At 45.9% G+C, this 72,089-nt stretch overlaps 2 protein-coding genes across 3 annotated transcripts; both read right to left on the bottom strand.

The window, feature by feature from the left end:
* Positions 1–19,367: 19,367 nt before the first annotated feature.
* Positions 19,368–54,928, bottom strand: LOC118793438 (E3 ubiquitin-protein ligase RNF38-like). 2 transcript variants are annotated; one of them, XM_036551620.1, is made up of 12 exons: positions 53,319–54,928; positions 33,993–34,054; positions 28,753–28,946; positions 28,126–28,387; positions 27,463–27,639; positions 26,605–26,772; positions 26,115–26,276; positions 25,254–25,357; positions 24,610–24,694; positions 21,233–21,354; positions 20,506–20,605; positions 19,368–19,519 (listed from the first exon to the last, which is right to left on the bottom strand). In XM_036551620.1, the coding sequence occupies exons 1-12, from the start codon at positions 53,857–53,859 to the stop codon at positions 19,457–19,459; spliced, it is 2,040 nt and encodes a 679-aa protein (XP_036407513.1). In that variant the 5' UTR covers positions 53,860–54,928; the 3' UTR covers positions 19,368–19,456. The 2 variants fall into 2 exon arrangements, with proteins under 2 accessions (XP_036407513.1, XP_036407514.1); XM_036551621.1 differs by lacking the exons at positions 33,993–34,054; positions 53,319–54,928 and adding an exon at positions 33,559–33,617.
* Positions 54,929–59,207: 4,279 nt separating this feature from the next.
* Positions 59,208–61,768, bottom strand: LOC118793358 (tubulin alpha-8 chain-like). The gene is made up of 4 exons (XM_036551507.1): positions 61,751–61,768; positions 60,994–61,207; positions 60,342–60,490; positions 59,208–60,185 (listed from the first exon to the last, which is right to left on the bottom strand). Exons 1-4 carry the CDS (start codon positions 61,766–61,768, stop codon positions 59,208–59,210), a joined length of 1,359 nt encoding a protein of 452 aa, XP_036407400.1.
* Between the last annotated feature and the right edge of the window lie 10,321 nt (positions 61,769–72,089).

The raw sequence follows: 72,089 nt of genomic DNA, 5'->3' as shown, positions 1-72,089 counted from the left end.
AGGGGGCGGGAGCCCTGACAAGGACAAGGTGGAATGGAATACAGCAGAAGCCTACCATTGTGTGAATACATTTACAGAGAATGTAATCCCTGGTAAAACAAAAGGCTTTGTTGTAGCGAGAATAGCTGAGATGTTCCACATTTGTTAAAGTACTGGAGCTGAAAAAACAGCTTTCCATTGTTATTACTGAAAAAAGAAACACAACTGGTTTCTAATTCTGTGTAGTAAAAATACAGTAAACGGTCCTTGGTGGAAACTTGGGGTTGCAAAGCCCATTGTTGAAACGCAAAGAGCTGTAACCGAGCATTAAACAGCTATAAATGTGTTTACAAATTGTTTGTAAACATCTGACCAGCTGCCGTTTGAGGGTACGTAACAAGTTAATCATCACTGGAGACACTAACAGCAGATCAATCGCACTCCATTAATGCCGACAGTCAAGCCACCACTCAAACGCATTGCATTTAGTCAATAGGTTTGCGGCAGAAGAATCCACTAAGGGCTTGATTATAAGAAATACTCAAACAGGATGTCTGAGGGGACATTGATCTGACGGGATCCCTCGTTTGGTGCCAAGTGGACTGGGAAGGTGGAGAAAATTTTAGCCTTTGTTTTGATAAGCAACAGGAAGGAGCCAAGCCTCTTAATGAGAGTTATGGCCATGCCACTTGAAGTCCATTTGAAGCAGATATAAAAGGCTATATTGAAGGCCATTTACTATTCCTTAAATGGGCAGTGTAGGTAGGAGTGAACGTTATTAGGGAGTCCCTGAGAGGTGCAGTAAGATGTGTGCGGTTGGGTGGTGTGTTAGGGGGAGGGGACTATTTCTCTAGCCTCCTTTTGTGAGGCTCAGTGCAGCAGAAGGACACCATTTCGGGAAGAGGCCGAATCACTACCTGCAGCAGAAGGACACCATTTCGGGAAGAGGCCGAATCACTACCTGCAGCAGAAGGCATCGAGAACAGCCGCAAGAGCATGCGTAAACCGTTCAATGTGACAATGACTACATTTCCTGTGACAGCACCTTAGTCATACCCGGAAATAACTGTAATACCTAGAAAAAGGAGTTCCATTCATCCCATTTTGCTTTAAGCTTGTTAACATTAATTGGTGGACAGCTTTAGGAGTAACATTCGAAAAGATGACAGCATATAGCATGTGTTTGTACTGGGAATGTCTGACACCCTTGAAGAACAGAGGTCTTTGTGTCAGACTTACTAATGGCCACAAGCCAGGTCCTGTTCTTGTGCATTTGTGAAAATAAAAGAGCTGTAGGGCTCAGACTGAGCCACCTGGGAGCTCTCATCCAGAATTCTTGATGTGTTTTACATCGAAGGGTTAAATATGATTATCCTCCAGCATACATTGGTATGTGATGCCACTTTCTGTAAGAGAAAAGAAAAGTGTTGTACAAATCAGCACAAACCTGTCCACCTCTGTGCCTCCTTACCTCTTCCTTATGTCATGGAATCACAGCTTGCTGAGCATCTTTTTTCCATCATATGCTTTTTCAGAGATTGCAGCCTCGAGCCTGCAATTTCACCCACATCTGTTCCATCCCCAGTCCAGTTTCAGCTGCAAAAAGTCCAATCTTCAGATCACTCTTAATTCAGAAGCCTTACCAGCCAAGAAACTGCATTTAGGGAATGACAAGAAATGACTTCATCTGATCTGAAAAGAAAAATTTATGTGGAGAGAGTATACGGAGTCAGTTGAGCTTCTAAACTCTTATCCCCGATATATTCTGAGATCTGAACTGCTGACTGCTGAGAATGCAAGCTGCACATTAATAAGCTCAGTGCTGTTCTGGTGCTTCATTCTTAACGTGGTCCCACAGAGCCCCAACCAGGACCACCAGGCGCGGCAGTCGGCCAATCACTGTGCTGGACTGGGACGGTTCCTGGTTCCACTCCACCGGTAATATATTCACAGGGAGAATGGAGGGCACAGGTTGTTTTCGCTTGCATGTTCACATGTTCCGTCACAGAGGTTGTGCCAGCACAGATGGCTGGCGGTACATGAACGAGACGTGAATATGAGCGGGGAAACTGCGGGTCTGGTTCCTGAGGAAGGGGAGGAAGAGGAGGGGACAAACCCAGTGCTGCAATGCTGCAAAGTGGCACCATCTGCGCTACTCAAGCAGATGCCTTGCATGCGTGCGTGCGTGCGTGTGTGTGTGTAGGAGTCCCTCCATTAATTTCAGTCTTTAGGACATAATGCCACCTTCTGTGATTTGTGCTGAGGTGACCACAAAAGCAGTCCACCAAAGCCACGGACAATAATAAAGGAGCACATGTGCACACACAAATACACACACACGTACTTACACGCAAACACACAAAAACTCGTATGCACACCCACACACTCACACACATACAGACACACGTAGGCACTGTCTCAGTCTCTCACAAACACAAACACACACACACACACACACACACCTTTACCTGTGCCGCTATCACTGCACATCATAGCTCGTCCTCCCTGGAGAGCAGTTCATGGCTGAGGGGACGCCACGCTGTGTCACATGCTCGACAACAAGATATCCCCCTCCGGGCGTTCCCTGGCTCTCCTCCTCACCACACGGCGGAGAGACAACGTTAGCCTAAAATAACCCAAAACGGCGGGCTGCCGATGCATTAGCCCGTCTGGGTGGATGACACAGGAAAGGAGGACGAGGGACCAGATAAAAGCCCCCCGAGTGAGAGACCAGCCGCAGAACGCAACGCTACGCTGTGCCTACCTGTTGGCTGCCCCCAGCCCGCAAGAGTGACAGCACAACTCAGGGACACTTGCCGTGACTACCGAGTCTGACAACCTGTTGCATTTTGTCGCCAGACAAGCCATGCACACGCTGGCTCTGATCCACACAGTGGTGGAGGAAGCTGGGATTCTATTTTCACTGCACTGTGGCTATGTGTCTGAATAGCAGAGAGGAGGCAGCCCATCTGACAACCTGACACATTCATTTATGTGAGATGGAGTGGAAGGCACAAGATTTTATTCATGGTATTTGATATTGTCAGCTGTAGGAACCACTGTGGGTTTCAGCATAATGAGTACTGGTCTGCTGTCAGAAAATGACATAATACTTTACCTTTTATTACACCTTACATTATTGCACTGTGATGAATGAACTAATTTGACGTTTTAAGGAAAAATGAAGCAACTGAAACTAAATATCAGAGAAAGAATCTTGGAGGCACCCAGCTCAGGAATCAGAGGTACCCAGCTAATGGCTGTTTACAAAGATGGTTAAAATAATAAATAAATAAAATAATAAATAAACCTTTGGCACATAAACCTGAACACATTCCCTGGGTTTTCTGTTTTCATAGGACCTCTGCGGGTCCACAGACAGTCTGTGCAGTATTGGGCTCTGCTCCTTGCTGTGGTGGAGGGGGGTGATGAGAGAGGTCTGATGATGAGAGAGGGAGAAGGGAAGCAGACTGATTCTGTCAGCTCCCTGTGCACCCCCACCTCCCCCCCCCCCTAGCCTTCCCCTGCGAGCAAGGCTGCGCGGCTCCATCTGATCTGCTCTCCCAGCAACGACAGCATGGGCCATAAGTCGTCCCCTCCGCTGGCTCCAATCCAAGGCAGTTCAAAAAGCCATTTGAGACCTCCCCCCCGCCCTCCCCCGCCTCCCCAGCCCCCCCAGCCCCCCAAACCCTGGGGAGGGAAGCATTAGTCATGGCACTTCTTATAACATGGCAGCAAACTGTTTTTGGGAGAGAGGCCAGCCGGGGTCCTGGCTAAACTTCAGCAAACTGTGTATACTGAAGCACAACACCCAAGTCAGTTTGAGTTTTCAGTGCAGTGTAAATGTAAATACATTATCACATTTATTTTTCTTCGGTTTTGCCTCTTGGGATGACCCCCGGCCATGGGGAATGCACACTGCAGGTCTGACAGGGTACAAGTTAAGGAGGGGGAGGTCTGATGGGGGGTGCGCAAAGTAACTCGTGCTTCCTTACTGGTGGAACCAGCCAATGGCTGAGAAGAAGGAGAATAGTAACACATGTAAAGAGAGAAAACTGCAGGCTTCTCTAAGTAGCCATTGGATGAAAAGAATTCCTGGCCTTTGTGATTGGGCAATTGGTTGACTGCATGGGTGAACTGATCACATTGGTGACTCGCTCCACCTTACTGAAACTTCACTAAGCATATTTCTCCTCATGAAAATAGTTTGGTTTTGCTCTACAAAATGATTCCTTTTCATCCCCTCTTTATACATTGATTGACCATTGATTGAACAGCTTTGCATCTGAAATATGAAAAAAAAAAAAGTCAGCAGGTGATATTCACAATATAAGGTATTTTTGTTTCATTTCCTGGAAATGTAGGGCTCCTGGTCTGGACTTAAACAACGAGAGAACTGCCACCAGAGAACCAAAGAAGTGTAGAGAGCAGAACTGAATCCTTACCTCTCTGAATAATGCAACATTTCAAACAACACTTTGTTGTTTTATTTGTACATGGGCTACTTCTCACAGAAAATTTAGAGGGAAACTTTGAAAACAGTAAGGGAACAGTTTGATGTATCACATTGGATGCCTACATGCTAATCCAACTGAGTTTTGCAGTTTGAACGGAACAATATCATTCATGAGTCGCGCTGAGCGTGACCAGTCAGGAGGATATAGATTAAAAATCAAAGCTCAAGGAAGTGAATCGCACACAAGCGTAGCCCAGTTACTTGACAAAACTCTACCCAGGTTGTTCCTCCATTTTTTCGTTTTCATCCTTTGTTTGTTTGTTCAAATGTCAATCAAAAGAACTGTTAATCAGTTTCCCCCTAGAGGCAGGAATCCACTGAACCTGCATGGGTGCCATTGATAATATGTCGGATGTATATCTCAAAGCTTCAATGTGGAAAAACAGGCAAAATTTGCCCATAATTACACAAGACCGTAAAGCTGTCTGATAACAGCTTATTCAAGATAAGACAAAGCACCTCTTTTGTTTTTTGTACATGTTTTATCTTCTAAAGAAGTGTTACACATGAGCTTAGTTGACTGACAAGAAAGCAGAATGCTTTTGATTTGATGAAGCCTATGAAGGCCGTGCAACTTTGGGCCGAATGAAAATGGGGGATTTTTTTTGCAGGGATTTAGATGCAATAAAAGCTATGCGCCCCTTATGGTGGGCATACTGTGAGAGTCTGAGGAACATTCTAGTAGCCGAATTCTGAATAAGCAGAAATTGTGTACAGGCACAGAGAGGAATGCCAGCCAACAGAGACCTTCAGTAGTCCTAGCAGAAATGCAGAGGCCCTTGGACCAAGAGCAGGAAGGTGTAAGTGATGAGAAATAACCTGCAAGAACAGCTCACTAAAGCAATTCTCAGCGACACAGAGTTTGTCAGACTTAACTTAGAGGACCCTTACTGTACAGCAGGTGAACATAGCCATTGAGAGGCCCTGGAAAGGTGAGGATATGGCCATTATATTAAGTAGGCAGGCCCCCGAGAGGCTGAGCTGGAAATGATGAGTCCACGTCCAGGTAAACATCCCCCTCCATCTCAGTATTGAGCTCAGTGCGCACTGCAGCTAGCTCATTAGATGTGAAGGAGATTACAGTGATGAGCCAATTACGCAATATGAACAGCACTTAAAATGATAAGAGGCAATCAGGCAAGAACACTTGCCGTGACATCGAGCGCGTTCAGATCCGACCCTCCGTGAGTTGCTAATGCGTCCGCACATCTGCCAGTGAATCAGTGATGACTAGCCCGGCTCCGTGCCGGAACAACCACGGTAAACAGTGTTCTGTTTCACTAGCTTGTCCGATACCCTCATGTCACTAGCAGTGAACTTCCTCCAGGCGTCTCACCCCCTAAAAATGTTTTATCTTCCGTTGTTTCAACTCTGCCGGCCTTGTTCCAAAAACGAGCTCGCTTCAGCCGTAATCACCGATGCTGTCTCCCCTTAACGGCTTCCTTTATGCCAGCACAATGTTAATGTGTTAATAAACAGCTCACCCTTTCACTTCAGTACTGCTGTGGGTTAGGGTTATTTAGGGAAGCTGGATCCACTACTCAGCCAGGGAACAGAATCCTGTGGGTACACGAAGTTACAAAGAGAAACACAATTGTTGTACATTTGAAATTTGAATGCGGTATACAGGCAACAGAAGTTTACTGTTGGGAACCTGTAAACTTTGCACAGGACACAAAATCCAAAGTCATTCATTGACATGGGAAGAGAGGTCCAGCAAGAACGTACCCATTTCGACCAGGTTTTCCGTCAACTGTCTAAATTGCAGTCAAAAAGTATAGGTCAGTGGATCGGTAAGAGTATGCACACTCAACTACATGAGGTAGTGGTAATTGCATCTAATACAACATTTGGTAACAGTGTTACCAAAGAACACACCAAACCCAAACACTGTGAGAAACTTCTCAGATTAAGAATGCATGCAAGTGAATGCATTTGTCATGCGGCAGCACCAATTGTGCCCTGCGTTTTCTCATTTGATGACTCGTCTGTGTCCTCAGCATCACCTCTCCTTTGCCTTTTTTGACACTGGGCCAGGAGGGACAGAAGTCACGCTAGGCCCCGGTGACTCCGCCGTGCCGCAGATTATCCACACGCCAAATCCGAAGATAGGCGACGGCTCTGTCGCGTGCAGCAGGAAATCAGATCGGGGCGCGGAAACGGCGAACAACAGACGCGGCGCTCAATGGGGCCATTGTTTCACTCTCGATGTACGAACAAAAGCAGACGGGACGAAGCCAAAGCTCCCTTTGTCTGTCGACTGCTCACGCAACCGATTACGATGTTCCCGTTCTCCTGCATCCCAGGAAAGAGGTATTTTTGAAGCGGGAGACAAAGGGGCGCTTACCGCTTTCTGTCGACACGGCGAGAACAATGGAGGCGCTCGAGTGATGGTCGCCAGCGTGGAAGGGGGACAGCCAGCTCCGGGGGTGGTAAACTGAAAGCTATTTCACACAGCCGCCGCCTATTGTGTTGTTTCATCATCGTCGAGGTATCTTTATTAGCAAGGGACGCACCACTTTGATGGTGATTATATAAAGCTGACACCCATAACGAAAACATCATACCGCAGTACCTGTTAATGTATACGTTAAAGAAAATTATAAAGCAAAGTATTAGCAAATGCAATTATTCGTTGTAATTGTTTGCAACCAATTCCGACAGCAAGGATCCTTTGTGTTTTTCAGAAAGACTGGATTTTTTTCTGAAATAGATGATTTTGTCGGTGTTCCTCAAGGCCACCTTCGTGCTCACAGCAAATCAGTAAACTGCAAGCATCCTTTGATAAATGAACTCAGCAAAATGAGCACCACCTCTTCAGCTCAGTATGCAACTAAATAGAACCCTGTTGACTGCATTACGATGAAGATTCACGACATATGACAGCTTCATTGGTGCTGAGTATGTGTCTAACACCTGATGTATCATCTTCTCATAAGAACATGCACTGCTGGTGGTGTGAACGGGATGAGGTCACTGCCTGTCACTCAAAGCTACGACACCCAGGTGGCCAACCAAGAGCCTTAATGGGGAAGCACCAGCACATCCAATATCCAAACATCCATCCTGTGTCCCAAGTTTTACAATAAAAACTGAAGGTCAAACATTATTAAGCCTAATAAAGTGCGACAATGAGTTTCACACAATATTTGTGAAACTAATGCTAATACACTGTCATAAAACTGCTATAACAGAGCTATAAAATACTGCTATAAAAAGTATAAAACTGCTATGCAGGTACAAACAAACTGATCTAGTTACTCTATCCTGCTTCAGCTAATAAGTAGGAGTTTGCCATTTCCGTGAGCTTGTTTTTATGCTTTTTTTTTGTAGCAGAATGTTTGTGACTCTAGGACCTTTCTAAACGCAGGATTGAGACTGTCTGGCAGTCTGTTTCTGTCTAGTATCGTTGCACTCTCTGCACCTCAAGCTGATGCCCTGCCTCAGACTGCCTCAGCTTTTTCGGTCTCTGTTCCCCGTCCCGCGGGAGCGGTGGCTCTGTCAGAGGGTAACGCCTGTTACCTCGCTCTCTGATGAGCGGGGGGAGCTGACTCCATCACTTTGAGAGGCTAGTCTTTTTAAAAAAAAAAAAAAATCTTCACAGTTCAGTTTCTGTGGATATGGCTGGCACTTGCGGATTTGGGGGCTTCATTTTACAAATTCGGGCCACGTTCACCGTCAGAGAAAACCCAAAGAATAAAAGGAAAAAGCAAACAAAAAACAAGACCAAAAGAGAAATCTCAATCTGAATGCTGCAAACTGACAAAGTGTTTAGCTATGTAAGTACCACTGACAACAGAAATGCAACAAAATTTCCCAGCCTACACTAAAAACGTTGTGTTGTCACTGGGGAGACATTAACGCTAGGCTCATGTCTGTAGCCAACATTATCACGTTTCCCGCACAGCAATCCAAATGTCTTCACAATAATACACTGGCCATAAATCCCATTGTGATGGATATAGGAGATGAATAACACAAAAGTAAACTACAATGGAGACTGGGGGGATGCAGATTTTACCTCAGAGATGAGAAAAATACGTCTCCCTTTTTTTTCCCTCCAAGACAGGAAACAACCACGACACGGCGGAAAGGTTCATTTTTGCTCTGCCTGCTTGGCTTTTGCGCCGTTGCAGAGCTAATGTTCCCTTTCACGTTCCGCCCGCCCAAAATATTCGCTGCGCTGCATTTCATGGCGAGGGGGGCCTTTCGGTTTTTTCGGAGTCACTGAGGAGAGGTGACGAACTCACCTATAAAATGGGGCGTGACGCAGTGTCAGGAAGTCCGCAGGGCAAAGCGAGGCAGCAGGGTCAGAATCAAACATGCCTCATGATTGCAGCTGACAAACTTCAACCTCATTTAACCTCGGCCTCCCCGCTGACTGAGGGAGTCTGGGTAAAGTCTAGACGATAAAGGTCAAAATACAGGATCAACTGAATTTATCCCAAAGTGACACATTTAAAAGTGATACTTTACTCACCAACAAAGAGACCATGAAAGGGTAGAGAATTATATTTCATTGTTTACACATTAAATTTAGTTTCATGTTTTAAATTTCATATAAGCTTTACAACATGTCTATTACGCCCTCCAAAAAATGAAGTATTACATTTGTCATTCACCATTTCAAGTATTCCCGTGATGTAGTTATTTTTGCAGAATGTGTAATCAGACACTAATTCATTTACAGCTCCACACTGTTTCAGCAGTATGTGATGTAAAGTGAATATAAAATTTAGTAAATATGCTATTCTGCGATATGAGATTGATTTTGTGTTTAAAGCAAAAGGGCTGGAATAACCAGCTCCGCAGTTATTACACAACTAACACAAATCTGAGAAGTGCTTCAACCAACCAAAAATCAACAAAGCAGAAATCAGCCTATCAAACTCCTGTTCCTTCAGCGTGCGTAATGCCTGCACTGCATCCTGGGATGGCAGATTGGCAGAAACAGCGGAGGACCCACACAGCAGCTTGCAAAGCCACTCAGAGGCTCAGCGGTAAAAGGGCAACCTCGGGTCACACCAGGCCAAGTGCTGCTAAAATCTTCACTTCATAAACGGGCGGATTAACGGTGGCTGAGCCCTAGTCTGCGCGTGATTTAAGGACGCGTTCTCCGGATTCGTAGCTCCCCCCTCTCCCCCTTCACCCGCCCCCAGGGGTGGTTAACAGCCAGCTTGTCCACTGTTTGATTTCTCCAAGTAAAAACACAATTACGACCCCCGTGAAATGGGCTTCGGGGGAGGCAAAGTGCTCCACACTCTCTGAGTATTTCACGGTGCTTGCTGTCGCACTGAGAGACACGGGCGGGAGAGGATTGTTTTTTCCGGGCAAACTCTGCGCGGCCTTCCCCATCGCTGCCCGTTCCCCGCGCTGGCCGTCGAGTCGGCAGCGAACGTTACGCGCTGATCCGTGACACTGCAGTGACCGGACAGACAGGAGGCGGGCCACATGGGTGACATCTGGGTGACAGAGCTGCTAAGCAGGGTACCCGGCTCTGCGCACGCGATCCGTGTTTGATGGTAACATTCAGCTGACAGGCAGGCACTGGAATACAATTTGTCCGATGGCCTGGTGAGTTTTATATACTCTAGCTCTTCTAATGGCTTCCTTTTTTGTTTGGTGGATGAAGGATTGTCTGTCTGGCGTGAAGCCTCAGCTATTCAAAGAGGTTCATACCTCAGAAATCACACTCCTGGGGCTGTTTCATTGCAGTTCTCCCAGACCTCACAATGTGGATAACCAGCGCAATGACGTACCTACTGAACATACATTTTAATGGCATTACACCTGTGGATCCTCCACAAGGCGTCCTGACAGCTATCTCATCAGTTGTTATACAGGAGTGCTGTATCGAGAATACTCTGCGTGGAGTGTGTGGATGCCTCAGGAAAACAGTCATGAAAATGATTCACCCTGTGACGGTGTCAGACGAAACCACATTTCTTCCCTCCTTTCCAGTTTTCAATCTGTCCAAATTTAAGCCTGTTTAACACATGACCCTGTATGCGTGTGTGCGTGTGTGTGCGTGATGGGCACCAACCATTTGGGACAGATAAAGCCCGGAGCACCTCTGCCCCTGCAGCGTCACTGTCACCGTGTCCCCCTGTGCGAGTCACAAGAGGGCCAGCAGTTCGCCAATGGCCAGCTGCACAGTCCGGTCACCCCCAGGGGAACAGGAAGTCAAACTGCCACACGGTCTCAGCCACACGAACTGAGACCAAGAAAAGCCACTGAATCGATGACTTATTAAATCAAAGGGCCCTTAAGCCTGGGCCCAATTATATGTCAAAATAAGCAAGCAGGCCATTGTGCTTTTAATGCACCCCACTGCTCAACAGCTGAGGAATAATTGAGAAACATTTAGCCACCTAAAAAAGACTCAGCTGGTTTAACCAGTGTGCACAAATGGGCAAGTTCCCATCCAACTGTCCTGATTAGATGGCACTTCCAATCAGACACTGCATATCTCACTACAAGAGATAATTTAGATAGTCTTTGATCACCATGATACTGACACATTTAAGTAAATTAAGATGGATACAGAATGTGTTGAAGTATTGTCTTCAGCAACATGAGCTATTGAAGCACGGGCACACTTGCTGTATGTAACACTGTGTTAGCACTATCGGTGTTACGAACAGAAACTGTTTCGCATGTTTGCTCTGGTAAATGCAATGAGTCACACAAGGAGACACACAAGGACAGTAGAATGGAGCATTTATTTGCTCAAAGTGGACAGACAGCAGAAGGACAAAGCTTAATACTAATGAGAAAGCAGGGCCTTTGTTTGGTGGAGGCTTTGGTAATCAGAAGCTCAGGACAACGGGATCAACACGAGAGGCTGGCGAGGGTCAAGGAAAAGCCAGCGGTCCGATCAGCCTACTACAACACACCATGTGGGTGATTGAAGCCATACCAGGAGGCCATACGCACAAGGACAACACCGCACTGTGCATATCCTTTTCATGTTCTGTTTTATTTTATTGATTTCCTCTTTTCTCAGCACCTCCCCTGGCAGAAGCACATAGCTTCGGATTGAAAGCGATGTTTCGAAAACAAACTCCAAAATAAAAGACGAAGGCGCGCGGTGAGGTGCGTGGCAAGATGTGAAGCCTGGGTAATGGATATGGAAAGATGAAAGGCTTAAGGTGCGCGGCGCCGCCCTCCTCAGCGATCCGCTCCGTTATACGACTCGGCACAATGAGGCGGCTGATTCCGGCGGCGCACAGGCCTCCCCGCGCCGCGGGCCGAGGGTTCCCTCGGCGAGCGGCGCTCCGACGCGGGCTTTGACATCGTTCAGAGTGTCCCAGACAGTCGGAGCGAAAGCTCTTCTTAACCCACATTCCTCTCAAACCGAGTCTTGGAGCAAATCCAGCCACTTTATCCAGATGTTTCATGTTTTTTGGTTTTCATCTCGTTTTTTGGCAGGATGCTGGATTTTTTTTTTTTCTTTTTTCCGTTAACTTTTTTCATCAAGGGACACAGACTGAACGCTTGCTTGACCTATCGACCGGCACAGTTTTGGCCACATGCTTTTATCTGGCTCGGGTCAAAAGGTCAACCTCAGCTCTTCACTGCAGTAAGGATGTGACCAGCATCCATTATGACCAGCTGAGAGTGTTGCATAACCCTTGAGTGAAAAAAGAAAGAGGAAGTGACTTGTTGCTGGGCATAATTTGAAGGTGAACAATATCATCATAACCACGTCATACATTCAAGCATTCATGGAAGCTTCTAGAAGCAAAATAAATACCCCCAAAAGAATGGTCCAACGTCAGAACAACTCTCTTTCATCTCTTCTGGACATTTTCGTGAGAAAGGCATTTGTCCCATGTCATTATTTCTGCATAATTAATCTCTTAAATCCCTTTAAGGACAGCCGAGTTGTACACTCGGCTTTAAGACTACTCTTACAGTTCTGCCCCAATTACTGTGGGCCCATGGTCTTTGTGCTCCAGCGCAGAACTGTACAATGGCAGAATAAATTGCTCATTCCAACGGCACTCCCACGAGCCACGGCTTTAATTAAGCGCTAGCTGGCCAGGCTTGCCCTGCCGCGGATGTCAAGGTCACTCCAATGACTTGAGCCGTTTCCGTTCTCCAACAGAGCACCGCACCACAGCCCACCGGCCATCCCCTGTTTGTGATTGGATGACGACGCTTTACAGGAAGGTAGGGTTTGCTCGAGAGTCGTTAATAGGGGTTAAAGGTCTCCTGTGGCCGTTATCTGAGAAGTTACAGAAACACATTCGAGCCGTTCAGCAGTTTACACTGCAGTTATCTTTTGAGATGTGCATCTAATCGGAGCCAAAAATTAATAGGCTTACGGGAGAAAGGCAATAAGAGTTTATAAATGAACCACTGGGGAAAGTGTTGTGCTGGACACATTAAGGGCACACCAAATCAGCAGCCCTTAAAAGGCTGATTTAGAAAATGCTGGGAATGTCCAACCAAATACTTTCCCTGGGTTCCCTGGGTGCTCAGTGAAGTTAACACGGTTAGCACACATATTCAATGACTGCTACAGCGCGCTGAGGTACCGAATCGCAAGCACATTCCATGACAGCACCAACACTCAACCAACCAAACGCGTGTCATGCATTACAGTGTTGGTGGTTGATCATCAGCTAACCATCAGTTGACCATCTACATCAGCTAAGTTTCATTAACTAGAGCAAGCAGTTGTGAGTGCAAAATTCAGGCAGGTCATTTCGGGGGTGGAGAAACTTAAAAGAACCAGGCAGCAGTGAATCGTATTTTGAGGAGGTTGAACGCAGGTGAAAATCTTGGGACTGATGAGTGAACATGAACCAAAAGGTGTTTTTTTGGGTCAGGAGTCTATTTCCCCCTTCTGAATGAACCTCTCAGCTCCACTCCTCATTACCGGACAGATGAGGGCTTAGATCTAGCCTGATTCTACACGTGAGAGATGCCCCTCCTCCGTGTGTCTACGGCATCCCAGATCGAGTCTGACAGCTTCTCCTTCCGAGTCGGCCGTGCTAGTGCCTGAGCGCAATCGGCTCGGCGGTGTGGGGCTTCCGGTGTTTGCAGGGAGCTCAATGCACCGTTGTTGCATGAAAGAACAATATGTAAAACCGATCCTGTTTGCTCAGGAGACATCAGGTCCTGTAAGCTTCCACAGCGCCGGGCTCAGCGCGAAAAGCAGACACAGGCCTCTGATAACGCGATTATGCTGATTACGGTACAAACAATATAGACAAACACTACAGAGAACAGAGGGCTGCAAATGGGAAGGGACAAGCATGAAAAATGGCTCCGATATGCAAGCTGAAAAGTCCTCAAGACCGCGAGTCTTCTTTAAATACAGCAAGCACCTCTTAAGATCGGCCGACCTGTATTATGGGGACTGGTTTGTCCTAAGATGGAGTCTCGTTCCATGTGGAGGTCAAATGAGTACATCGTAGTGGAGTGTGGAGATTTGTGTAGACAATGCCGGTGGTAGTTACTTTGGGAAAAATGTTGGTCATTTCTGGTGAGGCAAAGCTGCAACAAGCCATACCGAGGTATGGATTATTTTATGATCTCAGCACCATACCAACCTAATTTTACTAATTCACATCTCACATCTCAGTTGAGGTACAGTACCAGTCAAAAGTTTGGACACACTTACCCATAGAAGGGTTTTTCTTTATTTTTACAATTTTCCACATCTTAGAATAATAGTAAAGACATCAAATCTAACAAAATAACACAAACAGAATTTTGTTACAGAAAGTGTCAAACAAATCAAAACTATCTTATACTTTAGATTCTTCAAAGAAGCCATTTTTTTGAAGAAATTCATACACAGACAGCAACTTCACTATTTATGTTTGCGTAAGAAACAAATTTCCAGCATTTAATTCAAGCATTTAGTCTTTCAAAATGTCATTGAATGATTGATTCCTTAAACCTTTGACTGGTACTGTGTGTGTGTGTGTGTATGTAAAAATATATTTCTGAAAAATAAGACCTGTTTTGGTTGGAGCTGAAAATGTTGGTTTTATTTATCAGTTATTTGAAACATGCTCTTATTCAGTGACTTACTAGCCATTATATGGAAAAAAATATATATAATATAACCACCCAGACAAAAGGCTAATGGCTACAGCTCAAGGCAGAATCAATCTTATCTAATCAGAACCTGAAGCTCATGTAATTGTTATTTACATTTAAAAAACACTCTTATTTTTTATTACAAATAGATGCTGTTTGAAAGCTTTATTACCAGCCTCCCTCAAATCACAATTCTTTTCAGTAAACATCATTACTTCCCACTGCGCTGAAACACATACATGGTTCTCTCACAGCATTAAAAACTGAATACGTTCAGGACGCCGTGTGCCACAGGCAGGCGAGCGGAGCTCTCTGCAGCTCCTGCGGGTTCAACAGAGGATCCCTCAGTGACCACAGTGTACTTTGTATCTGCCCACCCCAGCGACCGCACTGCAGTCTGTATTTGCACGCTTCAGTGACCATGCTGCAGTCTGTGTCTGCTGACTGACCGCACTGCAGCCTTCTCTATATGCTGAACATGTTTTTAGTCTGTACCTGTATGCTACAATTACCACACAGCAGTCTGCATCTGCAGGCTGACCACTCTTCAGTCAGTACCTGTATGCTTTAATTACCACAATGTAGTGTGCACCTACAGACTGAACACACTTCAGTCTGCACCTGTATGCTTTATTGACCACACTGCAGTCTGTCCTTCAGTGACCACGGCGCAGTCTGTATTTACAGACAGCATGTGCTGCAGTGTGCACCTTTATGCTAACAGCGTACAGGTATCTGTGTATCTGTAGGCTTTAGTGACCATGCCTGGGTCTGCATCTGCATGCTTCAGTGATCGTATTGCAGTTTGTTCATATGAGGAACAATAAATGTGGCACAAGACAGTCAGAACTGCAGCAAATGGTCATCAGGCTGAAACTCAAATGATTTAAAGAAAAACAAAACAGTTTATGTTGTAGCACCAACCAATTACCTTCCATTACCCTGATAGGGGGGGGGGGGGGGGGGGCGTTGTATTGATTTCACTGTCAGGGAAATCAACCAGAACACAGTGACCTCTACTGGCAATAAAATAAAATACTGCCATGCACTCATCTTTGGTGTGAAGGCAGGTATGGCCTATGGGGCCTGAAATCTTAAAATACAAATGTCCCGTAATTCAAAGATCGGTCTACATGTTTGTCCATAAATCACAATATAGAAGAATATGAGTACAAGTGTATTCAGGGGTAAGACGGGGTTTATCAGAACACTGTGTCTCCTGAGAGAGCACCTTTGCCTTTGCTTTCAGGTCTTTTCAGAGCTAAAGTTAGAGGTCTGTTAGAGGAAGAACCTGGATAAAGACGTGGAGGGAAAAGCCTCTCTGCATGAGGTGCTTTAGGCCCAGACCTGACACTGCAGCAGCCCCTCTTAGGGGCTAAAGCCTCAGCCCGAATCTCTGCTGCACAGGGGGCATCCGCAGCAGGGCTCCCCGCGTCCCGGAAAGCTGCCCCACACCAGGTCCCAAAAGCGGATTATACTGCAGCACATACTTCCTACAGCAGCCATCCCACAGAGCCAGACTAAACCCAACATGCCAGTGATCCCCCTCGTTTTTGCTGTGTATGTGTATGTGTATGTGTATGTGTATGTGTATGTGTGTATATGTGTGTGTGTGTATATGTGTGTGTGTGTGTGTGTGTGTGTGTGTGTGTGTGTGTGTGTGTGTGTGTGGGGGGGATACTCATGTGCAACTGAAAACGAGTGGCACAAGCAAGCATTTGATTGGCTCAGGAGGGTTACTGTTTTTCAAAAAAAAGACACTGTTGGAGTGGAGAAATGAAAAATTGGATCATCCCTGAATGAACCCATAATCGTAATAAAACCACAGATTTATTTCAAAATCGTTATCGAGCATGTGAGCAGCGGTTACGTTTCAAACAGCCGCCTGAAGCAGCATCTCGAGACAACCCTCAGAAACGTGGATATGCCAATGTCGCCATCTGGTGGCAGGTTGAAATCCTCCCTCGATTTCCAAATGAAGTCACTTATTATGAACCACCTATTGTGGTTATAACCGCAATTTCTAGCAAGTAAGGACACACCTATGGTAGAGTCAGTGTACATAATACATTTATTATTGAACCACCCTCTAAAATCCAAAACATCGGGCACAGGGAATAAAATGAAAATTCCTTGCTATACACAGTAAAGCATTACTAGTGAGTTTCATTAAAAAATGTACAAAGTTTTTTTTTTTTGTCTTTTTCTGTTAAAAACTTTATATCAAGCCTTCAAATGCTTTTGGTTACAGATATATAATACATATGACACTACGACATCCAGGTAAATGATACAGGTTGTAACTTTAATAGAACAGAACAAATAAAAACCTCAAAAGCTCTCATATCAGCTAAGCAAATAAAGAGAAGTACATAAATAGTAAAAATGAGGTAATTGCAAGTGTACCAAGCAGGGGAGAAAAAAAATCATAATAAAGGAACAACGAGAAACAAAAAGTGACACGCACAGGCTGCTTAACCCCTTGGGGATACAGGGACGAAGGGGGTGTTCGACCGGGGAGGGGGGTGATGATGTTTCAACAAGGGTGCTGCAGAGAAGGCATCTGGTATTAAGACACTGCAGGTTAAGATCTGAATTGGTTATTCTAAAGACATTCTGAGTGGAGCAGACCCAGGAGAGGGGTGAGGGATAACGGGCGTGTGGATGGGGGGGGAGGAGGGTGGGTGTGGGTAAGGAGGCAACAGGACTTGACACCACGTGGGAATTTTTTGCAGCCTTAATCCTTTACAGGTAGGTCTAGCACACACCATAACCACAAAACACAACGGCAGGTACAAGTCGTGAGAGACTTGCCCCCCCCCCCCCCAGCCTCACCAGGCAGCCAGACCGGAACTCCAAATCCCATGAGCCTTCGGGGTCAACACGACCACCCGTGACTGACAGATGAACCCAGACTGCTGGCCAAAAATTCGACAGCTGAGACTGCCGGGCGCCGCAGCAGTGATTGACAAGTTTGTGCTTCCCTTTTAGGTAGGTAAATGTCACTGCAACGCGCAGGTACCAGAATTCTCAGATGTGCCAGGCTCAAGCGGGGAGAGTCCGTCGGTGATGTCCACGACGCTGTGGCAGTCGCTAAAACAGACAATGCTAATGGAGCTCCGACAAAGAGGTCATTAATGTCACAGGCTGTTGATGCCCAGCTGGGAAGAGAAGGCCATTCCAAGCTTCCACACACAAAACTTCTCATCATTTAAAAAATAAAACGCACCTCATTCAGACAACGTGAGCGTGCCTTGGCAGTAATTTGAGGCCAAATCCACCCATGGAAAGCTCATGTTTGTCCACCCTTTTTTTTTCCCATAATTAGTTGCTCTCCTCTCCAACGCAGAGGAGGAAAACCAAGTGGCTTTAGAAAGTGCTGACTCAGTGGAAGCCCGACCCAAAGACCTGCAGGTCAGAGGTTGACCACAGGAGTCCAGAATACACCAAACCCCCATGAGTGATGGAACTTGTCTTGCCTTCAGGGGATGGGGGGGGGGGACCCTGTATCTCTGACAGTTACTGATCATTGAAACCAACACCTGCTGGACTGTTCCGAACACTGACACCTGAAAGTTGATTGCGCTCTCTGTGATCGCACCGTAGGGTCCTCAGAAATAATGAGAGATGATTTGACATATCCTGGGATGTGCTTGGGGGCCCGGGGCAAACAGAGGAGAAAACCACAGACTTGCTGCCCGGGGCAATACTGTGTGCATTGAAAATAGGAAGAGTGCGCCGTCTTACCAGTACAAGCTCCCTAACCAACTGCAGTCAGTGTACACCCTAAACCAGGGGGACAGGACACCGAGGAGAGAAAACCAGTGTACTGAACAAGTATTGCATAAATAACACAGAAAGATGACTGCTGGCACTCAGTACACACACACACGCACGCACACACACACACGCACGCACGCACGCACACACACGCAGAAGCGTGCGCACACACACGCACACACACCGCACATGAAAGGCGTCGGCAAGCACACACTCGCAACGCAGTTGCTGCACTCAAACTCACACCTCACAGTATTTCAATTCTCTAAGTTGGATCGCTATACCGTAGCCATTTCCCAAATCTTACTATAAAGATATATTTTGTACTTCACAATTCATAAAACATTGTTTATTTGATTTCATTTTGCTCCCCCCCCCCCATATATGTCATATATTTATTCATATAAAAAGTACATGCTCACAGTCAGTCGTCATGGTAACCCTAAAGCCACGCTATAATGCTCTCACATACCCGGGAATGTTAGTGCACACACAGGAAAAAAAAAATGCAATTAACAAATAATAATAACTCAAGATACAATACAAGAAGAAAAACATTCAAATATACCATAATAGTGATCAATACTCGTAATAAGAATAATCTTTGGAGTTCCAACCACACATTGTTAGTAGAACAATCCCAAATTTCTATTTTGTTGCTTGTAGTTGAGACCATTATATACTGTATCAAATCATAATGAACCAGCACGCAGTGCAAAGGAAGCACCCCACCAACCTGTACGTGCATTTGTCCGTGTGTGTGTGTGCACGTGCGTGCGCATGTGTGTGTCAGTGTGTTTGTCTGCAAGGATATATGTGTGTCTGTGTGCATGCATGTAAAACCAAAAGAAACAGAAACCAGTGGTAGAGGGTCTACGGTAAAGACAGCTGAAAGCGGATGGCCCCCTCAGACCAGCAGACAGGAGGTGGAGCTGTGGACCAGAGACCAGATGGAGGTGTGGAGTGAAGGAGGAACGGAAGATGGAGGTTTGGAGTTAAGAGGAGGTGGAGGTCTGCAGTGAAGGATGGGTTGGAATTATGGAGTGAAGGAGGACAGACGTCTGTATACACGTGTGACCGCCCGGAGTGGGCCAGGCAGGACCGGACAGCGCCACCTGCTGGTCACTCGGAGTCCCGCTGGACTTCGGACGCGTCCGCCCGGCAGATGGGACACGTCCTGTTGGCCTGGGAGTAAAAGGAAGAGGAAGAGTCAATACTCAAATACTCAAATGCCCGAATACTGCTTGCTTTACAAATGGCGGCCTCTCACAGCAAGAAGACAGCAAGCAGTGTTAACGCCAATGAGAAAGCTCCCAGGACAGAGAACACCTGGCATTTCTGCATGGCGCTAACCAAATCACTGTAACTAAACACCAATCCCAGAATGCACTGTGCCACAAGCAGCAAACAGTTTATACCATAGTGAGCTGTAAAAAGCACAGTGCGTATTTTGATACTAAAAGAGGTCTTCTGCAGGTGCAGTACTGAGGAAAGCCTGTGGCTGGCTGTGTGGTCAAACTGTGCAAGCAGCTATTTCATTCATCTGAGCGCTTATGCTGTTTGGATTGATCAGCTGACTGAATCCGGATCCGTGTGAAAGGAAAGCTCGGTCGGAAGCGCGTTTGAACAGAAAAGAGACACTAAGTTTTTCCTCGTCTTACTTCTGCTCAATACAGCCCCCTGAATTAGTAAAACAAATTGGCATTGAGCTTAATCGAGTAACACTAATTAGCTGGTCAATGAACCGGATGAGGGTCTTCGGCGATTAACTGAAAAATTAATGAACCTTAATTGAGACTGGATCCTGTGACAGCTTTCACAGGATTTAAACCTGATCAGCAGATGTTAGATACAGATCAGCGCAATGAACAGCTCACAATCATCAACAAAGTGCGTCCCCTAGCCCAGTGCATATAAACAATGACCTACAGGTATGATCAGCCCCACAGTTCAGTACCTATCGATGGACTCAGTATTGTGGAAAGCAAATGGGACACTAGCATGCCATAACAATATGGCTGTGTTTGGGTTATCATGCACCACAGCCACGACGTGATGGTTAAGAAATGACGGGTCACATGACGGCGTGCCCGGGCAGCAGGTGGAAGGGCAGTTAGTGTGAGCGGTGATTCCCTGCTTCCCCCCCCCCCCACACTCCCCCCCACACTCACCTTCAGCCACTTGTCCACACACTTGCCGTGGAACTCGTGGTTGCAGGGCAGGACGCGCAGCAGCTGGCGGGACTCGAAGTCGCACATGCACACCACGCACCTGCAACGCAAACGTGGCACAAACGTTACGTTAACGCAACATCGACACGTAACATCAGCGTGCACGCAGCCACAACACGCACAAGGAACAGCAGCAACACATTAAAATAATGTCAACATACATTATCGACACACACAGACCCAAAACATGCCTGGAAGACAAATGTTCATTAGCGCAACATCAGCACACTATATTGACAGACACACACACACAGATAACACTCACATGGAATGGCTACATTATGTTAACACAATGTCAATATATACACAGACACAGACACAGACACACACACACATACACACACATATACACACATACACAGACCCACCATGCTCCTGGAATGTCAATATGATGTTAACACAATGTCAGAATATAATATTGACGCACAGGGACACATGCAGACACACCGTGCACATGGATCATCAATATTACGTTAATGCAACGTCAACACATATCGACACTTTGCTAAGGTAGACACACACACACACACACACACACACACACAAACACACACACCAGCACAACTGCAGACAAAACAGGCAGAAGGTTAATTCTCTCTCATTCGGCTAGGAGTGCAGTCAAAGCGTCCACGCTCCCTTATCTAACGGCTGCAGCTGGGAGACTCACAGCGTCTGCTCCGACTGGTGGTTGTTGGGGTTGAACCTGTAGGATGGAAGCTGCTCGATGTCGGCTTTGGTCAGTCCCCGCGGCTTGGCCTCTCCCAGACGCTCCGCCAGGTTCAACAGGGCCTGCCGACCAACGCACAGAGGGATGATGGGAAACGCAATCACTCACAGGGCTGGCCATCTTCAGGGTATCTCTTAAAATGAGGCCTATGACTGTGCAGGCGTGATCATCTGTATGAGGCACCAGTGTGACTGTACGCGCTTACTACAAACAGCATGGCGTTATTTCCTTAGCGGACACCCCTCACTCCAGCCAACTTACATTTTCTATATTTCACCCGATCACACAGCCAGATGTTTACTGAGGAAATTCAGGTTATGTACCGAACTTGAGGGGACTACCCTGAACCCGTCTGGTCCTAGTCCCTAATTTTCTAGCAATACTTCGCAACTGAGCTTTTACTGACTTTCAGAGTTCCTCCCCTCCATTAAAATTAATGAATGAGTGAGAAAAAGTGCCAGGCTAACATGTGGATGGGCCACACAGTGCCACCCTCTGGCCAGCATGTGGCACTGCACCACAGCCTGAGGGACGCCAGGGAAAATGACTACCGACCCTAAAAATAGCTGCTACATTGCGCCTAACAAAGGGCTAACTGTAGCCATGACCGAATAATGTTATTTCCGTTGTTAACAGAATTATTGCTATGCAACATTTTCTTGATTCTCCTGCTTGAGCAAAGAATTGTGTTGTGCCAGCAAAGCCTATTTGAAGTTTAAAGAGAGAGGATAGATGAGACTCGAGAAGGGTTGTGTTTTGTATGAGCTGATGAATTTTCCAAACAACGTCTCTATAAATCTCAATTTAAACCTTAGAACTTATCAAAGTGTATGCAAGAAAGGTTGGACTAATGAAAACTCAGATTCAAAGTAACTAAAAAAACAAAGTATAGCAAAACAAGTCATCAAAGAACGGATCTAAGAAAAGTCACATCAAGGAGAGACAGAGTAAATAACTGATACATAAAAGATTACCACAAAAAGGAATACAGCATTTAATCACATCAATAAACTCCTCAACTGAAGAAACAAAAGGGGATAATTCCGCTACATACCAGGACACAAGAGAAAATGACTAAAAAGAAAGCAACTATAGTTAAATACTACCAAAGACCTGAGGAGGTAGGCTTCACAACAGATTAAAGCTATGACCTATACAAACTGACATTTTTGCCCAATTGTTTGTATTGCAAGAGAGAGGGAGACATTTTTATGGATACAATGGGTCAATCTGAGCTGGTTACCACCGGAAGCCCCACCCACACCTAATCTTATTGGTCGAATAATTCACTCTTACTCCTCCCCTTTCCTACAACACAACACATGCAGAACAGCCACTGATTGGACAGACCTACACAGACATTGCGAGATTCACTGTAAGAGCGCAGTCAGCAGGGTAGTTAAGAATGATACAGTGTCAGTATCCACTGTCAGTGTGACGGACAGCACAACGTATCCTTTCAAGTGCTGCAGGAAAGTGTTTTCAATTGCAGAAACATACCCGGCAACCTGCAAGCCTTTCTTCACCTGTCAAAAACCTAGAACCTTTCTGTCATTCACTGTATTCACTCTCCAGCCGCTAGACCTACTGTCCAATCACAGCCAGGCAGCGCTCTTCAAAAGGGCGGGAAAAAAAACGGCAGCACGTTCTCAGCCTGATCTGCTGTTCGGCATGAATCAACCTTACAAACAGGCCCACTGCGGCACAGAGGAACACAGGGAGTAAATCATGAAAGGTCACTTTTCTGGCAATTGCATTCACTCCCAGTAAAGGACTACATCTGGTGGAAAGAACATAAATCACGCATTTTAAGCATCTGCTATAAAATCCCATTTAAAAGGATCAAAATGCGAGCCAAACCAAGTAAAGGGAAGACAAGTCCTTTGATTCAGACTGCAGAAAGTTACGGGAAAACCGTTCAAAACTGGAATACTTTAAGAGGCCGTGCTGAAAGTCAGTATAAAACTGCAGTCACCTCTAAGCCACAGAAAAATTATATTTGTGGAGGAAACTGGAGGGAATTGGCAATCATAGGTAACCAGAATTCCTTAGAGTCTCCAATTAGCGAGCAGGAGCATTCAAATTGTAGGCCCTTTATCCCGGGAACGCTTTCGGACTCAACGGCACGTTAAATGACAAGCTAAAGTACAGCGACGTCACATTCCAACAGGTCGTACAAAAAACACGTGCAAGTGCAGAGCCAAACTACCGACAAGGAGATGCTAGGGAGAACTGAGACGGTATCCATTGCTAACGAAGATTCAAAAAGGGACAGATGATTCAATTCTGGAAGCAATGAAAAATTGTGAAACTTCACTTGGGTTACCATAAAGCCCCGCCGGATAGGGTCCCCATCACCAGCCTGCGCAAAGGCTCACTTGTCCCGGAGCCCCATTAACACTAATTAGGCTTAGCACAGATCCATTCCTACAATTAGAGTCAACCGTACTGCACTGCAACCGAAGAAAAATGACACCACTGTGATGTCACAATGACATTAACGGGACACGCAGAAACGCATTCTAATGCAACTGGACCCATATTAAGACAGCACAGGATGGCAGGCCACCTGATCACGAAAAAAATCATCTTTAAGCACAGCCTCAGTGAACGCAGCCTAGGGGGGTTAAGAGCGGCCAACACAGGCAAACCTGGCAACCCAGGGAGGACAGACCGTGCTCGCCCCGCAGCGAAAGAGAGCTGCTCCCCTCAGCTCCGCATGTGAGCACGGGGAGCTAGGAATAACCAACACCCACAAAGTTGCTCAGCTCCACCCACAGACTATCCATCCCGCTGTAGGAGGAACAGAGGCGTGTAGAACTGGCAACCGAGCGCACAGCTGTCTGCCAAAACCTCAGAGACGGCAAGTGACACACAGGCGTCTCATTTATGCCTCAAATAATTTATCCCCACAAGACAACGCTCTCCTTTCACTTTAACGGCTACATTTTTTTCTGCGCTTTGCTTTTACCATTTCTTTCCTCTCAGATCTCACGAAGCAGCTGATCTCCTTTCGTCATACTGCTACATTACGATCGCCATGTTTGGGAACTTTGTGCGTGAATTTCTGACTCAGAGTGAAATGAACGGAACTAAGAGAGAGGGTTTTTATTAACGTTCGCTCTCATTTAGCAACGTCTGATAGCATTATTGCTGCTAATGCTTGCACAGATTCTAAATCCACCTTTTAGCTACTGCTGTATTTGTAGTCTTATTCAAATCTGAATTTGAATTTGAGATAAGGGGAGAGGTTCGGGGTGGCGGTTGGAGGAAGGTTTGGGGTGAGGCTCAGGAGCGAGTTTCAGGGGGAGCTTCACCTCGTAGTTCTCCACCTCTCCGTCGTCCACATCCAGCTCCAGGCTGATGGCTGGTCCCATGGTGGGCTGCACCGGAAGCATAGACCTGCAGAGGAAAGACGGACGGAAAGGGAGGCGGAGAGAGAGACAGAGAGAGAGAGGGAAAGAGATACAGAGATGGGGGGGGGGGCAAGAGAAAGAGACAGAGATAGAGGGAGGGAGAAAGATTATAGAGACACACATGCTATCAGGGCTCTTACAACCTTTCGCCTCACCACCTCTTGGGGCTGTGGGCCACCTATCAAATGTCCACGGTCCCAGCTTAATCCGCGCACCTTGTTTCTCCAGTCAGGAGAGAGCTGGCAGCTTGCAAAAAGTTGTAAAGCCGGGAAAAAGATGGATTTGCCGCATTAAAGCCCTCTGGGACAGGGGCTGAGCAGTTGCACTTTGGAAATTCCATGCCGGTCAGTGTTTTTGTCATCCTAAATATAATAGCAATTAAGACGGAATTATTTGTCCCGCTGTAAAAACTCACCATTACGTAATGGTAAAATAAGCATTACAACTGAATGGTCTGAATCCAGTTGCTTTGCTGAACATTGGAATATGGGGGCCTTTAATCAATGTTTTGTGTGTGTGTGTGTGTCTGTGGAGGGGGTACTCACAGGAAGTACGGCAGGAAGCTGGGATGGTAGGGCGGGGGTGGCAGGGGCTGCTGGGAGCGATAGCGCCGTCCTGTGATCCGCCGGGGCATGAAGTGGGGGTACGGCTGTTTCGGAGGAAATACAGCAGAGCTGGGGTCAGTTCCATTTCAATGCAGTCAATTCAGGCAACTGCACTGAAATTCAATTCATAAATTGAAATCTGTTCACTGAAAACGACGGGGCAATTTTCAGTTCATGAACCGAATTTCAGTTCGTCCCCGGAACTAAATCAGTTGAAATGGAATTGACCTCTAGTCTGGAAGACAGAGAAATGTTTCAAAAGCAAAATAAAACACAAAAACAGACAGAAAGATAGAAAAAAGGCTTGACGCACTCCAGTGTGACATGGCTGTAGGCTCTCTGCATTGTGCTGGGTATGTCACAACCGACACTTCAACCTCCAGAGCGGCTGACCTTTCCATAACAGGCTGCCAAAAACAATTCCCAGCTCCAAAAAGAGCTGTCGTGAGAGGGCTGCCCTCCTCGAATTGAGGCTTCGCGAAAACTGAGAGAAGTCGGTCTTGTATTTCTCCTTCCAAATTGCAGCACTTAAATATGACCACGTTTCGAGGTGGGCCAAGCCGTCGATCGAACGTCGGCTTTGTCAGAGCACGCTCACGTGAAAGGGAAGCGGCGTCGGATTGAGAAACGGAGGCCCTGTTTGATGCCGCACCTAAGCGTCTCCCTCTGTGATACGGATCAGACTGTCTCTGCGGGCTCCGCCGGCGTTCAGACGGGGGGGGGGGGGGGGGGGGGGGGGGGGTCAGCGGCGTGTGCCGGCGTGTGTTTGGCAGGGGGGGTAAAGGAGGGGGGGGCGCTTACCACTCCGAAGAGCTCCTGGGGCAAGGGCTCGTGGGAGAGGAACTGGAGCTGGGTAGAGGGGGGCAGGGAGCTGGGGTGCGCCGAGTGGGCGTAGTTGAACCCCCCGCCCACGGAGAGGTGATCCCCCAGGAGCTCTACCTCGTTCTCGATTCTCTGCAGCGGCTGGGGGGGCGGGGAGAAACGGGAGACAGGCGTGAGCGCGCAAGCACCGTCAGGCCAGTTTACAGTCCTAACGCTCACAGAAAGGTGAGTGTCTCTGTGTATGTTTGTGTGTGTGAGTGTGTGTCTGTGTGTGTGTGTCTGTGTCTGTGTGTCTGTGTGCGCATCTCTGTGTCTGTGTGTGTGCGTGTGTGTCTGTGCGTGCGTGTGTGTGTGTGTGTGTGTGTCTGTGTGTCTGCTACTTTAGCGCACTCCCGAAGCACGTTCTTCTACCTATCGCAGCACACCCACACAAACCCACTGTAACCCCCCCCCCCCCCCCGACACTCACCGAACGGGACTGCTGGGCCTGGAAGGGCACGAACTGCCCCGGCGGGGGCAGGTGAGGGGGGTGGTGCGAGAGGTGGGGCGGGTGCAGCAGGAAGGGGGGGTCGCTGGACAGCAGCGAGGGGAAGGGGTACGGTACGGGCAGGTGCTGCATGGAGCACGCCTGCAGCATCTGAAAGAGAGAGACGGAGAGAGACAGATCTCATTCCCGTGCTAACAACTCCAGTCCCGGTCTTCAGGGCCCGCAGGCGTCCTGCACCCTGAGTATCGCTTTCTGCCGCCGCACACTCCAGCCAAGGCCACATGCCAGGCGTGGGAGGCTAGCAATGACTGCTATGCAGCGCTATACCTGAGTGAGAGCAGGATACCTGCTGGAACTTGTATAGAGATAATTCTTCTTTCTGCTGTGTCAAAGGAAGAGATTGAGGGTGCTTCTCTTGTGCCAGAATATCTGATTCAGCAATTCTAAACATAACACAGGTATAAAATACATATTTATTTCATGTGCCGTTCTCTACAGAATTTTATTGTATCTTTATTGCAGTCTAATGCAATGGTGTAACTTTTTGCGAGCTGCTCTGCGTAAGAGCACCTGCCAAATGAATAAATTTAAACATAAAACCCCAAAGGTATGACCTCAAAAAACGCTGGCTGCATGTGATGCTATGGGCCACTAGAGGGCAGTAGCCAGCAGGAAGTGGTGAGACTCCAGCTGAGAAGTCATGCACAGGCTTGAAGCAGAAGTTGTCCATAAGTGCTGAACTAGGACCAGCTTCCCCAGCCTCAATCCTAACTTTAACCATTATAAGCTGAGCAGTGAAGCTGGTCTGAGAGCAGCTCGGAGCGCTTGAGAGGTACTCACAGGCGGGGGCACGCTGCAGACGGGGTAGTGCTGGCCGCTGAAGACCACCGAGCAGCCCGGGACCTGCTGCTGTGAGGAACAGCTGGGCAGCTGCTGTCCAGCGCACAGGGGTGGGGGCAGGCCGTGGGGGGGCACCGGCGACACCGTATAGGAGACTGGCACCGTGCCCTGCTGCAGCTGAGAGGGGCGGGACGGGAGAGACAGACCCTTCAGAGGAGCGGCCCACATAAAAACTCACGCCCCCGGGCCCAGCCCATTACGCAAATGCGGGCTCGACATGAAAAAGGCACGCGGTTTTAGGTTTCAGTGGTGTTCTTTGGCTGCTGCCTGGATCTCACCCACGCTGTCCAGGCCGGCTGTTGTGGTCGGAGCACAAAAAAAAGGCAGCCTCACATCCTGTTCGGTAAGTAGGTCATGTTTCACTAGATCTGAACTCGCACTGTGTCACTCCGGCCTTAGCTGTACAGAGGCTAAGAAAGTTTCTGCCGTTAGTAAGCGATCTGAGATCAGCTCACGCGCAAGCAATCCAACCCCTGACCACTTTGTGCTAATTTATGATTCTGATCTGGGATCGGCTGTTGGTGTCATAAAGTATCCGCAGCCTGTGTGTCAGCAGAGTAGGGAGCTGTGTGTGAGACGGGTAGGGGGAAAACAGCGCCTCACCTGGTCTGTGAGGTCTACCACCATGGCGTTCTGCTGCTGGGGGTGAAGGAGCCTGGGGGAGAGGGTCGGTGGGTGGAAGGCCCGGGGCTCCTCCATGCCGGGGGGAGGGGGCGGTTGGCCGTAGGGGTAGCTCTGGTGCGGGTGGGGTGCATGGTGGGGGTGCCGGTAGTTCTCGTCCTGCCCCCCTCCCGGGGAGCCATGGTGGGGGTGATGGTGTCGGCCGAGTCGCTCTCGGCGAGCCCGCTGGCGCCTTACGGGGGGGCTGGGGGTGTAGAGACATTACCGTCACTGCTGATATGGCTCTTAACAATAGAGGGTATGAACTACATTTCCCATCATCCTGTCTTCTCACAGAATACCCCCCCTCAGTCTACTTAAACAGACCACTACAATCCCCAGAATCCCCCTCTCATCTTTCAAACTAATAAAGTACTTCTTCACTCAAGCAGAGCACAACATAACCCATCATCCTCTCCTCTGAGTAATAAAGCCCCGGTACACAGAGGACAGAAAAACAATCCAAACTTTACTCATGCAGAACTACATTTCCCATCATCCTCTCCTCTCAGTAATAAAGCCCCCGTGTCGGACGTGTCGGACCACCGGGCCGAGCTCTCCTCCGCTCACCTGCGGCGGTTGCGTGCGGGGGTGTGGCAGCGCTCGGGGGGGTAGTGCGGGTGGGCGTGGTGGTGCGGCCGGCGACTGGGCGGCAGCTCCCAGGGGCGCATGGGGGGCGAGGGCGTGGATGGGGGGGCCGAGGTGAGCTCCAGGACAGAGTGCTGGGACAGACGCTGGCGCTTCGGGCTGGGGCTGTCCTCACTCTGTTCAGAGAGAGAAGCCATCAACATCCCTCAACTTTCATTCTGCCATATTTACCCATACTGCCACACTCCTCAACTGTTTCAGGTACCAGTATTATCAATAGTTTTATTAATACATCAGGCAGCTTCCACTGGAACAACACTGGTTTATTTACTAGCTAGCTATACTTGTAGGACAACCAATCATGACAGATTTGATTATCTATGGATATAACATATCCTAAACAAACTGCATCAGCAACACTCAGAATCAATCATCTTTAGGGAGCCTTTTACAGTTTCAGATGTTCAAGTGCAAGGAAAAGGAGCAGGCGATCTTAATATACAGTGTAGCCGCTAAACAGCTCTGAATATAGTGTGCCTATTTACAGCTGGAGCACACTGCTGAAGAGTGAGAGAATGCGAGACGGGCGTTTGACATTACGTCTATGCTGGCACCCAGGACCCAGCCACACACACACTCAATCTCACAGACCCGCTTCTGCACACACTCGTGTAGGAGAGCTGCTACCCCCTGGTATCTACAGTCTAACTGGCTCACACGAAACGGTACACAGCTAATCATGCTCCTGTTCACTCTACCTCCACATACAGACACACACACAGAAACACGGACTCACACACACAGAAACACGGACTCACACAGACACACAGACACACAGACACACACACACACACACACACACACACACACAGAAACACGGACACACACAGAAACACGGACACACACACACAGAAACACGGACACACACACACACACACACACACAGAAACACGGACTCACACACACTCACACACACAGACGCACACACAGACGCACACACACAGAAACACGGACTCACACACACTCACACACACACAGACGCACACACAGACGCACACACACAGACGCACACACACAGGCACACACAGCCACATGCATAAAACTCACCCACATCCACACCAATACAGATGCACATTAAAAAAAAACACGTGCATGCACAGTTGCACACACACATACATGGGCGAGCATGTTAAAAACAATGCATAAATTCTTTTGTGGGACAGAATGTGTCAGTGTGTCAGAGACTTTGCTTTCGGTGCGCACTGTGGTTAATTACCAGCGGGCTTAAGTGCTACAGTGTGGCCAGCAGCAGGCAGAGGGTGCAGCAGGCACAGAAACAGGAAACAGCTGGAGAAAGGAGCGAGGGCGCGTGCGCACGCACACATACAGACGCGCACACACACACACACACACACACAGACACGCGTGCGCACACACACACAGACACACACACACACACACACAGACACACACAGACACACACACAGAGACACGCGCACACACAGACACGCACACACACAGACACGCATACACACACCATTATATACACAGACCCAGCGACAGACCATCAAACATGCACACCATCAAACACACAAACATCTAATACAGACACACAACACACCTCTACATACACATCTATACACACATAGGCAGCCCCTGTCCACACACACACACACAGACACAGCCCTACACTCTCTCACTCACTCAAAGACAGAATGAGACCTTCTGCAGCAAACCTCAGTGCTGCTGAGAACAGTATTCGAGGACCTGCAGGTCTCTGAAGCTGCCAGGAGACGCCCTGCCAAGTTTAAACAGCCTTTCAAAACAGCAGCGCGGTTCCAGAGCCAGTCACAACGCAACAGCGCACGGGTGAACCAAACAACGACCGAGAAAGAGGACCGAGGAGGACCACAGGGCGGAGCAGCGGGACTAGTGCTGGACTCCGGGACCGACGCCCCTAACCCCGGGGCGCACGCGAAAGGGCACGAGTTCCGTCACACAAACCTCAGACGAACACAGGGAACCGGCTCAGAGCCGGAGAGATCACTATAAGCGACTGTACTCAGGCCTGAGGTTCACTCGCGCTGCAGGCCGTGGACGGGAGCCGAAAACCCAGCATGGAAAACACTCACTCCGAACGCACAGTTCCTGCCCCAGGGCAGCTACTGTACCCATCCCATCATCACACACACACACACACACACACACACACACCACACATCACACCCCCACTCCCACCCCCCCTGCCCCCCTTACCCCCCCTCGCCCGCCCCAGAGGCATTTCGACAACCAGGCCTGGCTGCCTGCCCGCCCCCCGCCCCAAACGCATCCAGACAGGCACATCCCATTAACATGAAACATTGATGGGCCTGCTGTCTGCGTTTGGGATGGGAGTGGGGGGTGGTGGGACGAGGACAACAAAACCAGGAGAAGAGGATGCTGTGACTCTTATGTCTCTGTACATTTCAACAAAGACCCACCCGCAGCAGTTTTCAAGCCAAAGCCACTGTGCCACTGTACAGGCAAATCTGCAGCACAGTCAGAAAAACAATACAATGGAGCAATACATTAGAGCCAAAATGGAGGCAATGTGAGAGAATGAAACTAATGACTACAGAGAAACATGCCCAGGCGTTGACAGAGGGGCCCATTTATAAACACAGCCAACATTTACATCAGAGAGACAGAAAAGGAGGAGAAAAGAACAACTAGCATGTTCCTCATATGACATAACATAGACTCTAGGTTTTTGTTTTTTTTATTTCATCACACAATGTACAGTATTGTCCATGCTCATACCACCAGCTAAAATCAATCTTCGGGCCTCCAATTTTACCATAAGCAAGATGTATTCTGTCAAAATAATAATATGTTTATTTGGGTAACATATTCTTTCTGTACCTTAAAAAGGAAAGCCCAAACTATGCTGGACTGATGCGGACAGAAAGCCTTTTAACCATTAATAATTTAGTGGTGGGCATTCTATTGCAATATAGTGCCCTTGCCGTTCTCCTTCAATAAGATACAGGTGCTCCAGTGAATAAAGTGAAGGATGTTAAAATATTATGTGGTATTGTTCACGGCCTTGGTGTTATATCTTATACTCAACGGGACACTGGAAACCACTGCAAAGAAATTCTAAATCCAATAAGAAAATTAACATGAGCCAGACATGCTATGGTGACAGTGGTTAATATATTTGCGTGTAAATTCAACCAGAGACTGGTTCATGTTGCGATGACATCGCGCTTGAAGCATTCCCCCTGTGACGTGATTCCGACTATGTCATTTGCAGGATTGCTCGGCTTCATGAATAAAGCCGAGACAGGATACAGTCTCATTGTGAGAGTCCCTAAAGGTGACCGGCTCTTAACTGAACCCTCAAGCCAGTGTGAAACTGCTGTCTGAAATCCAATTGGCTACCATCGCCATATCGTTTGACACAACCCAGGAAGCTCTTGTAATACAGTGCTCCTTAAAGTCACTTGGACTTTTTCTAATACTGCTACCCTTCTATTCCAGCACCTGAACAACCAGTTTTCCCCGCAAAGCCCTCGGGAAAATGAACTACCCCTCTTCGACAAACATCATGAATTTTCACCACACCAAAATGTGCACCAACAACCAGCCTAGTTTTGTACTTTTGGACCAATGGGGAATAGGGCTTCCAAATTCCCCAAATGTACCGATATATATCCAACAATTTACAGAAACCAATGGAACATAAACACATAAACACAGGAACTGCTGCAGTTCAGGAATAAAGCCTCCCACACTGTAACACACTTTCATAAGTTTTAACCCAATGTAATACAGTGTATATATTGAGTTTTCCTTCCATCATAGACTTTTATTCCTGGGCCTGTCTGTCCCTTGTGCTGTCTGCTCCTTCAGGACGTCCTCCTTTTCCTCTCTGCCACGTCTTGCTCCTTCGGTGCGCGCCCTTTCTCCTGTGGCAGGTGGCAGCAGCTCGGCACGCACCACAAATCAGGACGGCTCATCCGGCAGCAGACAGAGGCAGGGGGGGGGACTTCCTGCAGCTGTATGCCAGCTGCCTCGGGTTACCGCCACGGCGCGTACCGCGGACGGAGGGCACCGTCCCACCGCTGCTGACGCGGCGGCGCCCGGCCCGGCTCTGCAAGCTTACGGGAAGCCGCAAGAGACAGCCCACGGCGCCGTGAGCGCAGACCTAGGAACAGGGCCTCTCGCTTCGGCTTATCATGGTTAGGGCAACAGCTGCAGGCGGGGAATCAGGTCCCAGATCGGCGCTTACTGGCAGCTCGGTCTTCGGGCTCACCCACACTCAGGGTTTTCCCATCGGCCACGAGCGGGGGTTGCACTTTACAACAATACGGCATGCGTTTGGTTTCACACAGACTCGGTATTATCCTGGCCGGCAAAGACCAACCACTTCTCCACTGCCAGAGTACTTTCCAGTGAAAAACGCTGCCTATCAAATGACAATGATGTCACTGTGGCACCTTTCCGGTCCTTCAGACTGTAGATACATGCAACCTTAATTTTAGGCTGTTTTTTTTTTTTTTTTTTACCAAAGGACTGCTGAAAGACTGAGGCGGTTTTTTTAAGAGTATTAATAAGCCCACACACTGTTAAGTTTTTTTTTTTTTTAAGGTACATCATTAGTCATTCATTAACTTGCAGTTTGTATCTATTGTGACAATTGTTTCAATGCTGACAGCTGATCTCAGAAATGCTACATTAAGATACCTAAGCCCATCCTGAATCTGCTCTGTTCTAGCTCCAGGAAAACAGGATAACTCCACATACCTGAAGGCTCTCCCACTGTTCCAGCAACATTTGGGGGATGCTATCCAGATTTATTTTGCTCTGTGAACACGTGGAGCAGCTTAGCACTGGGCTTCTGCACCTGCTACACTGAGTGACATGCAGAGGAGTATGTTTTGGTGTTTTTGTACACCGAGTCTCTCCGCCTCCTAATCGCGACCACGAGTGCAGATAAGGCCGACTCGCATCTGACGGGAAGGTCTCGATCGCTTCCCCGGGTTGGGGGGGTGGGGGGTGGGGGTGGCTGTCACTGCGCCTCGTGGTCTCACCGCGCCAAAGGCCGAGGCTCCCTCCAGCTGAACGCACCTGGATCGCCACGGCAATCCCTCTCAAACAGCGACAATGACCCCCCAAAACCCCACACACACACACAGCCATGCAGAAATAGCCATATCCCCCCAATGCCCCCCCCCCACCTTGTCGCTCTCCTCGCTGCAGGCGTGGTCCGGATGGCAGTGGAAGGCGGCCCCAATTCCTCCTGCGGGGGGGAAGAGAGGATCATATTACATCACACTCCTTCTATAAGGGACTTCACTTTTACATGCGAACCAATGGAGAGCACACAAATCACAATTACAATCAGTCACCAACACACAGCACGTGAAGTCATAATCTGAAAGATTCTAATCTTACACGATAATGATTAAGAAATCAACAGGGGGGAAAAAAGTAAACTGGGCCATGTCTGCTGGTAGACACCAGCTAATAGACACGAATGCTGACATTAAGGCTGCTGGACAGGAGCCAGCCTCTTACACATGCTACTGAATTGGCCTGGACAAGCAAATGGGTCTGAATAACTGTATGTTAATGTCTGTGTATGTAATGAAAGTCTCTCCCTCCAGAGGCCACTCGGTTGCTCGCAGGCTCCAGGGCAGCGCTGAGTATGAGGGAGTTGCCGCATTAACCCGAAGAGATACACAGCCTGTCCAGATCCTTCTAGAGAGGCTCCCCGATTACCCAGGGGTCAGTGCGCCGCGTCGGGCTGTAATGCGACGGGGTGCTACCCCGCCCGCGAGGGAAAAGGACCGTATCGATTCCTGTCAGCGCGCTTCAGAGAGTGAGCGCAGCCGTAAAACTAAAACCCGGACCAGCCCCACGATCCTTTCATTTCTGGGTTTGTAGTTCCTTCTCTTTCATCGTGCTGAGCGGTACACTCAAAATCCGAGATGTTTTGTGTGTAATTCACATCCACAGCGATTACTGAGCACAAAACCGCTTAAACCGTACACCTACAGACACTAAATGGACCTAACAGACAACACTCTGTAAGAATGCATTACCCAGATAGGCACCACACAGCACAGACATAGTACCTGTGTACTGCTAAGTACAGGACATAACACTAAGTACAGTACCATGAAACACACAGTACAGGTAAGGCACTGTGAAAACAGGGTTAGGGCTAGGGCTAGGGCTAGGGTTAGGGTCAGGGCTGGGGTTAAGGTTAGGGCTAATGTCAAGGCTAGGGTTACAGTTAGGGTTAGAGCAATAACATGTTTTTCTGTCTATTTCTAGGAGCACTGCAAACCCAGCGTTAGGGACCGTCACACCCTATGGCACGGCGCACTGTGTTTAAAAGGGGCTAGTCTGCAGGTAACACGTAACTGCGTAACACGACACACTGCGTCTGCCTCGGGGTTTCTTTGAAGTCTTCTCAGAGGCTCAGGAGTCAGAGAGCCTGACGCTACCAGACAGGGCTGTGGATGTACCTTTTACTCAAAATGCAGCCTACAGCATGAGTGGCACAGCATCTGACTTAAAATGCTCCAATGGCTTTTCTTTTCTTCTGCGCAAATGACTCAACAGCAGAGGCGGATGAAACAGATCTGTGAAAGGTAGCCAATTTCCACTGATCAAAAATGAGAATGATGGCTAGCTTGTACTTTACCATTGAAGTGTCCGCTAGCGCAAGTTTGATTAAGCCTGGTGAGGTAGGTGATGAAATTTCAGCTAATTCACAACTGCGGTGTCAATTCTGCTTATTCATAGACACAAGTGTTGACGCGCTGGTATCCACATCATGGGCGGTTACGCCAGTAATCATGATCAACATCGTCATGCTGGATTTGTACGCTTCCTTCTCAGAGAGCTTACAGAAAACTAGAAAGAATAGCACGCTTTGTTTATAATAAATACTGATATAAGAAAACCTGCCTATAGTGGTCAAACTCACTAGATTAAAACCTAAGAAGTATTTAAGCATTCACATGAGAAAAGACAAGGCTGTGGATAAGCACAAGTCTGAATTCAGTACAGGATAAAGCAAGGCAACAGACATTGAAAAGGGGTCATTCCATGCCAACTCACCTAGGACCTCCCAGTCCATGACATAGATTTTCTTGAAAAAGTTCATGTGAAAACTTCTATTAAATTCATGGGACCTTGCAAAATCCTATAGCTCTACTCCAAATACTTTTTAGTTATGAGTTTTAGAAGTTTGGCCCTCAGAGCTACATTTAATCATTTTTGCGATTCTTTGTATGTGCATTATAAGACTCACCAATTGCTTATTTTTCACTGGATTGGGTTGAAATTTGTACTGATCATCCAAGAAACCCTAAGGATAATTTGCAACATGTATTCATGTAAATAGTTGTTGCTGAATGTTTGGAGAAGGCTGGGAGGTTGGCTAACTGTAAGGGAAGACACAAACCACAGAAAGCCCTAAGCATTGCTGCTCATCCTTATATAGTGAAAAGTTAACAGCAAAATTCAACGTGACAATCACTGTATACAACAACCGATGTACATGGATACATTTTCAACTTCATTCTGGGAAATAGTACCAAGACACTGGATTACATCGTAAGAGGGAGTTAACATTAGCTAGCACACTTGCTGATGTTTTTTTAAAACAACTTTGGTAGAAAAAAAGAAGTGTGATGAGGGACCGGTTGGCCAACTTGACAGCCGTAAGTGAAGATATATTTTTCCTCTTTAAATTGCATAACGTTACTACTTTGCCAGCTGAGAAATGTTAGCTAACTTATCTCAGTTAAGTCAATGCCCTGTTTTCGTCAACCCATGACATTATAGCTAGCCAACTAGCTGGCTAGCTAGTGGATCCTACAGTTGTTACATCTTTATGGCGGTCAGTTGTCCAATAATAACGTAATTAAGTAGGTCATCAAATTACCCATAAAGCAAGTTATTAAAATGAACATCTGCAATTCTAAGGATTATGCAATGTAATGATGTAAATTTGCAAGCTAGCGAGTAAATAGCTAGTACTACCTGGGTGTAGGTCTGGAGCTACATTCAGGGTAGTCAGGGAAAAGACTAGGTAACGTTAGCCAAGTAATTGCTAACGGAAACCAACGACGAATTCGAGCTTAGACTGTGATGTTTTAACCACTTTCTGTTTTTTTGGATAATGTTAGGTAGATAAGCTTTTGTTTAAATGCCTAATCACACAGAATACTGGTGATATAATTGTAAAGTACCTTTCAATTTAGACAATTTTGTAAGTACAGGCTGCCTAGCTAAGTTGGCTAACTCAACTGAAGCTAGCTACTTATATAAAACAAGAGTCTCTGCCATCCACACCGTTTAGTCAGTGTTACTTACTGAAATTGAGTTGGACAGGTCTCATTTCCAGGGAAGACTGAGAAAGAGAAGTTGTGTGCATTTCTTCACCGCAAGTTTACCCTCATTCATTTGATAAGTGCCACCATGAGCAGTCATGAAGTAGTGACTCTCATAAGTCAAATTGGTGGGGGAATCCGTTTAGAGCACCTGCATGTTTTAATAAAAATATCAATATTTGGCACCAGTGTATCGATAACGTATCGCAAGAGGAAGTAATACGATATATTCTCGTATCGATATTTTGTCCCCCTAGCATTAGATGCAAGGTTAGCATTAGCTGGTGTGTTAACAGAATATTGAACTGCGGAACATAGGACCCTAGGAACATAGATACACTGCCATTTTCACTGTATATTTTCCAAAGAAGGCTTATTTCAACTTCCTTGAAACTTTTTTAAGGGAAAGTGTTAACGTTCATTGCAAATTGCAAATCATTTAATAATTTTTTGAAAATAGCTAATTTTTCATACTTTTCACCACATGTAATATTACATTCAGTGTTTTTATTTCATAGGCAGATATTTGTACTATGTTGACTTCAAGGTTTTCTATCCCTGTGTGATACCTATTGAGCCTGTTTTTCATTGGGTTTTCATTGGAACAGAAACTGATGAAGATACACAGATGACTGAATACGAAGAGTACACACCATCATCTGCGAGCTGTAACTTAATTTCCTGAACCCAGTGAAAAACGACGGCTACCCCTGGTATAGCAGTATCCTGTATTAGAAAGCATTAGGCGAATACTGACTTCTCCCCCACACGTCTACTCATACGGCATTCATCTTACTGTTACTGTGATACGTTGTTGCGGTGTGGTGTGAAAAATGTGTGAGACGTTTGTAATCTCACCTCAGTTAAGCAGCATCCGTTCGCTGCCCCTGAGACACACGACGCAGTTTGCGTGCCAAACCAGCTCACAGCCTGCAACCCGAGGTGCCCAGAAACGCACCACAAGCACTCACACGACAGCAGAGCGGCTCAGTTAGCTGTTAGCACTCACAACAAGCGAGGTAATAGCTAGCAGTAGCTTTTCATTCAGGCATATTGCCACATTACAATTGGACACACAGGCGTGCCGACTGGTGAGAAACAGCTTCCTGTCTACTACTGGGGTGATGTCACGTAAACCTTAAAGGGTCAGATAGCGGTTTGCGTTACGTGTATGGATAGCATCTTGTAAAACATCACATTCATGGCTTCGAAACTCTGGGGCTAGTTTATTTCATGATTTGGAGTTCAAGCAAAACAGGCAAGAAAGGAACAGTCCAGGAAGTGACCACGTGATCAAGCGAACACAGGAGATTTCGACAGCCTGGTGTGTTTCCATTCAAAACTACTAATCCTGTATTAAGCCACACTTTGTTGATGATGCTGCTGCCGCCTAGCCTTTCATGTCTATTTCTGCCTGAACCATCCTCCCACTCCCAATGCACGGGAAGAGCACACATGTGCTACCCTTGGTGTCTCCTTGCACGCACCCCCCACCCCCCACCCCCCGGAGGGACCGTGCCGTTTTCTCCACAGAAACCCTCCCGCTAAAAAAGTCCTGTCAAAATAAGCAAACAAAAGCCTGTTATGTTCTCCCCATACCCCCCCCCCCCCCACTTCAGCTCAAACAAAGGATGAGAGAGTGTTTTTTCTTTCCCGCTTCTTTCACAATGCAACTCTATGAAGTCTTAAGTGAGTGACAACACAAAGACATCAAGAGGGGTGACGGTAACCGTGCCGAGAGGCTGGAGGCGGAACGAGGCGGCGAGGTCGCTTCCGAGGCGGCAAGGGCCTTTGTTTTAGCCACCACGTGTAACTTCGGTAAGACAGGCAACTTCCTGGCTGAGGAGCGCTGCTCCAGGTCTGTGACGGATTCACGGGGACATGGAGACAGCAATGGGCTGGTCCAATGCCAACCAGAAGTCAGAGCCTCCAATGGGTTACATTGCAGAGTGGCGTCAAAATGTTGTCTTTGTCCGTACATGTTTATGAGTGTGCGATGGACTATTCTTCATAGCTGAAACTAAATTTCAATCAAAGCTGCAAATACCGTGGGGTTTGATACTGAATGGAGAGACAGCGGGGAACATAAGAGGCTGACAATTCCGATGCGAAACGTCTGATGTGAACAGCACTCTGAAACTGAAGGGGTTATTTCAGTCCATTTCCGAGTAACATAACACAGTCACAGAATCTATGCAGCAAAGGAACAAGGCGTTTGAATGGTTGAGCTGATTGGGGAGGGCTGCTCGATATCTCTGTCATTCAAAGTGACAGTGATGAGAACTGCAGGAAACATATTACCATCTTCACTCTGACCCCAAATGAACCACACCCAGGCCTGTGTGAGTAATAATCATATAAGACCAAAAACATAGGGCCAAAATGAGAAAATGAGCACAATCATAAAGGTTTCAGGGAAACTGCCTACAGTAATTACATGCCAGATTGCTAGCTTGTTGGTCAGTACCATCACAGTGACAGACTTAGTTATGGTCAATAACATCAGCTTTCGCTGTTGGTACTTGTGAGCCAACCACTATTTACAAGTCTGTTCTCTTCCATTGTCAAAACAGTACAATATTTATACGGCTATGCAAAATAGAAATGTCATTTGCCCCCGAAGATATACAGGTTATTCTACTCTTTTGTGTATTAACAGACACACACACTGCGAGCCACATGTACAAACATACTCACGCACTTACAGATAGACACACACACTGTCTCACTGACCTGATCTACAGCTTAGCACACACGCATGCACGCACACATACATACATACAGACTCAGACAAAAACATACAGACATGCAAACAAAAACAAATGTACACAAACACAGACACCCACAGACAGACAGACACAGAAACACAGAGAGACACACAGACAGCGGGACAGGGAAACACACACTCACACAAAAACAGACCACACAGTGCTGTGTAAACAGTTTCCCCACTTACAGGCCCCCACACACCACATGACTAGCCTATCAAGAGGGGAGGGGGAGAAGAGAGGGAGGGAGAGAAACAAGGGAAGGAAAGAGAGAGGGGGGGGGGGGACAGAGGTCTGGGTACGAGGACCACAAACCGTATGAGCATGAGTACATTTTAAAATCAACATACATATCTGAATAGAGCTTTCTTTGCAGCATCTCCAAACGCTCTTGTCTGTAGACCTTTTTCAGATTATCGGCACAAACGCGCAGCCCGGCTCTGGCACAAAAGTGAGCGCTGTTTTACAAAACGGCAGAGGAGTCAAGCTGAGGAAGAGGCAGGGAAAGGGAGGTCCAGAGGGAGGTGCAGATAAGGTTGCCGAGCAACTCAAAGCTTGCAGCCTTTACAAGAAAATAAGTTGATTTCAATCCGCAAGTGTTGTTAGCTGGTGAAATGGGTTAAACAGCTGGGTAGATAGCTAGGTTTAACAACTGGGTAACACTGGTTAAACAGGTTTAGCTAGGTAAGTAACTAGCCACACCGACTGTAAAATAACACCTAACTGACAGTCAAAGGGTCTTAAAATATGCACTACAGCACTGAGGGGTGCGCAGTGGGTTCAATAATAAATTGCTGGCTGTGTGGACACTGTGCTATAATTACATATACCTGGCATTCCCATTACTTTGCTGACTGCTCTCCCGGCCGATGATTTACTTAAATCACTATACCAATACCGGGTGGTGCTGAAAAGCTCTGCGCAAGCCCAACACAGCAAAGACAAGCTTCTCCTCAGCTCTGTAACTGTGGAATAGGGGAGCACTCGCGGTTTGGTCTGACCGGCTAAGCGCAAATTAATTCACCCAAAAATACTTTTGGCTCCGGCACCCTCCGCTCTCGGCCCTGTGTCATGCAGGGCCTAGCCGCGTGAGAGCTCAGCACGAAAAACCGTCCTTCCTTTTCAGACTGCAATGCCCCACTCATGCCGTTTCACCCACAATTCAACAGGGCGTCAGAACAAGCAGCTGATCAGCGAATGAGAGAAGCCTGTCGTCCGCAAGAGACGCTGCTTAGAGGCGTCAGTTAGTAATTAGGTATCGGTATCGACAGCTAATGAAACGTGCGGTTTAGAGGGCCGGCTTTTTTGATGTAGAAGTGTCAAAGCAGTGAGGCGTAGTATAGCCTGTATGGTTAACCCCCTCCCCCCCCCCCTTCATTTATGACATTGCTTATGGTCATTTCACAGCTTCCCCAGGCAGTGCCTGTGAAAAACCCAGCGACCAGAAACACGCTCGCCGCTACCACAGTAGCGTGAGAGCAGTCCTACTGGCGAGTCTGGTGATCTTGGTGGAGTGTTTAGCTTGGGGCCTGTAGCGGGTTAGTGAGCACACAGACATAGTATCACTGCTAAAGGGCCAGAGGCTCCGATTCACTGCAGCGGGGTGTCTTCCGAAGGTCCCTCAGGACTGAAACAGGAGTCCAGGGTCCAAAATTAACACCCGACAGCCCGTAAATACGGGTGGGAAAAAAAAAAAGGTCAAGTCCAATGTTAGTCCAATAACTCTTGCAAAATGCAATATGCCTAAATACATGCCCCTTTCAGTGCATTTCCTATTGCACTGCAACTCAATGGCAGAACCCCTCCTATTTTCTAGTTGTGAAATCTCGTGTTGGTCATCTCTATATATTCTATAGCTGTCCAATCACATGCTTGTAAAATTCTCGCGCTAGCTAGCTGTTTTAGCTAAAAATATACAATGTCGCTACCATACAGATGTGTGCCTTGAAGGATGCAGTTTAAATTCACAGATTTAAAGGATCCAGCTTGATTCACAATAAATTATTTTGGCATGCTAAAAATCCAATTAACTTTTCACTGAATTTTTTCATCCATAAATCACCCTGGCTGGTGGACCAAAAAGTTCATTTAGGACCCTTGGATACAAACAGACTTCACCGTTAAACCCCAGGGCGAGTTCCGTACCGTGCTGCTGTGTTTCGAAGGTGGGGGGGGGTCAGTTAGGCGGAGGTCTGGGAACAAAACGTACAGACGCTGATTGATATGGAAATGGCAGTGGGGGTAAAAGAGGGACGTCTTGGCAGAAGCTGTATGGCCGGCTCTGTGGAGGGCACTGTGAAGGATGGCAGGGGCAGGGGATTAAAGCAAAAACAAACAGGGGGAAAACTACGGCTCTCTGGCTCTTAGTAAAACCGTGCATCTCTCCCACAAGTGGAAATGGGAGCATGTGGGACAGAGGGGTTTCCATAGTGGGTGCCACACAAGGGGGTACAGATACTTTTTTTTTGTTAGACGGGGAGTTAGCTATTGAGCAATAGCATATTGATACCTGCCCCCTGAGCACTGACTGTGTTCACCCATTTCCCTCCCATTTCCTCTCTGCTCTCCCTCTCCAAAGACCCCCCCCCCATTCTCCCTCCCTCTCGCTTTCCATCACATCATCCACTCCCTGCAGGGAGGGGTGACAGTCAAACGAGGCACACACACAGCGCCGGTAACTACCCGGCATCAGTGCTGGAGTATGTGACATCCAGCACTTCCTTCTGATAAACCTTTCAACTGCCAATTCTAGCTTATTTGAGGACTGTTTCTTTTACTCTAAGGTCATGCCCATTTGAACTGAAGCACCACATGCCGGCACAAAAGACAGACATTCCTCTCACCCTCTCCATGCTACAGTATCAAGAGACACAGACATGGTCTCTGTGTATGCCTCGGTGCGCATATGTGTATGTGCATATTGTCTATGCACCTATGGCCTTTTTTTCTTTTAAACCCATGTTGCAGATTCACAGTATGTGAAAGGTTGAGCTGTACTGTCAATGGTAAGAGCAGTGTCTCTGCACAGCTGAGGAAAAAACAAGCCCTGTACAGACTCACACCGGTCCTTTGAACAGACCCAATTAATCCGCATCCATGCCGTGTCCGGTTAAAAACAACAATGCAGGTGACCAACTGAGACACAACTGGCACTGGTCAGAACAGCTGGTAAAACTACGAGTGGCACATAACTGCAGCCAGCAAAGAGAGAGAGAGAGAGAGACAGAGAGGGAGAGAGCGAGAGAGAGACGGAGAGCGAGAGACAGAGACAGACAGAGAGTCGCTGGTTTCAGCCAGCGGCTGGCGGGAGCAGCGGGGTCCTGTGAGGACACAGAAGAGCAGGGGGACAATGGGACACCACCGAATGACTGTGGGGCCCCCCGGGGCAGGGGTGGGGGAAGCCAGGAGAGAGGCTGGAAAAAGGACAGGAAGCTGAAGAAAGGGGAAAGGCACTCTTTGGGATGAGGGGAGAGTGAGGGGAGAGTTCAGTTCCTTCTTGGCTTCGGCGAGGGGAGAGTTCAGTTCCCTCTTGGCTCTTAATGCGCTGCAGTTTCCACAAGAACGCAAAACTGCTGGTCAACAAGACTGTGGGCCGACCGGAGGAAGGAAAGGGGAGAGGGATGGAAAAAAGGCGAACAGCGATGCTAACATCATTCTTACTGTTACGTCTACCATCTAAATCTCCTTTGTCATGCCCCTGTCTTGTCTTGATCTGTACTCCAGTTAACAAAGTTATAAACAATAAGTAAAAATGAACCCTAGTATATGGGCACCTTGGGGTCTGTATAGGAATTATCTAACGTATTTGTAAACAAACTGTTGTCATCGCCGTAGCATCACCTGCCTAGAAAACAGCCAATTGGCCTTGAAATTTTAGAGGTCACAGGGATCTTTTTTATACATGCCTATGATGTACGACAACGGTTACAACAGGTAACTTTTTCAAGCTTACGGGAGCACAGCTTTGTGAACACCAGGGCTCGGCAGCACAGCGGTAAGTGCCTTTCTAACTCGTACTCTCACGATCGCCCGTTTAAGGGGCAGCAGTGTAGCACGGTGGTTAAGGAGTAGGACTCGTAACCAAAAGGTTGCCGGTTTGACTCCCCCCTGGGGCACTGCTGCTGAATTCTTGGGCAAGGTACTTACCCCAGAATTGCCTCAGTAAATATCCAGCTGTGTAAATGGACAAAACTGTAACCTATGTAAGTCTGTAAGCTCCCGCACAGAGCTCTCCATAGGAGATCACACTGTTTGTCATGCACAGGCCCTTCCTAGACACCTCTATAAATACAGAACGCCACTCCAGAACACGCCCCTGGCCTGTATCGTGCCTGTACCGCCAAGTCTCATGGGTAAAAATGCATGCATTTTAAGCAAGCCACTCTGGTACAAGCACATTGGCACCTGTATGAAGCCGGCATGAAAAGGAAAGCCGACGGCAACCTGCAGCAACATTTAAAGGATCACTGAGCTAGTACAGTATACATCCCAGGGTAGGTCCTGTTGGCTCTGAAGTTTCGCATCATTTAGACAGGTTCCACTAGTCATGAATCAATAGAAAATGAAAATAATGTTACACAAAAACGACCAAAACCATGAACACAGCTCAGAACACGATTGTATGAAGCCGTTCTTTTCCCACCAACGGCACAGCTAACCCGTTCAAACTGATCTGCCATCTTGTCTTTGTTTTGATGGTCTCCATGAACTCAGAATTACCACAAACGCTGCTCCCTTACAGCGAAAATGCGGTGCGCGTCACCCTTACATTTCAATTACAACATGCCAGACTAGTGTGTTCAATCCAGCCTGACGATACAGACAAAGTCTGTCCCTCTTAAACGTTTACACAGACTTCTTTAATGTCTCAACTTCTTTAATTTAATCCAGAGGAAGGATACTGCTCCTCAAACATTCCCTGAGGACCATGTCAAAACAGGGCATGCTGCATGGAGGAGATGGACTGACATTAGTCGGTTTTTCATATTCACATTAATAATGCTGACCCACCAAACCATTAAGACTTTTGATACTAAATAAAACCATCGGTTTCCATTTTTAGACGTGAAAAAAAAAAAAAAAAACAGACAGGCAATGTTACAAGAAACCTCGGAAAAAGAGAGAGTTTATTAAGTGACCTGAATTGGATACGGAAATTGCTTTGCGGCCCATTTCTTTGCCTGCCCCCCTTTTAAAAAAAAAAAAAATCACGCCTTATGGTTTACAGCAGGATTCTGACCTGGATTCGCCCAGTCTGCAAATAAAAAAAAAAAAAAAAAAGCGTTTATCTGGTGCAAGGGTGGGTTAGCTGCTTTCAGAGCGCTGCGTTAGTGGTGAAGTTGCAAGGACGTGCGCAGTAACAGGACCCGGTCACTTTGCGTGTGAGTGTCGTGGCGGTACAGGACCGAGGCAGAGAAGGGGCTGATGAATACACAGGCTGCAGCCAGAGCACCTTTCACACCAAAACCGCGAGAGAGTGAAGGTGTGGAGGGACGTTCGTGTGTGTGTGCGTGTGCATGTTTGTGTGTGTGTGTGTGTGTGTGTGTGTGTGTGTGTGTGTGTGTGTGTGTGTGTGTGTGTGTGTGTGTGTGTGTGTGGGGGGGCTGTTGGAATGGCTCAAGAGAAGAGCACAGCTGAGGGCAGGCCGCTTTGGCCCGGCGGCTCTGTTTTGTTGGAGCTTGTCTCTCACCGCTGAGGCGTACGAACGCAGGCCGGGATAACAAGCCAAGAAGCACAGCGGCCAGTCTCCCTCCCACCCACTCTCTGACCACCCCTCTTCCTGTTCTTTCCTCTCAGTCCCTCTCCCCCACCCTCCACTTCTCCCTCTCTCTGTTGCTTCTGAGCCTCATCTCTCTCAGTTTCACATACAAAGTAGGATGCACTGCCTCGGGTCCAGCAAAATACATTCTGTAGAGCTTCACAATCCAGTCGCAATCAGGTGGGACCCTCTCAAACAGACAACTGTTCGACAGCTCCATTTGAGTCTGGGAAACAGTTTTAAAGGGCAACTCTGGTCATTCAATGAAACCACAAACCGCAGGAAGAGACTGGCTGGAGACGCCACATATGGTCTACTCAGCAAAATGCTATTGGGATTTGCCCGATTTCCTCAACATATTCAGGAATACCTCAGTGTAACTTCAAAACGTAAATGTCGTTCACTACCTTTACTGAAAGAGGGATTCACACTGAAAAACTCTAATTTGAATAATTCAGAATACAGACTGCCCCGAAGCCCTTCTAGGCTTTTGTGACTAACCCTGCGGCCACTTCACTTTCACATAAAGCGAATGCAGAATTCACTGTTCCGCCCATCCTTCTCTCTGAACTGCAGCTCCGCCCCACAGAACTGTGCTCGTGGCCCCCCTCTCTCTGTAACCCTCTTTGCCTCTGCGGCTGGTCGAAATATTGAGATCAAATCAGTATGGCAGGACTTCATCTCCCAAAAAAGTGCCCTTAGGAAGAAGAGACCAAGTTCACAGACACTAAAAGAGGCAGCCTACAGACTACAACAACCTCGGTAATCTTCAGTGCAATTGTGTGACAGAGGTTGCGAGCAGAGAGCTAGAAGCTCACCCTTGTTTCAACATTTTCTGGTTGGACAGAAGTGAGGCGGAACACATTCTGGCAAATGGAAGGTGAGGACTACACTGCAGTTGCAAAAACAAGTTAAAGAAATATCACCAACTAACTATATCATCAGCTAACAGCTTCAATGTTTCAGCCCTATCTCTGAAGGCTCACAGACAGGCGAGAGGAAAAACATACTTGTTAAAGGGAGTTAGAAATCAAGCAGCCATTCATCACTCCTGCATTAGAGATATTAGAGGGAAAGCGTTTGGACGTCACAGGGAGAAAAATTCATGGACCTAAATCAAATTTTCCGCTATGAAACTGATTCCTTGTTTTTTCTCCCCAAATATGCACACCTACCTCACTGCAGAAAGAGGAACAATAGGCCTATATACTTTCAGATTTTTGGAGACAGAGAGCTTAGATATGACACCCAGGCTATGTCTGCACTGGGTGTAAGATAAACAGATATAGGGCCTAGTCTTTAAGAATGCCGGGGGTAGGCATACAACATGCTATCACACTGATCTCGAAGTCACATACTGAACCTCATGTCAGTTGAAGGAAATGTTAACGAACGCTAATGAATTTCTTTGTCCCGTGTCATGTAGTGCTTATGAAAGCCTTGTGCACACGCCTTCAAAGAATGATTAGAAAAAGGCTTTCTTTTACATGAAATCAATATCAATGAAAGCTGGCCTTATGCTAGATTTTGTTCACCTTATGATTTTCAATGTAAAAAAAAAAAAGTCCTCATATACATATACACAAATTTAAAATGGGAAAGAACAAGCTAGACTTACCTACTCTGTGCTTGTTAAATTAAGCAGAAACGTGTAATCGTTTATGTGGCCCAAGAGGGAAGAATGTGTACTTTAGGTGCTTCAGGAGAGTGTTTTTAAAACTGAGGGAAAATATTTTGCCAACTGCAGTTTTGCAGGTCACAGCAAAAAAAAAAAGTATTTCTTGCTCTACAAACCTCGGAAAATGGGGGTATCAGGCCAAGACCGCAATGTCAATCTTCTTGAACTGCACAAAATTCTTATTCAACACATACGAATGTTGCCACCGATACATAACCGACCACACCCACTTGTACTCAAGGTCCAATCAGAACACAGTTGGACACACGCTGGTCACTACAAAGATTAACACTAATGAGGATGGCAGAAGAATGACATAACCCACCTCCGGGCTGGTTTAAGCTGACAGCATGTCATGACTTACGTAAGAAGAACGTCACACATCGAGCAATAGAAACTACACATCTAGTCTGCTACAAGAACACTGAAAGCTTTCTCTGGGGATACAGTGATCCAAACCACAGACTCAGAGCACAGACAGATCTGCAGAGCCAGGGCTATGGGCTTGTCAGGGCAAGCCTATAATACACATATTTATCCTTGCCTATCCTAAACTTTTCCCCCAAATGACCGCATCTCAACACTGGAAACTTTCTGCTAGCAACAGAAAAAAAGAACAGAGTAAACATTTGATGACCGTAAACCTTGCATTAGGAACAAAGCCTGAAAAACATAGGCCGTACTTTCAAACTGTAACGCGCGGATCTTCCACGCTCGCCAGCGACATGAAGGAACGGCACAATGTGAAAGCTCGGAGCGGGCCCACGCAAAGAACGGCGAGTGTCCAAACGGGATTTATCCGCGCGGCTTCACGACCCCGCCGCCCCCTCGCCCTGGGGGCTTAGAGACTCGGAGTCACCCGACAGCGTCGCCCGCCGACCCCCCACCCCCCCCCCCCCGTCACGCGCCGCTTTCATCCGGGCCCTCGGTGACAGGACGGCCCAGTGTCTTTTGGCCAGACGGAAGGAACATCGGGCAAATATAGGCTCCCTCCGCTGCAAATCCACTTCTGCAAATACCCTTGAAATGAGTTAACAAGCATGAAATATTCCACGCTTAGCGGTGGCTTATAAACAGGGGTTTGCAGCTGGTAAAAGCAGAAGTGAATCCAGCAGCTGTGTGCTGGGCTGTCTCTCGTCCGCCCCTGTATAAATACAGCCTTTATTCCCGGCCTGTGAGCATGTCTTATTTTCGTCTGGATGGGAGCATCCTTATTATAGAAACCCTCGATTAAAGGGCTATATTCATGAACCATTTTCCTTTAATAATCCCCTCTCAGTGATAGCTGTGCCCCCACCCTGGATTGGTTAAGGGTGCTCGCAGGGGCTGCAGAGCACATGAGGACTGATGTTGTGGAAAAAAGGCATGGGCAGAGTAACCCCTAACGCGCTGGACGAAGACGCCGGCGTTGGTCTGTAGCCCGTCAGGGGCGGGGAGCATGGCTGTGCGGGCCTTTTTATGTCAGACCCTTACACCTGGCTTCCAGGACCTGAGCAAGGCCCTTTTGTGGAAGCCAGTCTCTCCTGGCCCCCTTATTTCAAGCCACACCTGTGGGGGCCTTTGTTTTAATCAGAGCGCTGGTCACGAGAAATCCAAGCAAGTGCACTACACCAGCACTACACCAACAGCAGAGGCCGCTCCTTCGGCGCCGCACCACCTCTGGCCTGGGGGATGGACCGGGCCGGGCCCTCGGCCCCCCGTTCCAACCCGGCAGCAACGGCCTCCTTGCGACAGCCGACGGTGCCTCAGAAAGGTGCAGGCCGCAGATAACGCATCAGTCACCCCTCCCCACCGTACTGGCTCTGCTCTTGGCTAGCAGTCCCATGATAAAATGAAAAAGAAAACATCTTTTTCTTTTTTAATGCAGGGCTCTTGATCTTGGGTCATGTGGCTGGGGGCTGCTATTCTGGGGTAAAGGCGCTCTATTAAAAGTTACAGGAAGCCAAACTCTAGCTCTAAACAAAGGGGATGGGCAAAAAAAAGCAAAACCAAATTAGAGTCGGTGAGGCTGGGCTGGCAACCAAATGTTTTTGCTGTCGCACCACGAAAAACATTACACAGAATTCAGTTTTCGGGGGATCATACCAAAGGCACCCTCAAATCTCACGATTCCAGACATCAACTATCCACCCAACTCTAACCACTGGCTATGTTTAACCATATTTTAGCTTTCGGTAGCCATATTTTAAGTTCACCCATCCATAATTCATGGTTTAATACTGTAATTTCAATACTTAACACTAAGCTTTACAGCTTGTGATAATACAATTTTTGATCCTTGCATCTGTACAGCAATCATCTAAATTATTCTATAAACATTGAAGAGTTTGTGCACGGACACAAAAAGGTGCCAACAGCCTGACCACTGTGAATTTCATACCCCCAACAAGTTAACGTGATTGTTTTGCAAGGCCTGTCACTGATTTTCAGTTAGAAAGAAAACCGTTTCTGATACAAAACTCATAGGTAAGAGACAGAGCGTGTTCATTTAAGCTGCCATCTGCCTTCTGCAGTCAATGAATGGCCACAATACGGTAATCTTCACCTATGCTCACCCCAATAGCTGACTGCCACTGTGAGCAGTGGAATGTGCTGGCTATCGGAAACCGCTGGCTGTGAGCGAACATAATGGGCAATGCCATACACACTATCGCGCAGTCACCTTAAATGACAGCGCGTTAGCCGTGCCGCTACTCCACACGGCCGCAATCTGCCTTATCTGGGGATTTAAAGCAAACCTTTGATGTTACTGCGGCTCCGTCCCAAAATGCAACGAATGATAGATATACAGAACGAAATATGGCCACGGGGAAAATCTTCAAAAGGAAAAAAAAAAAACATCCATATGCTGCAATCTCAGCATTGTGTACAAATCGTATTTATCGCTGGTCCGCTTTTGTGACATCGTTATGTTAAAAAATGTCATGGCAGGAATCAAAAAAAACCCTAAATGCCAACACAAACCAATCAGATTTAGACAGAGCTGAACTTGCAAAAACTGCCCGATAACTACACTGATTCTTACTGCCGAGATGTGTGTAAATATCATTCTGAAGTTGATGTGTGAGAGAGATGCAGTAAAGTAAATATCGTATCTGTCCCTTTCTGTTCATGTGCTTCCAAGAAAAAATAGCAGGCTATATAAAGCGGGGTGTATTCCAGCGTTCTAAAATCAATGCCTCTAGCCTCCACAGCATACTGGTAGCTCCTAATGGAGCTTCTGAATGTCTGCATTTTGTAGAGAGGGAAGCTCTCAAGCCAGCCTATATCACATATCTGTGAAAGCAAGATTCAAAGGTTTTAAGAAAAAAGTATGGAATGCTTGGAGGCTTGGAAATGTGAGTGTCAGCACTGTCTCCTGACCCCACAATAGCAACATCTAAGGCTATATGGAGTGAATATCCAAAGTAGCTCAGATCATTTGAATTTGACTTCTAGAAAGTCTTTGTCCAGGAGATCCACGGGTAAAAAAAAAAAGGGGGGGGGGGTATCTGGCACCTGGCCCGAATGGGACCTAATTTCAAAAACATATTTTAGCTATCTAATGGAATTAAGTCAATTATGTCACTAAGCCTGTACATATTTCTCCCATCACAGTTTGTTATTTCTGTAGTATTTAATGGTGATGTGCCAAGTAATCTGCTCGGGACAAATATGGCTACATCTACATCACGGATGGGTAATAAACCAGTAATTAGGTTTGGCTTATTGTCTGCTCTGGAAAATGGAAACAAAGAGGAGCTTTTTTTAACTTTCCTTCCAAAAAAAAAAATCTCTTGTGAAGTCAGAAACTGGATCAGGTTTGAGAGGCTGTCTAGACCGACAACTGGATAAAGACACCGTCAGTCAAGAAGGAAGGCGACCACAATGTGGACATGAACGGCACCAGAAGAACCAGATATCATACTGTGGGGCGGACCTGGGTGGAGATAACAAGCACCCGAGCTAATGTCGTGTTTACAGTAGCCCTTCGTCAGCCCCACCTCAACGAGGCTGCAGTTGCTGTAGCTTTTCCGTCCCCTTGCGCGTTTGGCCTGTGCCGGGAGCGGCTTGTTTCCCAAAATGACACCCGACGTGGCCAAACCGGGACAAAAGGAAGTGCACTTGCTTCCTTTCGCTTTGCGGGATGAGTTTTGTGCTCTCATACAGCCCTCCATTATTGAACAGAGCACAGCTGTAACTGCGTTCTGTTTTGCTGTGTTTTCCGCAAGAAAAAAAAAAAACTCCTGCAAAAGGAGGGAAAGGTGTAGAAAAATCCATTTCATAATTACTGTTTTCCGAGAATCATATTGTAACGAATGAGGTTTCTCAGTGCACTTAGGAATGCAAAGAGCTCCTCAGTACTGGATGCAGTGGATGTACCCATTAATGTGCCATCTACTATACTGGTACATTTGCAGAAGGCGAACCGAGTTGTAGTCACAAGATGCGGTAGATTCTGAACAGGAAGAGTGTGTACAGGTAACGGTCATTCACTAAGGCATTAATGCAGCTACATAACTACCTAATAAATCCTTAAATACATTAAACAAGCATGCTCTGGGTCCACTCTAATATTCATTAAATAAAGCTTCTGCCTACTTAACTGGAATTGTATGTAGTGGGAAAGTGGAAACACAAAAATGGAAAAACCACAACTGAAATAGGAAACCCTCAGAGTGAAAAGTGACGTGCATGCACCTGACAAAAAGCACCGCTATGCAGCATGTCTGTGTGCCGTGACTTTTCACTTTGCACTAATCACCCACACTGTACAGCATTGTAAAAGAGCTCACCGCAAGCTAATGTCCACGTGCAATTACCATTTCGCTTCTGGGTCTGCCCTGACATTTTGGCACAGACCACCCCCCACAGAATCGCGAGCACGGCAACAGCAATCAATGAGAACTAATGCAGTGCCACAATAATTTTGCTCTGTTACTTTCCAAACTAGCTTCCAGACAACTGTAAATGCGGTTTACAAATTCCAGGCGCAGCAAATTAAATTCGCAAGCACATCTCTCTGCGTCGCTATGTTTGCGGCTGCGAGATGCAGGGGTCTCGTGAGGGAGGAGGCTGTCCAACTCTGGAACGGTCTAGGGTCAGGTGTAGGTTTCCACAGGAAAGAGGTCAGATACTAGCATGGTGTACCCCTTCAGCCAGCCCAGCGATGCGTTCTCTGCACATCACTAGCATTTACACGCTTGACTTTGAACAGTGTTTGATATGGTGATTGAATGAGACCAGAGAGGGAATGCAGAAACACCAGTTTTGATGAGCTCAGCAATCACATTTTTTTCCCCCCATGACAGGGCTACTCATCAACAGCTTAGTACCTCGATAATTGTGTCACCTTTGAAATATTCTTATCCAAACAATATAATGACTGGAATGTGTCCGCTCATTAACGAAACCTTACAAATAACTCTTCAAAACAATGTTATCACCCAATCATAATTTGAGGTGCAAATGGGAAGTTGATCCAGAACAGGTTTCACAGAAATTGATGTGTATAAATAGTTAACATCAGCTAAATGCTTTGGCACACTTTAAATTGTGTATCCTCTTTTGGCTATTATTGGGGCAACACTGTTATTCCCTTGGACAAGGTACTTCACCCAGTTTTCCCTCAGTAGAAATACTCAGCAGTATCCATGGAGAACATGTTAAAAATGTAAGATATGTTTACCTTCCAACTAATGTAATGCAATTGTCATGTCAGTTAAAGCACCACTGCCCTGGACAACACGAGAGAAAAATCGATTCAGTTAGCTTTACCCACGCCAGACAAACACACAAGCATATGGACAACTCGTGTAGTAGCATATCGGACCTACCAACCAACACAATGTATGACAACAACCAAAAATAAGCATCTTAGTTATATCTACTACGTTATTCCTTATTCCTTTATTATGTGTTTCTACACATGCAACTCGTATAATGCCCTGTGTGTTGAAAACAGCGTTTACCTGAAACGAGGTGTCTGTGTGCTCCGGGGCCTGCATGTCGATGTGTCCCCACCGGCAGGTTGTGTCCTGGGGTACGGTGGTTCTCTGTTGGACTATGTGCTCCAAGTGGCAGGCGTCCAGGGTTGTGCTGTTGGTGGTGGGCACCAGTCATGTTAATACTGCCGCTGTTCATGCTGCTATTACCGTTACCCCCACTGTTCACGCTGTACTGGTAATATCCAGACCGCGACCGCGATCGAGTCCTCGGAGGGTCCATGGCCGGGTGTTGGGGGTGGCTGCTGGAAGTGGCGAAGGGGGAGTGAACAGCAGGGGACTGCGACTGAGAAGACGACCCGGGCGCTAGCGAAAGTCTCCCGGCGTGACCGTGCCTGCCCGTTCCCCTATCCCCCTCCGCGCCCCCGTAATCGGCCTGCTGATGAGACGGAAAGCCCGTGTCTTCACATCTAGCGGTCCGTTTCGGGACGGTGCTGGGAACAGCGGGCAGCTGCGAATAGACGCAAGGTTCCTGTGCTGTCGGCTGACCCGCAGCAGCGATTGGCATTTCCTCTTGGGTTTCTCCAACTCAGTCCTTTTTTTCCTCCCTTCTCTCTTGGTAGCAACTGGCTATCTAACAGTTTGCCAAAGGGCTTAAAAGTCAGAAACAAACCTTTGCTTGGTCAACTAAAAAGTGTCCACGTTCTGATCATTAGATCATACTGACAGTCATTCCGCTCGATAACTAGTTAACATTGCCCTCTGTAATTAAAATCGCGTTCTACTGTGTTTGAACTAGCTAGCCGACTAGCCATTTGCTTTTGTTTTGCTGCTTGTCCATACCAAAACACAGAGACGAAGTAATACCTTTGTCGGCGTGCAGTGATCTTGGAAACATAAGTTAGCTAATGTTCCGGACCGGAGAAACAAAACTCAGCCTGTGGGTAAAATTCCTCCTCTCTCCCTGCAGGGTACAGCTAATCAAGCTAGCCAGCCAGCTTCCTTTTACTTCCACAGGTCAATATTCCGCCCCGTGGTTGCAGCAAACAAGGTCTGCTATCTTTGCTTTTACGAAACACACTTAAAAACGGGTAGAACTCCTCTTTTTTCTCCTTGCAAAATTAAATACACAGTCGGCTCACTAGCTACTTCCGTAAGATCATCCCTGGCCCCAGCTCAGCTGAGCTAGCAAGCTAGCTAGTTGATTAACATTACTAATATCGCCACTATTCCCTCTTATCTTATCTATCTGGTCAAATTAATCGTAAATTACTTAGCTAGTTAACCACTTTAGTTAAGTTTTTTTGCATTGTTTCAGAATTTCATAAGCAGATATAGCTAACTAACTAATATTTTTCTTATTCATTGCAGCGTCGTTTCTGCTTTCGTCTCTCGAAAAAGGCATGGGAGGTCCGTGTAGCTGATGAAAAAGTAACCTCCCAAGCGCACAATGCACCAGATCCAGTCTAACCTGAGAAAAACAGCGAGTTCCGCCTTCCCATAATCTCAAACCGACGATCTAATCTGTGTTGTTTTCCTTCCGATTTAAATCCCCGCTATATCCATCTGCAAAGACCATGCAGTGACCAGACCTCTAGTGCCGTTTGCCTGGCCTCACGATGTCAGTGTGAAATATGACTGAAAATCAATGGGATTTCAGATCTCCGATAAGACCAAACGCATCGAAATCAGAAAAACGGAGAGCCCTCTCCGAATCATTCCTACGTTTCTGTGCATTGCCGGTCGCTGACCGGCTATCACCGTTAGCCTCTCACACGCAAATCCGTTTAATGTCCACTACGAACAGCCTTGGTTAATAACTATGATGTCACTAAAATATATGAGTCGATTGTTTCTGTCTTGTGAGAACACAATAAAGCGAATAGGCGAGGGGGGAGGAGCAGGGAGTTGTAAATTATTTACAAATACAGCGCACTACTGCCCCTGAGAGTGGTTGGCCATGTCTGCGTGTCACTGTTTTAAGATGATGGTATACTCTAGCTTGTGGAACAACTAATGCTTTTTTCCCATTTCCCATTCATCACATAACATTGGATTTTGCATGTGTATTAAGTTGCATAATAGACATAATGTGTGGCAGTTGGTTCGCAAGGGACATTGCGTGTATGCCATTTCTCTGTTACTCCATTTAAAGTATAATACCTTCATTTGTTTAAGCTTGGTGCATCTGGGACTCGCTAGATTAATATGTAGGCCTGCATGCACACAATGCCAAAAACTACCAACTGGCAATCAGGTAAAACAAGCTCAGCTTCAGGTTTTCCTGCATGCTTGGTTTCAACTTCATTTTGGTTGTTGTTCTTCAGAGAGACAGAGTGAGGTGCTCAGCAAAGGGGAGGGCATTTTCAAATATGTATTTGCTCATCGTTTCATCATGTTAAAATCATACACTGGGCCGTGATGATTTTCATACCTTTGATGTATTTTAAGATACATGGGACAGAATTTGCCCAAGGGCACTGCAGCAGTGTCGCACTTAATTCAGATCTGCTACCATGGTGGGTGCAAGTTTGGTTTGCTGACACCTTTGCTCCACACTTGTAAACATGCAAATTAAATTGATAAAGTTAGAATTCCAAGATCTCTACTGCCTTGGAGGACCTGAGGACTGTTCTTAGTTCTGTGGCAGCATGGCCATCTTGCTGCTATCACCAGACAGCAGCAAAACCATTATAATTGAGCATGAATAAAGGACTCCCAAAGCCATTTCAAATCAGTGGATGATATATTTAGAGCTAGGTGCATATTTGAGCAGAAATGGCACAGGACGGGGGGAAGACCCATATATAAAGTTTCCCACTAGCATTCTCTGTATTCTCTGTGTGTACTGATAAGCACAATGACAGTACAGAGAGCATAAAGAATGTGGATGTGATTGTAATATAACTGTGTGACTGCATAAAGAAGAAAATGTATAAAGTGAAATCGCTCGCATAACTCGATTTTCAAGGTATGGTATCTAAAGCATCACAAAAGATCAAAAAAATATTGTGTGTAATTGACAAACCCAGGAAGCATTCCACTGAATTTCCAAAGAACGGAATGCTGGTTTTTCACTTAAAGGTGTGAATAAATGTCATCTGTGTGGTTTCTGGAATTAATAATTTGAGAAAACTATCCAATTTGTACATTTTCTTTTTTTCTGTAATGTCATTGTTTCTGTTCCAATTTAACTAGGGCTAGCAGCAAATACTATTAAAACATTTTACAGAAAGCAATGCAATGTAGTCACCAGCAGGGAACTCACACCACCACGGGAGAATTAAATTCAGCTATTCAGTTTTCTCATACTTCTAAAAAACAGTTTTCCAAGATAATTTTCAAGTTCTTAAATTGGAGCACAACACCAGTTGAACAAACATAAAAATTTTTAGTAATCGCAGGTAGGCAACATGTGTATTTAAGCTTCCTTCAGGAGAGGGAATTACGCTTCAAATGAAAACAGCTGTTAGAGCAAGATAATTCAAAGGGGGGTTAGAGGGACAAAGCTTTGCAGATGACTCTATAATGTTCACAATTCCATGCATTGTTTTCCTGGATAAGTGCACTCTTGAAGCCTACCACACCAAAGCATTACTCTGAATTTCAAAAGACATTCTTTGTCTGAACATGCACCCAGATCTCTCTTGCCTCTTGGGAACTGCAGACATGGAGCGTACACGCATGTGTGTGTATGTCGGGGGGGTAGTTTGGACCCCACTAATACTGATCGTCAAGTGTATGTGCATGTCAAACCTTCCAACCAAATATGCACAGATTTGATAAGTCTGAATCTTAAGTCTTCCTCTGTCACAGGACCCTCTCTCTCGTTCTCTCTCCTTGCTTCTTTCTCACTCCCCTTCTAGCATGCAAATGGCAGTCTTTTCCAGCAAGCGTTCTCTTACTCAAACACATTCACAAACACACACACACACACACACACACACACACACAGTGGCCAGTCAATGAATTACCATGGCAGGCCAGGCAAGGAAGATCAATTCTCCACCCTGTGTGCCACTGCAAGCATTCACCAGATAAGGCAGGGGAGGAGAAGGAGGGATAAGGAGTAAGGGTGAGGAGCTGGGGGAGGGGAAAGGAAAAAGTAGGAGGGCTTTGAAAGGAAAGGGTAAGAGGGTAGGGGCAAGTTGTGGGGCTTGTGTTTGACTCATGGGGGGTGGGGGGATTGGTTCTACTTTTGTGCCCTTTTATTGGTCTGTTCAAATAAAGGGGGGAGGGGCTTCCTACACGTTCCCACACCATCTGTTTAGGGGGGGGGGGGGGGGGATGAGAGGGGAAAGAAAACGAGATATGAATCTGAAGTTAAGATGCAGGCCAACAGACGGCAAGTGGAGAGAAGGGTGCCCCGGGCATACTGAGAGCTGCTTGTACATCCTTCATTAGCATAGCAGACACTTATCAAGGGCAGCTTCAGAACCTTACATTATACATTGTACCCATTGACTGAAGAATTTCTGTTCAGATGCTTTGCCTCAGCAGCCAGGAATCAGACCTACAACCACCTGGTTACAAGTTCAGTTCCCTACCATTACCCTACGCTGATGCTTGCAGTAAATGTAGGTGTAGGATGATGCAGACACACATGCACACGCGACATGGAATCTGACACAAAAAGCCAGTGATGCAAAGTTCAGAGTTTAGAGTTTGGCTGAGAGACAAACAGCACAAAATTCCATTTTCATTCATACCCCCCTCTAGAGCCGCTATATCTCCTATATGCACTGAAAGATTGACAAGGATCTTCTGGCTCTCTATGATCATAGAACATTTCAAAGAATGACAATATAAGTGCAAATGTCAAGTAGCAGAACACCTCTATCATTTTTTCCCCTCAGAATTGTGACTATGGTTTTGCAATTTTAATGTAAGCCAACTTTCCAATGTTTGTAGATTAACAGTAACTTACGCTGCAAGTTGAGATATTCAATCTCAGCTCTGACAATTCAGGTCCTTTTGAAAAAAACCTGCATCTTCTCCCCCTTTCTTTCATTGGGTAGCAGTGTTTAATGGCTTGATCACCTCTAGCTTCAAGTGAGGTACTTTGGATTCAGGCCCAGAATTTCAGGTGAGATACTGCAGTGAGTCTGCTTGAGTATAGGTCTTCCAGTGAAATACAGACAAAAGAAATCCACTTCATGAATAGGCAAAACATTTAGTGTAAACACTCAAAAGTATGTAAAGCAGTTTTGAATGCTCATGTTAAGTGCAGCAGACATGATTTTCATGATTCATACTGAAACAAAATGCACAGCATGGTGTATAATTTCAAAAATGTGCATGTGACCTGTATGCACTCAAACCATTCTGAAAAGTTAAGTTTGGTGGTTGGAGTAACAAAAATCCAAGCATCCAGACCAGACAACTCTTAATATGGGCACAGGCAAAATTTAGATTTAGATTCAGATTTCACCTTTACTTTACACAATCAGAATATCACATTCCATGTTAAAATCTGCTAAGTCTAATGCAGGCTAAGATTTACCTGCTAAGTCATAAACAGCATGAAAAGTTAGTTTTCCATGCATATTCAGGTTTAGAAAATTGTGCAGATGCAGAGTTATGTGCAAGTGAATTGCAAAGATTGATTTCTCAATTTGATATTCAATAACCAACAAGTTTACCTCATTGTGCCACTGCATTTTATCTCCAGCTGAATTTGGTTTCACACGTTTCTTTGGTCATGCATTTAATCCCTTCAACACCCCTCAGTAACCATACTGGCGTTAAGTATGGTAGAAGGTGCAAAAATTGTTACTAAAAACAAAGTGAAGAATTTAAGCACTTCCCTGCCTATAGCAGATCAAAATGAGGTATTACACCAAGTTAAGATGGACACTGCAATGTCATATGCTCATAAATTTTATTTATATAAATAGGATATTTGGTTAACAGGATTTAATATTCATCTTCCTCTTCCTCACAACCCTCTGCAGACTCTGCCCCAACTTCCTCATAATCCTTCTCCAGGGCAGCCATGTCTTCTCTGGCTTCAGTGAACTCTCCCTCCTCCATGCCCTCGCCCACATACCAGTGCACAAAGGCGCGCTTGGCATACATCAGGTCAAACTTGTGGTCGAGGCGGCTCCAGGCTTCGGCAATGGCGGTGGTGTTACTCAGCATGCACACGGCCCTCTGCACCTTGGCCAAGTCTCCCCCGGGGACGACTGTGGGCGGCTGGTAGTTGATGCCCACCTTGAACCCCGTGGGGCACCAGTCCACAAACTGGATGGAGCGACGTGTCTTGATGTTGGCAATGGCAGCGTTGACATCTTTGGGCACCACGTCGCCACGGTACAGCAGGCAGCAGGCCATGTACTTGCCCCTCCGTGGGTCACATTTCACCATCTGGTTGGGAGGGTCGAAGCAGGCGTTGGTGATCTCCGGCACAGAGAGCTGCTCGTGGTACGCTTTCTCTGCCGAGATGATGGGAGAGTAGGTGACCAGGGGGAAGTGGATGCGGGGGTAGGGCACCAGGTTGGTCTGGAACTCGGTGAGGTCAACGTTAAGGGCACCATCAAAGCGGAGGGAGGCGGTGATGGAGGAGACGATCTGGGCAATGAGGCGGTTGAGATTGGTGTAGGACGGCCTCTCCACGTTGAGGTTGCGCATGCAGATGTCGAAGATGGCCTCATTGTCCACCATGAAGGAGCAGTCCGAGTGCTCCAGGGTGGTGTGGGTGGTCAGGATTGAGTTGTAAGGCTCCACCACAGCCGTGGACACCTGGGGTGCTGGGTAGACCGAGAACTCCAGCTTTGACTTCTTCCCATAGTCCACAGACAGGCGCTCCATCAATAAGGAGGTGAAGCCAGAGCCAGTCCCTCCTCCAAAGCTGTGGAAGATGAGGAAGCCCTGGAGCCCTGTGCACTGGTCAGACTGGAAGGAGAATGAGCAGTTAGCACTAAGGGTGGAACGGAACACCATGAATTTCTACTCATGTGCAAATCATTCATCTATGATCCAGAGTAAAAAAAAAAAAAAAAAAAAACCCTCAGCATCCAATTCAGAGGACTAAAAGTCACTTGCACTGACCATTTTGCGCATGCGGTCCAGCACAGAGTCAACAATCTCTTTCCCGATGGTATAGTGCCCACGGGCATAGTTATTGGCAGCATCCTCCTTGCCACTGATGAGCTGCTCTGGATGGTACAGCTGGCGGTAATGTCCATTGCGGATTTCATCTGAAGGAAAATATTGCAGAGTTAAGGGATTAAGAGTTATCCAGGACAAAACTGATGGTGCTCATTTCACATGCAATACTGGCCACGAGATCCAGTCCAGGGGCACTGTAGACAACAGTGCCTCAATATGGCTCATTGAGATTTTAGTTCAATCTCATTGAACTAGATGATTAACATACAGGATGTACACTTTAAACCTTCATCATCACTGGCACATAGATTCTCATTAGAAGGAATGAGAACCAAATGGCAAAGCAACACCAGGACTGATCAACACTGGCTTAGGGTCATTAGGCAATACACCACCTTACAGAATCATCTCCATGTTTCAGACACAAGTGTTCATCGGTATAGAGGAAGTATAAAAAGGCCAAGGACTCTATCAAAGGGTGTTTGGACAGACTCCTTAAGGTAGACCATGATAAAGACAGGTACACGAAGCATTGGTGATTGCTTATCTACCCTTTTTGCCTCTTTACTTGGCAGGTTACATTGTTACTCACCAACTACTGTTGGCTCCAGATCAATGAACACAGCTCTAGGAACATACTTTCCAGATCCAGTCTCACTGAAAAATGTCCCAAAGGAGGAGTCTGCCTGAAGGTTGCCATTGCTGGTCCCATCAGGCAGGAAGCCATGCTCCAGGCAGTAGAGCTCCCAGCATGCATTTCCCATCTGGACACCCGCTTGTCCAATATGCACAGAGATGCACTCCCTCTGCAGAGAGGGACACATGATGGCTCAAAATATCTATGCTTTCTTATTCTTTGGCTTTATTCAGCAATGCCAAAGAGCCAGTAAGATATGAATATATAAACAGGCTTAATATAGCACTAGTTACTACAACAACTTAAATTCATTTTAAATCATTAGTGATGGTCTTTGAACTGAAACAATGCTATTGAGATCAAATTTAACCATTCAGACCTTCTCTCCCCACAGGAGGAAAAAAAAAAAACCCAAAAACTAAAACAATCCGCTTTCCTCAGGATTAGTATGAAAGTTGATTGGCTGAATTATTCAACTCACAATGGCAACAATACCATTCAACTTCTAATTTACCAATCAAGCTACCACTTTAAAGCCATTCCAAATAAATAGCTCACAGGGCAAATTTCACAAACATTGTAGTAGAGAAATGCAGTTGGAAGCAAAAAAATTGAATCAGTATAACCTATATTTAAATCCATTTTTGAAAGCAGCAAGAAAAATGGACTCCAAGCATATGAGCTAGAGTAGAAGTTGGCATGGATTTTATACCACTGAAAATAAATACATTCACCGCCTTCCTGCCAGGTCCGAAACAGTCTACAGAGAAATCAAAGCTAAAAAAAAACCCACAGTGAAATTAACAGTTACCACATCACAGAATCAAAATGCAGTACAACCACATTAAAAAAAGAGGAATTTAGGAACATGCAATATATTTCTAACCATTTTGCTTCTCAAGTCCTCTGAAGCAGTGACCTCTTGACCAACAAAGACTGACAGAAGTGAGACCTGAAACAAACACTTCCAGCATGCCTCAGAGGATCAATTTAAACTGACTACTAATCAGTCACAGGTGCTACTCATGTAGCTGAAAGCAGGTGGAACATTCTGGAAACACAAGGGTCTTGAAAGCAAAGCAACACATTTTCATGGTAAAGGACAACAATTTGTAAACTCTATACTCTTCAAATTCATCTTGTTTACTTATTTGATTATTTAAAGAAGACCTACAAAACCTGTTTCTTTGCAATATTCAGGCCTTTATTGAAGTTCTGAGGGGGAGTTTTAGGGGGTGTGTCTTTAAAAGGTGTGTCTTAAAGAGGCAAGCATCTGGGGTAGTCCATCAGATTTCCACACTTTGCATTAATCTGGTGATAGTCAAGTATTTCATAACTGAGTCACATCTTTGAAATGTAGGTAATTTATTTCTTGGCAATAATATTTTCATTTATAATTTGATTTATGATTTCAGAAAGTATGTGACATTCTAACGAAATATAGTCCACAGCCTACAGCTACAAAGGATTGTCTTGTAAACTCTTTTTTTTTGTGCATGTTTATGCAGTTTCCACTGAAGTGTGTTGGTTTTAACGACTGTTTATGCATGTTCAGCCTGTGGCAAATATTTGTATTTTTGCTTATATAAATTTGTTTTGATATACAGAAGCCAGAACATACCTGTTAATATTCATCTGGGCTGAAAGTCACTCCAACATTTGCTTTGGAAGCCTAACTCTTTGTTTTGAATTAATTCTCAGTGCATCATATACATCAAAATGTATAGCATATACTATGAAACAGACCGTGATTATCATGTAAGGTATTTTATGTCTATGTTTTAGAACGTACTGTACAGTGTATGCAATTTCTCATTTATGTGTCATGTATGTGACTGTTAATGTGTGTGTGTGTCTGTCTGTCTGTCTGTGTGTTACTTTTTTGCCATGGATACTCAGCAATTGTTGAATTTATTTTGCAGAAACACCCTCCTCAATTTTAATGCATGTGCTGTAAAGTCTTGTATTTTTGTGCATGTGTTTATGTGTTTAGGAGTACGCACTTGGCATGTGAGCATTCACCACATCTTGGATATGGGAGCATGTGTTTATGTGTGTGTGTATTTATGAGTACTGCATGGGTGTGGATACGTGGGTAGCTGTTTACATGTTTCCTTACGGGTGTGAAAATGTATGTTCACATGTGATGCCAATGTGTGAATGTGCAGTTTGCATGTGCCTGCTGCCATGCTTATTGGAGAGAGAGAGAGAGAGAAGACAGAGACAGAGAATGAAAGTGAAAGAGAGAATATGAATAGGAGGCAAAAGGGGAGAGCCAGGCCCCAGCATGGTCAATTGAACCATAACCTCCGTGAGCAACGGGCATGTTAGACACCCTGCTGCTGAATAATGGAGAGACAAAAGTATTCTAAATGTATGAAAAAATGGAAAAAGTAGAAAATACAAGGCAATATCGATGTGTCAGAGTGTTGCTGCTGTATACATTATACTGTGAACTTTTATTTACTTTCCAGATGCCATTATATACAATGACTTTCAGAGCATCGGAAAATCAGAGTACAATCAATAACAATAAAGAAAGTACATTACAGGGATACAGTAGTGACAGTTTCCGAAAAAGGAGTATAGAGCCATAACGCCTGCATCACAGATATTCTACATGTATATATTGGCCAGATAGTCAGCTTGGCATGCTTCACATTAAAATTTCTGTCCCTGCTATTGTTGAAGCTAGAACATTCTGATTTGACAGCTTGCCTTGAAAATTCTCAAAGGGTGTTAAAGAGTGCATGTGTAGCTTGCATAGCGCGCGGGCGGCAGTGTAGCATAGTGGTTAAGGAGCAGGACTCGTAACCGAAAGGTTGCCTGTTCGATCCCCGCTGGGACACTGCTGCTGTACCCTTGGGCAAGGTACTTAACTCACAATTGCCTCAGTAAATATCCAGCTGTATAAATGGATGACATTGTAAAGAACTGTAACCTATGTAAGTCGCTTTGGATAAAAGCGTCTGCTAAATGAATAAATGTACTAAATGTACTAAAATAGCAACAGAGATGTCATAGGACATACGTGTAGTGTATCTCCTCCAGTTTGATAATCCATTCTGCTTCTACAAGCATTTTGTTTGTTTTTCATTGTAGTGCAAGCAGGTTTATAATACTTACAATGTAAAAAGACCTTTTTTTTATCTCAGCTCCTTTCATATTTTGTGATACACAAAATAAAAAATACAGATGCCTTTTTGATGTCTAATGATACATTGTGCTGTAATGTACCTGTTTGCTTTTTTTTCAGATGCCTGCAAGCACTAGAGAAACTCCTTGGGTCCAAACAACATGATCACTATTTAATAACTTATTGGATTAAGCTCATTCTTGTTCTTGAATAATGATATGTTGATTTATTATCAGTTGATATGCAGTCTAGCATTCTGAATGCCTGCTTGTTCTTCTCAAATGACGTGCTGGAAATACTGTGCCATGAGGTGAGCAACAGCTCTGTTTGGGTTGAGCTCAGAGGGAAAGCACACAGCAGCATTTTGCAACAGGGGCCAGGGTGAGGCCCACTGAGGTAGGGGAGTGTTTTCTGCGCCATTCCGGGCTTCATTTACCTTCAGTCCCTGTGTGAAGCCTTGACTGCCTACTGGTTGAATCCATTCTTTAAGGGAGAAACCAAGGCACAGTCACCTTGTAGTGTTGGAGTATTTCTCTGACATTTCTTTGTTGAGAGAAAGCGAGAACAAGAAAGAGGGAGAGAGGGGGAAGGAGAAAGGAGGGTTAGATGTGGAAGGCGGAGGAAGGAGAGAGAGAAGAATTGAGGGGAAGTGTGCTTACCAGCCTCCCTCTCTCAGCCAAAGCAAAGCTGGCAGGATTGGCGTGCACAACCTTGGCTTGAAGAATAGAATATAAAAAGAAATATTTCTCCTACATTAAAAAAGCAGGGAAGAGGTATGCAAAGAATGTAAAGGCAAGAGCAAACACATATTGGGTCTGTCTTTTTGCATTTCTTCTTGTGAATTCTGAGTGAAAGGCCAAGACACATAACACATAAGCTGAGAAAGCATGACTCAATGAAAAACAGCTTGTCAGACAGGACTGCACATCGGGAAGCATAGAGACAGCCCAAGTGTTTGTTCCTGTTCCTGTTTGACACTATGACATCATCAGCCACATAGCTTAAGTCTCAGCCTATCCTGGGACTGTTTCCTGAAAACCTTTACAATTACAGTCATAAACGTGCTCAGCTGACACCTTTAGCCAGAGCAACTTACTTAACTTGCATACCAGCTTCACACAGCTGGACATTTATTGAGGTAATTCTGGGTTGAGTGCCTCACTTAGGGGTGCAACAGCAGGTGTGAATTAAACCATCAACATTTGGGCTAAAAGACCTGCTACTCACCACAACACCACACTGCCAGCCTTTGGCAGTCCACCATACTATTAGCATTTAACAAAAACAACTTGCCAGCCCTTGAACATTGTTATTATTACTTTTTTTGTAGGAAAAGCCAACAGGTATTTGAAAATAGACCCAGGGGAAAGTGTTAAGTAGGACATACCAAACGCACGCCATATCAACGGTCCTTAAAAAGCTGGTTTATAAATGATTGGATCACCAAAGCACCACTTTTCATGAGTTGTACTTTCTGAAAAAAAAAAAAAAAACCTTAAGCCCCTCTCAAAATGCTAAAGGGATTAATAGAACTCCATCTCCATATTCATCTATCACAGGTTTTTATCTTCTAATGTTTATTTCCTTTTCTACGTGTTATCCTGTTCCTGCTACAGTACCATTGCTGAGGGCTTTACAAAAGATAACGTTCGACTGTTCAAGGACTGAAACATTTCTACACAGAAAGTAAATTTAGGGCATTTAACTGGCCTACTTTCTGATTCACTGGACATTATCGCTAAGTACCCTCTCGCACATCAAGTTAGCATAAAATGCTGCGTATCATTCCATTTATGATAAGGTAACATACATGGGATTAAATATAATACAATCCTTGAATTATATCCAAGGATTTGTAAGTGACCCTTTTAATGTTATGTGATGGTCCAGTGAATCTGCTGGTGGAATTTGCATTGAGGTCATTTTAATGAGTGGCTCATTAATACTTGAGAGATTGTGATCAATTTCGCTTCTATTAATAAATTTCATTGTAACATGATAAAAACACACCAGGTAAAAATGTAACTCCTGCTCATAAAATATACCAAAGTAATTAAGACAAAGTATCTTGATTAGGATTACAACATCACTGTTGTGCCTGGGATTGGAACCTGTGACCTGCTGGTGACACATACGGTTGCCGGTCCAAGGCAATGAAATAATATGAAAGTGAACACTTTCTTTGTTTCACTGCAGTGAAGCCGTATGGGCTGAATGCTGTCTTTCAGGTGTGAGGTCAGGAGCCTGAGCGTGGTGTCTCCCCTTCTGTGACTCAGATCCAGCCCCGCGGTGGAGGTTCCAGGGCACTGACGTCAGAGGAAAAAAGGCCAGCCAAGAGAATAATTAAGCAGATGCTAATAATGACGATGGCCTCCAGTCCCTGTGGTCTTTCTAGGGGGGGAAGCCAACCTACTGCCAGTCAGACACATGGCACCAGAGACTCAAACGCCTAGAACACGAATAACACCACATCGCATTTTAGACAACAGGCTGTCGACGATTAAAAACAAGTTCACGACTTCCAATTTTATTTCCCACAATGTAGCTGAGGTCGAATTTGTCTAGACAGCTTTAGAGCAAGAAACACTTTCACAGCCATCTAAAAAATTGTTGGTCACTAAAACACTTTACTGACATACTATGTTCCTGCAAAGGGTATGTGCCCCACAATTGGTTACTATGAGACAGAATTCTCCCTTTCATTTCTTAGGAATAACTGTAAGATCCTGATTTTCACAGTCTAGAGCCTGAGACAAATACAACTGCAGTTTTTAAAAGAGAAGCTTGTGAAAGCGGCAGTGGTCTACAAATTGCCTCTAAGCAGCTACACGACAAAGACAAGCTTCAGACTAACTCACTGAAATGGGGGATTGGGCAAAGTCTGTTACCCCTTACCAATGAGGGAGAAGCATATTCAGAGCAGCACGAATCAAGTTCCACCTTGCACACAGTATACACTCTAAATTTCAATTGATATAGAGTCTCTTGTGGATAAGCTTCACATTATTCCTCCTTAAAACACTATGTAATGAGAAATAATCCTGTTTGTATATAAAAAGGCAATTCAGTAAGTTTAATGAGACATTTTAATCAGTTACTCTGACTTAGGGTACTTATCTTGAAATCAGGCTGGGAAACCTAACCAGCTAACTGATTTCTCCCCTCCTCATAGCTTGCTAACATATATCAAAGCATTATTAGCAGCATCTGTCTACTCTGAAATGGTGAAGCCCATTGAATGTAGAAAAGTAATTAGCTAGTCATGTTGAGTAGCTCAAACATCGAGCTGACATTAATGTCATCGGTTGCCGGGCCAACAGACCCATTACCTCTCGCTGTCTTTGGCAAGCCTGACTTTGTAGTTAGCATTAGAATTAGAATTGTTGCTTGCATTTACATTCAGGGTAATTTTCGATATTTCTAAATTACCTTTAGCTGTTGCAGCACTATGACAAGTCTGACATATTCACATCACAGTTTGGTGTCCTGAAATTCCTGCAGATGCTTGATTCATTCTTACATGTCATTGTTACAAAACATGATTTTTTGTGGGGCTTACATACCAACCAGTGATTTTCAGGAGGTGAGTTGTAAAACAATTAAAATCACATAAAAGGTAAAGAATCATTACCAATAGGATTTTTCACCTTGCCCTTGATACAAAATCGGGTGAATTCTCTTCCTGCTGCGTAATCACTCAGCACGGTCTGATTTCTGTCACGTTTCTGGGCAAATTCAACCCTTACTGTGACCCAACCTTGACCTAGCCTGATTCAGCCCCCTCCTTGACCCTTATTCATGCCCTTACCTTGACCTTCCAACTTCCTGCTAATACATTTGCAGGAAATAGATGGGCATCGGACACCTCATCATTCAGGGCCGAAGACCACCAGCTTTATATAATGTACAATTATACATAATGTATAATTTTGTATAATACATATGATGTAACGTTTGGCCCACAGGAACTTTTCAGCCAACTGTAAGTGTGTTGTTTAGAAAAACTTACCACTGGTACTCAGTACTGGGCAGCAGTGTAGCATAGTGGTAAGGAACTGAAAGCTTGGTGGTTCGATGCCCTGCTGGGACACTGCTGGTGTACCCTTGGGCAAGGTATCTATCCCATAATTGCCTCAGTAAATATCCAGCTGTATATATACAGTAGATTACATGTAAAAACTGTAACCTACGTAAGTCACTCCGGATGAGAGCATCTGCAAAATGACAATAATGTATGTAATGTAATGGTACTCAATCTTTGTGTCGAGCACGTTCCTGAAAGGGGCATAGCCAAGAGGTGAAGCACTGCACTTCCATCAGCCCAACAGGAGGAGAACACCGGGCATACTTTGTCTCCTAAAAGGTACTACTTATGCAGAACCCTGTAGCGCTGCTTGCTTGTCCAGGTCGATCCTCCACTACAAAGCGCAAGAGCACTCAGTCCCCGATAAGCCACCGTGTCCTCGTGAGTCCATTGAACTTATTTTGGGAGCCCTGTGGGAAGCCCTCAGCACCTCTTACACTGACTCCAGGAGGGAAACGGAGGAGGACATTGTGAACGAATGTTCGATGAGAGACACCAGGAAGGAGATGGCACATTTGCATGCAGAGGTAGAGCGGCCTCCGCCGGTTCACGCCGCCGTGTCTCGGAGCTCCCGAGGCTTATGGGAGACAAAAGCTCACTGTTAAAGAGAAAACAGAGGGATGGCGAGGAGGGCTGGGGGGTGGGGGGCTTTGAAGTCCAACAGCTCACTGCAAATTATTCTGATTAGTCACACGGCTCCCTGGAGAGACTGTCTTAATTATTCTTCCTGTGCTTGGTATCTCCCTCTTTCTCTCTCTCTCTCTCTTTCTCTCAGTCCTACTCTCTCTCGGTTAGACTCCTGTCACTCCTCTCCCCTTGTCCTTTCTTTGATTCCTTCATCATGTTTTTTTTTTTTTTCTCGCTGCATGATTTATCCTTTTTTCTTTTCATTTTGTTTCTCTAACAGAGGGTGGTGTTTTTCACAGTACGAATGCTTTTTTTCCATTTTGGGTATTTTCGTCATCATCCTCATCATCACCACTGTGCAGCACTCTTTGAGGTCCCTGCTGGATAATATGGTCGTAATCATTGCAGTTTCTCTGTCAATAATGGCAGCGATAGCAGGGGCAGGTGCACTTATACACTATTTATATTTCGATGACTATTATTAGTTACCGTCATTATCATCTTTACTTTTTTGGCATTCATCCCTTATTGCGGTAGAGCGAGCAGTGATCAAAATGACCAGTGAAGGTTTTAAATTCACTGAATACAAGAAATAGAGGTGTGAAAGGTAAAGTAAAGCCACCAAATCTGACTCTGTTAGAGCTGCTGGGTACTAAGACCTTTATCAATCTTAGATGGACTATTACATGGAGAAATGTTAGGAGCTGATCTGGTCCTGGAGAACTGGAGTCTTATATGTCCTTTCAAATCACTCTCACAAATAAAATATGGATGGAAAGCTAAACTGGTAAGATGATGAATGGTTGATGGTTAAACGCTTGGCAGTATCAAAAGCCTGTGGTGTATTACGACCCCCCCCTCCCCCACCCTCCCCACCCAATATACCAGAGCTCAGTTAGCCTGAAAATGGTGTATTGGATGTTTTCTGGGCAGCCAGGGCAGATCCGAGTCCAAGCTTCGGCATTGTCCGGAGTGTAATTTCCTGCTATTCCCCCCACTATTCAGTGACTTGGCATGTGAAGAGCCTTGTATGCGCTGAGAACTTGGCTGCTCTCTCGGCGGAGGCAGACCGCGGTTCTTCTGGGAACCGTGTTTTTTTTTTTTTTTCCCTTTTTTTTTTTCCATGGCCGCGCTCGGTTGGAACGGGGCTGTGAATCACTGCCCTGGATCAGAGCAGAGCAGAGTGCAGGGAAAGGGCTGCTGGGAAGATGTCACCAGGGACCCGGGGGGGGGGGGGGGGGGGGGCTCTGGCAGCGTCACACACAACTGTCACACGGCGCTTCACAGGACACACTCGCTCCCTCCAAAACGCGGGCCTGACTGGTGAAGGACACGCTGAACCGAACACAGCTGTTTCCCTTTTTTTTTTTTGTTCATCAGAGTCATACTTCACCGGACATCACAGTCACTAAATTTCAAAATTCAGCAAGATGTTAGAATGTGCCATTGGAACACAATAAAGAGAATAATAATTAAAAAGAAAAAACATAATAAATTAATTGCACATGGATAACCCAGAAATTTAAGCCTTTCAGCAAAAAAACATAAACACATATTTGAGGGAGATTGCAGGAAGATAAGGAAAACATAAGATAATGGAAATAGTCTCAAACTGTTATCAAACTGCTGTTATCAAACAAGACAATTATACCTTACTTAATGATAAACAAGAGAATATGAGGTGTTTTAAAAATCCATTAATTAAGGGCTGAAAGGAATTTAGCACAGAGAAACTGAAGCCACTGGCCAATGACTGAGCCTTGTGGAACACCTGAAACAACAAGATTGCTTCTCTGTGAAGAAAAGTATATTGACAAAATCCAGCATTGATATATGCTTGCATAAAACTACTTTTGCTTTTTTCTTAAATTGTTTTAGCTGAGTGAGGGGGTGTCAGTGTTGGATTCGGGGGCTCCAGAAACCTGATTGAGAGAGTGCAAGAAAGGATGCAAATGGGGCCCAATTGTTCCTTTTCATATTTAATCAGATTTTCATCCCTTTTGAAGTTCACCAGCTCCTAAAATGAAAAGGCGAAAAAAAAAAACAGGAAGATGTCCCAGTCTACGATGCAAATATTATCCAAATGTATGCATTTCATAATCCTTCACACTTTCCATGCTGTTTATGCCATTGCTAGGGTTTTAATCTTCAGACCAGTAGTAATTTATGCAGAGTGAGTGTAGAGTCACAGAAAATATGGTGCCTTCAGAAATTTCACCTTAAAACTATACAACCACATTGCTTTCATGGCTGTTGAGCAGAATACAAACTTTTGTCGTTTCTTCATTGGTTTTATTTGTTAAATATGAGGAGCAGGTCCGTGAGACAAACCATGCCCTGATTAGTAAAAGTACTAGATGTTATTAAGGCAATTAGCTGTAACTGATTTCCTATATTCTAAGATTCTATCCAGGGCAGTTGCTCCATAACATTCTATCCAGTGTTACACTTAACATTAAATTGTTAAATGGCATCCATGGTCTTCATATGAGGAAATAAATGAAAAGTGTATGGCAGGACCTTTGTTTGTTTAGAGACTAGGGTATATAGGGTAGACTTTATATATACACACACACACACACACACACACACACATACACACACACATACACACACACACAGCCAAGACCTAAACACATTTGTATCACATTTTGAACACATTTAATGTGGAGTTGAAACTTTCGAACGAGCAGTTTGTGTAATGAGACTCATTACAGTCACCTCTCTGGAATGGAGAGAGGATTGAGACCCAGACGAGCTCTCAGGGGTGGCAGGGTCCTGCTTTCCTCAGAGGTGGAGACAACTGATTGTGCACAACAGATGGGTTCTGTGTTTGAATCCATTGACCACAACCTGACTTGACCTTGAGTGTCTGGGCTGGGGAGGGAAGGGGAGGGGGTGTATTGCATGTCGCTAGTGAGGGAACAGTAGAGGGAGAGATGGTGCTGCCAGTATTGGGTTTCTCCTCATTCATCCAGCTGAAACACTCTCAGACAGGCTTTTCTGTATCCTGCAAAGAGGAGAAAAGACAGAAAAAACTGTTGAATCGAAGAGGCCCAGCTTTTCCACGGCCTGGTTGACAAGGCTCAGCCGATTTTCCTTTGTGGTGTACGGGCTAGACCTCATTCACATCTGAATAGAAAGTTCTCAAGCTTCAGCTTCACTGACAATGAATGAAGAACTTGCCTTTAGCGAGATATTATA

The sequence above is a fragment of the Megalops cyprinoides genome, chromosome 18 (genome assembly GCF_013368585.1).
Source record: "Megalops cyprinoides isolate fMegCyp1 chromosome 18, fMegCyp1.pri, whole genome shotgun sequence".
Classification (NCBI taxonomy): Eukaryota; Metazoa; Chordata; class Actinopteri; order Elopiformes; family Megalopidae; genus Megalops; species Megalops cyprinoides.
This window is presented reverse-complemented; position numbering and strand designations above follow the sequence as displayed.

Excerpts from the sequence above, each read along its gene's own strand:
- LOC118793358 (XM_036551507.1), bottom strand. Across the intron at positions 60,491-60,993 it reads TCTGGAGCCAACAGTAGTTG|ATGAAATCCGCAATGGACAT; the intron begins GTGAGTAACAAT and ends ATTTTCCTTCAG. Across the intron at positions 60,186-60,341 it reads TGGACCGCATGCGCAAAATG|TCTGACCAGTGCACAGGGCT; the intron begins GTCAGTGCAAGT and ends TTCTCCTTCCAG.
- LOC118793438 (XM_036551620.1), bottom strand. The coding sequence starts at position 53,859 with ATGCCAATCGCTGCTGCGGGTCAGCCGACAGCACAGGAACCTTGCGTC. Across the intron at positions 34,055-53,318 it reads ACACAGACACCTCGTTTCAG|GAGGAATTGGGGCCGCCTTC; the intron begins GTAAACGCTGTT and ends TCCCCCCCGCAG. Across the intron at positions 28,947-33,992 it reads GCAGCGAGGAGAGCGACAAG|AGTGAGGACAGCCCCAGCCC; the intron begins GTGGGGGGGGGG and ends CTCTCTGAACAG.